We start from the raw sequence: 72,089 nt of genomic DNA on the forward strand, positions 1-72,089 counted from the left end.
GAATGTATGAATTTGAAGAGCACAAGGCTAAATAAACATACAGCCATGAATTTCTTTATTTTTCATTTTTAAATTTTATAGCTGTATTGAGATATAATTTATTTACAATACAGTTCACCCATTTAAAGTGTACAAGTCAATGATTTTTGGTATATTTCATTACTAATTTATAACACTGTGGTAATATATAACAAAATTTGCCATTTTAACTATTTTTAAGTGTACAATTTAATGGTGTTAATTATATTCATATGATTGTGTAAATCTTGCCACTGTTTTTTAAACTTTTTCGTCATCCCAAACAGAAACTCTAACCCTTAGTGATAACTCTCCATTCCCCTCCCCCATTCCCTAGTAACTTTCAACCTACTTTATGTCTGTATGAATTTGCATGTTCCAGATATTTCATATTATTGGAAACATACAATTTTTGCCCTTTTAGGTCTGGCTTATTCATTTAGCATAAGATGTACATATTACTTTATAGTCTGCTTTTTCACTTAGCAGCGTATTGTGAGAATGTTCATGGTTAGGCAGGGACTAGGCAGTGGAGTTGGGTGGAATTTTGTAAACCATGCTTAGGAGTTTGGATTTTGTTTTGTAGGACTTGGTCTTAGGGTCAAATAGGGAGTCCTTTGATGGTGTATATAGGGAAATGGTATTTCTATTGTTTACTGATTTTTTTGTGATGAATAAACATGCTTGGACTAAATCTCCCAGAGATCTGCGATTAAAATATTATTTATATCATATGATGTCATTTAACATAAATTAACACACTGAAGTTTAAGGTTAGCCGTAATTCACTGGAGCAGAACAAGTAGAAATAATACGAGATTGCAACTGGAATAGTTTTTGAAAAGAAGATTTATGCAATTTATAACTTAATAAGTGCTCACCAAAGATTTTCAGTGAAATAAAGAAAATTATAATTAAATTAAATATCTAGTATCAACCTGGATATAGCCTGGATATATATTGTTTGTTTGTTTTGTTTTGTTTTAAGACAGGATCTCACTCCCATGGGCCAGGCTGGAGTGCAGTGGTGCGATCACAGGTCACTGCAGCCTTGACTTCCCAGGCTGAGGTGATCCTCCCACCTCAGCTGCCTGAGTAGCTGGTACCACAGGTGCACGTCACCAAGCCCAGCTAATTTTTTATCTTTTGTAGAGATGGGGTTTTACCACATTGCCCAGGCTGGTCTCCAACTCCTGGGTTCAGGCCATCCACCTGCCTTGGCCTCTCAAAGTGCTGGGATTACAGGTGTGAGCCATGGCACCTGGCCACATGCTCATATTGTAATGTATTTGTTTCCCCTTACTTTTCTTTTGTGTATCATTTTTTTGTTTTGAGACGGAGTCTTGCTCTTGTTGCACAGGCTGGAGTGTAATGGCATGATCTCGGCTCACTGCAACCTCCGCCTCCTGGGTTCAAGCAATTCTCCTGGTTCAGCCTGCTGAATACTGGGATTACAGGCACCCACCACCAAGCCTGGCTAATTTGGTATTTTTAGTAGAGATGGGGTTTCTCCATCTTGGTCAGGCTGGTCTTGAACTCCCGACCTCAGATGATCTGCCTGCCTCGGCCTCCCAAAGTGCTGGGATTACAGGTGTGAGCCACCGCCAGGCCATATCATGTATTTTTACAAATTGGAAACTGACATATGTAAAACAATCATTTTCTAATTTATAAAATTTTCTTGATATGCAGTTTTTCAAGCTATGTAACATTCTTTTTTAAATTAATAATTCATGTATACATTATATATGTACAAATATATACTTTCTCATTCTTCTACAATTAAATATCTATATTTTCTGAATTTGTCACCTTATACTATAGATCATTCAGAATAAAGTGCTTTCCATATGTGATCTCTTTTAGACTGTTTATCAGAAATGATGTCAGTGAATTAAAAGTAGTAGTATAGGCTGGGTGAGGTGGCTTACGCTGTAATCCTAGCACTTTGGGAGGCTGAAGTGGGAGGATTACTTGAATTCAGGAGTTGAGACCAGCCTGGGTGACATGGTGAGCTCCTGTTTCTACTAAAAATGCAAAAAAAAAAAATTAGCCAGGCATGGTGGTGCATGCCTATAGTGTCAGCTACTCTGAAGACTGAGGTGGGAGGATTGATCCTGGGAGGTGGAGGTCACAGTGAGCCAAGATTGTGCCAGTGCACTCCAGCCGGGGCAACAAAGCAAAACCCTGTCTCAAGAAAAAAAATTTTAAAAAGTGTTAGTATATAACAAATACATATTTCGAATTGCTTTTAAAAGGAATAGAATTCTTTGGACTTGAATTATAATAGAAAAGTAATTTTAGACAACTTATAAAAGCATAAATCTCAAACATCATTGAAGAGCTATACATACGTGTGTGTGTGTATATATATATATATGCCTCCTCTTTTGATTTTCCTTATATATTTTCAGTTTTAATATTGAATCCTAAATTATCCTCAGGGTTGTAAAGTTGCTTTTATTTTCCCTATTCCCCTTTAAATCCTAAGGTATACAATAGTGGTACTTCCTGTCATATCTTCATTTGCATTACCAGTCAGACCCCTGAAATAAATCAGACAGATATTGGGATGACAGTAGCAAATTACCACAAATTGAAATAAGTAGTAGCTCCAATTGAATCTGCTGGAAGAGATATGTTATCCTTGAGAGAGTATATTAGCATGATACTGAGTACACAGTATGCATACATTGATCTGGTAAATGTTTTCTTTTTCGTCCTTATTAGGAAACATGATCAGAGAGTTTGCACTCACTTGGAGCTGACAATACTATACCATGTCCCAGAGCTATGCTAGGTTTTTCATCTTCCATCATAAAATACTGAAGGGAACAGGACTAGCTGTATATTCTGTAGGCCGTCACCCTGGCCAACTATATCTAACACATCATGCGGATCAGACAATATGAACAAGAAGTGGTCAATACATTAAAAGCCTTGATAAGACACATGTGATCCAGAGAGTGAGTGTTGCACTCCATAAAGATTCAGGGACCTGAAGCATAAAAGTTTTAGGTGCTTATTGATCTGGGGCACTATGAGACATTCTATCTAAAGTAAAGGATACATTTTTGCATTATGCATTTCCTATCATAAAAAAGAAGCAAAGTGCCTAGCAGACCTCTCTGTACTTTGTAGTAAGCATATTTGACACTGTCGAGTACTGTTTTAATTCATCTACTAGTTGCTATATTTGAATGGCCTTCAGGGTAAGAATGGGCTCTATAGCAAGTCCAAATTTCACCGTAAATGAGGTGGAATTTATGTAAAGTTTATGGGAAGATCATAACAAAATTCTTAGGGTTTTGATAAAACTCTACTATCTACAGCACAGGATTGTATACATTTCAAAAATAAAGCCCTGGTGTTTTACTGAATTCTGGGTAGAGAAATAACATCTGACCATGGAACAACAAATAACCATGCAGGCAAAACTACCCATATGAGCTGGGGACTGTCTGAACCGTCAAGTTATTACGTTGAGTGGATACAGAGCGATCATTGTAACACGGCATTAGCACATCCAGGATTGACCACAGCATGACTAGAGGGCAGAGGCAAACAGTATGAGCAAGTAGCCCAGGCCTTCATGCTATTCACCACTTTTGCATCAATATCTCTTCTTCAGATCACACTTATGCCTGCATGAGAGAACACTTCCAACTCTAATGGAGGAGAAAAATGTCAAGCTTAGTTCATTAATGGGTCAGCTTGGTATGTGAGTCCAAGTCAAAAAGGATGAAGATAAATTATAGCCTTGCTTATGATGATCTTGAAAAATAGTAGTGAGGAAAACGCCTCCCAATGGACAGAGTTTCAGATGGTACCCAGTCATTCACTTTGTGTGGAAAGAGAAGTAGTTTGAAGTTAGAATATTTATAACTCATAGGTAGTGATAAATGGCTTAGGAGGCTTTTCAGGTGGCTGGAAAGAAAAAGAGACACTTGGAAAAAAGAAGTCTGGAACAGAGGCACATGCATAAACATATAAGAGTGAAGGTATGAAGTGTTACATTATTTGTATTACATGCTAAAACCACAAGATGGAATCCATCATAGAAAATGAATTAAGCAACTAGGTAGAAAATGTGACTTGGCGAGCAGTTATTGTCAAGAGCTTCTGACGTTTGCCCTCATTATCCTACCTGCAATGCTAGTGCAATGAGCTTATGAATGAAGTCACCATGATAGTAGGGATAGAAGCAATGCATGGGTTTAACAGCATGCATTATAACCACTGTCAAACATCCAGTCTTCCATCAATAAGTGTCCCATGCAGTGACTGGATAAAACAGTTTCCCGTCAAAAGATCACCCAGTTACTTAATGTCAAGTTGATGACACTGGACTTTTTCTACTTTGAATGTAGCAATGTTTTTTTTGGTAGGAATAGATACACATACTCCAGGCATGGGTTTCTATTCCTGAACATAAGTCCTCAGCCAGCACGACTGTCTAAAGGCTTATTGGATGTTTGACGCAGGAGCAGGAGATCCCACATACCATTGTATTAGAAAAAAGGGCCGACTTAGTGGCAAAGAAAGTGTAGGAGTGGACTCATGACCATGGAATCCATTGGCCATATCACATATTGCACTATTGTAAGTGATCTATTAGAGTCATGGAGGGATCTGTTGAAGCTGCACCTGAAATTCCAGCTCAGATGAAATGTCATCCTTCAAGACCCAGTATTTTAAATCAATTATCTTTCTACGGTGCTGTGTCCTCACTAGGAAGAATGCATGGTTTAGAAACCAAAAGGTGAAAGCAGGTGCAGCCCTTCTTAGAATCCCTACCAGTAACTCATTTGAGAAATCTGTGGCTTTTTTCTCCACAATTATAAGCTCTGTGAGTTTAGAGGTTCTAGCTCTCTAAAGGGAAATGTTCCCACTAGGGGGTACAAAAGGTACACTAGGAAGTATATACTTTGTTTAATTATGATGGTAAATGACCAAAGGCAATGAGATTAACTAAAAAAAGCCATAGTGATCAGGGGCTCAGACACTTCTGGATCATGACACCAGGTAAATCACTGAGAGCAGGAGAGGTGCCAGATAAGGGTGAGAGCAACATAGAATGAATAGTAAGAAGGAGATGGTGACTATAATTTGTAGGACTTAAGACCAGCCACAGTGGTGGTCCTCTTCTAAGTTTCCTCCAGTTGCAGAGGCCCACTATAGCCCTGTAAAAGCTTTTCCCAGATCTTTTTTAATTAATTAAATTTTTTATACTTTAAGTTATAGGGTACATGTGCACAACGTGCTGGTTTGTTACATATGTATACATGTGCCATGTTGGTGTGCTGCACCCATTAACTCGTCATTTACATTAGGTATATCTCCTAATGCTATCCCTGCCCCCTCCCCCCACCCCACACCAGATCTTACACAAAGCAGTAGATCTGAAATTAAAGGAATAGACAGTGTTGGAAGTTATAATGCATTACTCAGATACCACTTTCAGAATGAAGGCATTATTACTTCAGCTGCTAGATGTGCTACAGGTAGATAGAGCTCAGCTGAGATCCTTCTTTCTGGGTTGCCTCAACTAAACAGAGTTGCTTCATCTAAATATATGGCCCTTTTCCATATGATCTACATTCAACACTGATCAACAAGGAGATTTAAGGCTTGCCTTAGGCCTCAGCTCAGAACATCAATGAATTGTCATGTCATATTGAGAACTTCCTACAGGGTTCAGTGAAACTTTGGTAGTTTGCATTACAAACTTCCAAAGTAGGTAGTTTGCATTACTTGCTTTCCTCAATCATGCTACCCACCCTTTCCTTTGAAAGATGTTGATCCAAAAACATGCCCTAGTAAACTTTCTAAATGCTAATCTCCATCCCTGAGTCAGCTTCCTGGGAAACTCCATTCTCATATCTCTCTCTCTCTCTCTCTCTCTCTCTCTATTATATATATATATATAATATATTCATTATAGATAATATATAATACATACGTATTATATGTATACAGGGAACAGGAAGAGTGAAACATTTAAGAAAGAAAGGTAATTTAGGGATGCATTAGCCAGGTTGTGTGTAATGAGAGCTCAGTTCTCTAAAGGCCTTCTGAAAAGCACACAGGATGTTTTTACCTGAAGGAAGAGCTGCTGGATCATTTATTCCTAGTTAAAATTCTTCATTGTTGGAGGATTTCCCCTAGGGTCATTAAGCATTTTGTACTTCTAGGCAGCACTTGTCTATATGCCAAATGGGCTCCCATGGTGTCAGACAAGCCTTGGGGCCAAGGGAAGCCCTATACAGCATACTTGAGGTAGGTTGCTGTCAGTATGTGTGAGATGAATCTGAGTTCACACAAAACTGTCCCTTGCAGCTCTGCTGAAATTAGAGCTGGGCTAAGGAGATGTGATACACTGGTACTAGAGGCATCTACTTTAGAAGGTGAGATAGAAATGCTGTATTTTACACTTACAACCATAGGAATGGAGGTGTGCTGGCTTTTACGATGAACTCCCCCAGATAGTATTCTGAAAAGCAGAGGAGGCCAACTAAAATAAAATCACAGGGAAAACTATATTTGCAGGAAGAAGATAATCTCAAGAGAAGCAGAGATTAAGAGTATTCTTGAATTTTCCATAGTAGAAACCATCTAGTCTAAGACTCTCTCCCCTAACCAAGGACGTTTTACAAATAGTTGATCCAGGAAAAAAAAAAAGCACCTCCTTCAATGATTAGTAATTTAAAAGGAACTGGAAGAGATAAGACATACGGATGGCTACATATATAAAACTAGCTAGGTAGAGACCTGCAGGTGATAATATACAAGAAAGAAAATGGAGAAAGGAAAAGCAATCTGAATAGACAAAAAACGAAATCAGTAGTTAGTGGTTATGAAGTGGATGAAAATCGAAGGGTGGGTTAAGAGGCAGGTTGATTCTGGACATGGAAAAATCTACAAGACTTAGATTCTTTAAAACATCAAACTACTCTTCTACTTTAATATAATATCAAACTCAAATTAACAACCAAAGTGGTAACATTTCATCACTAATTTGAAAAATTATAAATAAAATAAAGGAAAAATAACACACAGACAAAAAAGAGAATATATAGATTTTCTAGAATGCACAGCATAGTAAAGACAAACGTGAGTAAAATTATGGTGAAATTTAAGCCATGAGGGTCAGTGCATCTTAATGCCCTGTGACATTGTACTTGAGGGTTTACCTGTAGATTAATACCCTTTAAGCATGAGAACTACTGATTGAGAGAACTTCAAATGAATTTGCTTCTAGTGTGTTGATAAAGTTAAATGTGATTTATCATAGGTGGGTAAGAGTATGGTTGGTAGATAGGAGACAACAGGGCTAGGATATTCAGAAAATAACCTCCAGCAAGCTTTGTAAAAGCAAAAGCATATATTGATGTAAAAACTTTACATATGTAATTGCATGATATACCATCATGTTGCTCAAACTGCATTAAAGTGTGATTAAGAATTCACCACAATGTATGTTGATGTAATAGCAAATATCAGATTATGTCATAATTTTTCTTAGAATTATGGCTTGAGTGATCTATTTGACACAATTATTATTGTTAATGATTTTAAATATTTTCATCTAATTTCAAGCTTTTAGTTTTCTTTAATATACTTTATCATTCTTCATCAAAGAAGGTCATGTAGAAATATAATGTTTCTTTTTTCTAAATGTTATTTTTACTCATGCTCTGCAAAACTTTAGTAATAAATTTTGGTTTCTGGAACAATCCATTGAACAGTTTCATCATCATGATAATTACTGCTAACTTACATTGAACAGTTACTTTGTGCCAAGAACACTTTTTAGTATTTCCCACGTTTGCACATTTAATCTCTCCAACAAGCATATGTAGGTTTTTAATTTTGCCCGTTTTCCAAATACAAAATCTAAGGAAAGAACTAAGGTAAGAACAAAAATGTTAACTACTTTTCCTAACATCACACAGCATAAAGGTGGCTGAGGGAGAATTCAAGCTCATCAATAACAGACAGTGAAAAGGAGGAATGGAGAAGAGGAGAATGAGAGAGAAAAAAGAGAAGATAAAGGGAGAAGATCCAGGGAGAGAAGAGGGGAAGGAAAGAGAGAGAAACATGGGAGACAGACAGTGAAATAAATCAAGATACAAGGTCACAGAGAAATAAGAGAACAAAAGAAATAAAGAGTTATAAAGCTAATAGGCAGTGATTATAACTATGTAATAAATGTGGTAAATGTATACTCTTTGAGAGCACAGATGAAACACATCTAGTATTTAGCAAAGTGATTTTCACTAGCAGGTGCTTACATGTATTTTATATAATATTTATAATGAACAATTTTAATCAGAGACAAAATAGGAGGAAGATGTAAAAGAGGAAGAGAGAGAGTGAATGATGAATATCAAAGATTAAAGCACTTCACTAAATCTTGTATTTTTTCCCAAAATACAGCTGGTGAAAATCTTATCCTTGAGTAGAAAGGAATGAAACAAGTCATATACCACCCGTCTTCCTGTCTGTACTGGAACTATCACAGGCTTTTGAGAAACTACTTTTGAACCATTCCCCAGAGAGGCATTTGCCCCAGTAGCTACGATTATAATTTGCAATGACAGCCACAGTGATTTCATCCTTCTGGGCTTCTCTAACAAGCCACATTTGGAGAAGATACTTTTTTGGATAATTTTTATTTTTTATTTTTTGACTCTTGCAGGAAATATGGTCATAGTTCTTGTGTCCTTGAAGGATCCAAAACGCCACATCCCTATGTATTTCTTTCTTTCCAACCTGTCCTTGGTAGACCTCTGTTTCACCAGCAGCTGTGTTCCACAGATGTTGATTAACTTCTGGGGCCCAGAAAAGACCATCAGCTACATTGACTGTGCCATTCAACTCTATGTTTCTTTGTGGCTTGGGGCCACGGAATGTGTCCTTCTTGTTGTCATGGCTGTGGATCGTTATGTAGCAGTGTGTCATCCACTGCAATATACCATGATCATGCACCCAAAACTTTGTCTGCGGCTGGCTGTCTTGGCATGGGGGACTGGCTTGGCCCAGTCTCTGATCCAGTCCCCTGCCACCCTCCAGTTACCCTTCTGCTCCCAGCGGATGGTGGATGATGATGTTTGTGAAGTCCCAGCTCTGATTCAGCTCTCCAGTACTGATACTACCCACAATGAAATTCAGATGTCTACAGCCAGTGTTATCCTCCTGGTAGTGCCCTTGATCATTATCCTTTCCTCTTATGGTGCTATTGCTAAGGCTGTGCTGAGAATTAAGTCAACTGCAGGACAGAAGAAAGCATTTGGCACCTGCATCTCTCATCTTCTTGTGGTTTCTCTCTTTTATGGCACTGTCACAGGTGTCTACCTTCGACCAAAAAATCACTGCTCATGAATGGGGCAAATTTCTCACTCTTTTCTACACTGTAGTAACCCCAACTCTTAATCCCCTCATCTACACTCTAAGGAACAAGGAGGTGAAGGGAGCACTAATAAGATTGGGGAGGAGGACCTGGGATTCCCAGAATAACTAACAAGGTTAACATATGTTTACCTATTGCTTAACCTGAGAATAGAGAACAACCTCATCACAAAAAGCTGGAGATACACCTCCTAAGCCAAAAGTAGGAGAGAAAGAGCTGCATTCTGTTCAGGTTGAGATTTCAGTTCCCTTCATCAATCAATTGGGCCCTTAAATTCTTCATATTGTGGATTTAGACACAGTATGGTATAAAAATTATTATATTTAATAGCTATTGTCTTGAAAAGGACACAATGCAATTGAATGGGGGAGGAGGAGAAGACACAAGAAACACATTACTTGCAAAATAAAATACCAAGTACTACGTTTCATGCCTTTCTATTTCGTTCTTTTTTTGTTCTATTTTCCTACAAGCTTCACCAGTGCTTTCAGTACCAACAAGATTTCTAAAGTTTTGAGACAGAAACTTCTCGATTAACTTATATGTACCCCTATACTGTAATCTGGCAGGTCTTGGTTTTAATTGCTTCTGTCTCTCTGTCTCAGCATGACCACTTTTGACGTGTAATGTGACTTTCACTATCCAATGCAAAGTGTTTGCCATGCCAAAGTCCACATTTACTGCTCTCTGGTGCTGATACTATGATAAGAGTGTGTGTGCAAGTTTCTCAGTTTGAGCCTTGATATTCTGGGCCCCCAGTTATAGGAATAGACTTCTGTGTTTTTCTTCATTCTGAGGCCTTATTATAACAAATGGCTTTTTATCAGACCCAATTATTCTTTCATTTTATAGATATTTCTGGCTTTCCTATTGTACACCTATTATGTTTTAGATGGTAGTTATATAATACTAGATAAAACATATAATAATCAACATTGTGGAACTTATAACAATATCATCTCTTACTCTTAGACTCTTTCACAGTATTGATATAATATTAGATTTCCCTCATTACAAAACCCATTTGTTTATTGCTTTACTCTTAGCTATTATTTCTCTTCTCCATTTACAACCGAACTTTTTCAATTTTGGAAGGAACATTAGGTTCAGCCACTGTGTTGCTTCAGATTGCAGCTAACAACACTGGTCTAGCAAGTGCTTCTCCCTCAGTTCACTCCTGTTCAGACACAGTTACAATGTGATAGAAAATAAAAACCCATTTTCTGAGGAGAAATTCAAGCAGGCTGCAGAAATTTGCATAAGTAAGGAGGAGCCAAATATTAATCACCAAGACAATGGGGAAAATGTCTCCAGGGCATGTCAGAGGTCTTCACAGCAGCCCCTCCCATCACAGGCCCAGAGGCCCAGGAGGGAGAAACGGTTTCCTGGGCCAAGCCCAGGGCCACCCCTGCTCTATGCAGCCTTGGGACATGGTGCCCTGTGTCTTATCTGCTTCAGCTCCATCCTTAGCTAAAAGACCCAACATACAGACTGCTTCAGAGAGTGCAAGCCCCAAGCATTGGCAGCTTCCATGTGGTGTTGGTCTTGTGGGTGTGCAGAAGACAAGAATTGAGCTTTGAGAACCTCCGCCTAGATTTCAGAGGATGTATTGACGTGCCTGGATGTCCAGGAAGAAGTTTGCTGAGTTGGCAAGAGCCCTCATGGAGAATCTCTGCTAGGGCAGTGCAGAAGAAAAATTATGTTGGAGCCCTTACACAGAGTACCCACTGGGGCACTGCCTGGTGGAGCTGTGAGAAGAGGGTCACCATCCTCCAGACTCCAGAATGGTAGACCCACTGACAGCTTGCACTGTGTGCCTGGAAAAGCTGAAGACACTCAACGCCAGCCTGTGAAAGCAGCCAGGAGGGGAGCAAAGACACAGGGATGGAGTTGCCCAAGGCCATGGGAGCCCACCTCTTGCATCAGCTTGACCTAGATTTGAGACATGGAGTCAAAAGAGATCATTTATGAGCTTTAAGAATTGACTGCCCTGCTGGATTTTGGACATGCGTGGGGCCTGCAACATCTTTGTTTTGGCCAATTTCTCCCATCTGGAATGGGTGTATTTACCCAATGCTGTACTCTCATTGTATCTAGGAAGTAACTAACTTGCTTTTGATTTTACAGGCTTATAAACAGAAGGGACTTGCATTGTCTCAGATGAGACTTTAGACTTGGACTTTGAGTTAATGCTGGAATTAGTTAAGGCTTTGAGGGACTTGTTGGAAGGGCATAATTGTGTTTTGAAATGTGAGGACATGAGATTTGGGAGGGGCCAGGGACAGAATGATAGGGTTTGGCCTTCTCTCCACCTAAATCTAATCTTGAATTGTAGTTCCCATAATCCCCATGTGTCTTGGTAGGGACCCAGTGAGAGGTTGAATCATAGGAATGATTACCCCCCATGCTGCTGTTCTCATGATAGTGAGTGAGTTCTTACAGGATCTGATGGTTTTATAAGGAGTTTTTCCCCTTTTGCTCTTTTTCTCTGTTCTGCTGCCATCTGAAGAAGGACATGTTTGCTTCCCTTTCTGCCCTAATTGTAAGTTTCCTGAAGCCTCCCCAGCCTTGCGGAACTGTGAGTCAATTAAACTTCTTTCCTTTATAAATTACCCAGTCTCAGGTATGTCTTTATTAGCAGCATGAGAATGGACTAATATACCTTCCCTCATGTTAACTGCCCTCTTGGCTCAGAGGTTGTAGAGATAATTTATCTTGTTCCCAACATAATTTTTCACTGGGGGGGTGGTTTTGAGGTTAGTGGTCTGAGTTCACACTCACCAAAATCTGAGCTTAGTCTAGCATTAAGGTCTGCTTTGGCATTCTCTTTTAATTTCATTTTAGCTATTACAGATTACAATAAGCAATGGATTATATATTTTTCTTTTAAAAATTAGTTTGCATTTCTTTATGGATCTTGTGAACCAACTCTCTGGGGGTTAGATTTGTATCTAAATTATAGAAAATGTGAATGATCCTGGGAAGACAGGAGGCTTTTCTCTCCAACAATTTGCAGAGTTGGGTCTGTAGTTAAGATCAAGAGCAGTTGACAGAATTCGTAGCAGCACAAGAGATCATGAGCCACCTAAGGTGACCTAGCTGAGTTTCTGGAGATCTAATTTTTTTTTAGATGGAATCTCACTCTGTCAGTCAGGCTGGAGTGCAGTGATGCCATCTCAGCTCACTGTAACCTCTGCTGCCTGGGTTCAAGCAATTCTCCTGCCTCAGCCTCCTGAGTAGCTGGGATTAGAGGTGCCTGCCACTGCACCTGGCTAATTTTAGTAGTTTTAATAGAGAAAGGATTTCACCATCTTGGCCAGGCTGGTCTTGAACTCCTGACCTCGTGATCTACCTGCCTCAGCCTCCCAAAGTGCTGGGATTACAGGCATAAGCCCACGCCCAGCCTCTAATTTCTTTTTTTTTAATTTAATTTAATTTTAAGTTCCGGGATGCATTTGCAGGACGTGCAGGTTTGTTATATAGGTAAATGTATGTCATGGTGGTTTGCTGCACCTATTAACCCACCACCTAGGTATTAAGCCCCACATGCATTAGCTATTTATCCTGATGCTCTTCCCACATACCCCCAACAGGTCCCAGTGTGTGTGGTTCCCCTCCCTGTGTCCATGTGTTTTCATTGTTCAGCTCCCACTTATAAGTGAGAACATGCAGTGTTTGGTCCTCTGTTTGTGTGTTAGTTTGCTGAGAATGATGGCTTACAGCTCCATCCATGTCCCTACAAAGGACATGATCTTGTTCCTTTTCATTGCTGCATAGTATTCCGTGGTGTATATGTACCACATTTTCTTCATCCAGTCTATCATTGATAGGCATTGGGGTTGATTCCGTGCCTTTGCTATTGTGAATAGTGCTGCAAAGTACATATGTGTGCATGTATCTTTATAATAGAATGATTTATATTCCTTTGGGTATAAACCCAGTAATGGGATTGCTGGGTCAAATGGTATTTCTGGTTCTAGGTCTTTGAGGAATTGCCACACTGTCTTCCACAATGGTTTAACTCAGGCATCCCATAAAATGGGAGAAAATTTTTGCAATCTATCCTTCTGACAAAGGTCTAATATCCAGAATCTATAAGGAGCATCACTGATTATTAGAGAAATGCAAATCAAAACCACAATGAGATAACATCTCACACCAGTCAAAATGGCCATTATTAAAAAGTCAAGAAACAATAGATGCTAGCAAGGCTTTGGAGAAATAGGAAACAGCTTTTACACTCTTGGTGAGATCTGATTTCTTAATTAACTTAGATACTAATTTATTAACAGACAGGAAACTAATTTCTAATTTCTTAACAGGTACATACTGGCTTCTCAGCCAGGCTACTGACCTTTACCCCTTACATACACACCTTAACTTCTGTATGAACATGGATGTGGCTGCATTGGGTAAGGGAAGGGAGAGGTGGTGGGCAGCAGAAGGGTGGCCTCTTTGAGGAAGATGTGGATAAGGGTAGCAGGATTCTACTTAGGGGTAGACAGAGCAGTAAACCTTCTGTGGATCAGAGACCTGGGTTTTGATTCTATGCTTGTACTGTCAGAGTATGCATATTCCATGTAGATTGTAGCCTGTGGCAGAGAGAAGAAAGTAGCCATCCTTTGATGCCTTCTCATCAGCTTCAAGATAATATGCCATTCATTCAAAATATATTTATTGATCTCTTAGTGTATGCAAGAAAATATGTGGAAGGCAGTGGTGACTTAGAGACACTAAGAAACTGTTTAGACTATAGGGTGGCAATCGGGGGAACAGTATTATTAACTGAGCCTAGAGAGGTTGGTGTGGTCTTGTGGGTTGTATTTGGACTTTAACAGTAACAGAGGAGCACTGCAGCTATTTAAGCAGGAGAGACTCTCTTGTCTTTCTCTGAGATTCTCTCCCTATGTCTCTGAATCTGTTTCTCTACAGAGAAACAGATTTTATCCATATGCTCTTTATCCATACAGCCTTTATCTATAAGCTCTTCATCTGTTTCTCTTTGTTTCTCTGCTTCTCTGTCTCTTTTTGTCTCTCTACTGCTTTGTTTCTCTCCATTAGTATTATTGTAGCAGTGTCTGTATATCTCTCTGGGTCTCTTTCCAGCACTAGACCTCCCTGTGCCTTTAAGGAAATAAGGGAGCATAGGGCATTGGACCTGAAGCAGTATCTTTTGTTTCTTACCCTCTACTAGATCTTGCTGTCTGCCCTTGTCTCTGCATACTAGTGAGCGTCCTCTCCTGACTCAACAAAGAAAGTAAGAGAATGAAGTGTATAGAACTGAAAATGCCTTGACATATTATTTTTCTCAAATGTGTCCAGATTTTTCCAAAAAGATTGAGCTTTAGAATTTATGTGATATCTAACCAAAGTGAACAAGTTCTGTGTCCCCGAAAAGTCAGGATCCACCTCTATGAGAAGGAGGAGCTCAGATAATCCATAATATTCCAATCTTACCACTATTAAAACAGTTCTATTTAGCATCCAATACTAGGTTCATAATTCTGAACATCAGAATCTCAGAAGGTTTTCTGCACTCATAAATATTTTACTGTTTTTAAGAGGGCTCAATGTATTGGTTTTTGATACTTCGAAAATGATTGTGTACATGTGGTAGATGTATCAGGGTCCTTTCGTTGTAAAAAACAGAAACTACCTCTGGCCATCTTAAGAAAAATAAATTTTGATTCAACCATTGTGGAAGTTGGTGTGGCAATTCCTCAGGGATCTAGAACTAGAAATACTATTTGACCCAGCCATCACATTACTGGGTATATACCCAAAGGATTACAAAACATGCTGTTATAAAGAGATATGCACACATATGTTTATTGTGGCACTATTCACAATAGCAAAGACTTGGAACCAACTCAAATGTCCAACAATGATAGACTACACTAAGAAAATGTGGCACATATACACCATGGAATACTATGCAGCCATAAAAAATGATGAGTTCATGTCCTTTGTAGGGACATGGATGAAGCTGGAAACCATCATTCTCAACAAACTATCGCAAGGACAAAAAACCAAACACCGCATGTTCTCACTCATAGGTGGGAAATGAACAGTGAGAACACGTGGACACAGGAAGGGGAACATCACACACTGGGGCCTGTTGTGAGGTGGGGGGAGTGGGGAGGGATAGCATGAGGAGATACACCTAATGCTAAATGATGAGTTACTGGGTGCAGCACACCAACATGGCACATGTATACATATGTAACAAACCTGCACGTTGTGCACATGTACCCTAAAACTTAAAGTATAATAATTAGTTTTTAAAAAAGAAAAATCAATTGGAGAAGATAAAATTTTATAATTAAAAAAAAGAAAAAGAGATTTTGGAAAGATACAGTGAGTACCCTACCAAATGAAAGAACAGTAGGACCATCAGGTTACTGGAGTAAAAGGAATCAGGGTAGGCCTGGGGAATTCAGTGATTGGAAGTAACAGGTAACCCCATTTGGACAATACCATCTGTTGAAGATTCAAAGCACTAAGAAAAACTGACTTGTTGAAGTTGGATCACTTGGTCACCCTTGTGATCAGTTTCATGGTCAAGAACTCACTGGAACTGTATGGAATGGGAATAGCCATTCTCATGAATGTTCACAAATAGAGAAGAACAAGGGATGGCAACTTCTGTTATAGCAACTCATTATTAACTGCATGTTTGATTATGGTATTCTATTCCTCTCTCTGCCAGGGAATAGAAGTTTTTGCATTTTCTTGAGAATTGGGAAACATGAAGAACAGTGACTGAGTAAGGGGCTGGGTGTTATTTATAGCATGATTATAAGTCTTTTACATTTGAAGGCTTTTCAAGTTCCCCTTTGATTCCTTGAGTTGTTACATTTGAAATTCAAGGTGGTCAGTTGATTATGAGACCCTTCATTCTCCTTCTTCTACACTTGAGATCTGACCAAACACAAAAAGGGATAGGTTGCCAAAGGTAGGGCTTTGTTTAACTTTTTTGGAGTATTAGAACCTATGGGTCTAAAAAAATGTTTACATTAAGAAAATATTGACCATGAAGGAGAGCGTGTAAACTCTGTAAAACAATGAAAACAAACAAGACAGAAGTTTCCAGCTTCCCCATTGCTTTCTACCTTTGTCCTCTTTTCTTATTCTTTCTTATTCTTTTTTTCTTCTTTCTTTCTTTCCTCCCTTCCTCTCTCTTTTCCTTTCTTTCTTCCTGTCTCTCTCACCACCCCGTGAACCTTGACTAACAAACCTCAAGGCTTGCAAAAATCATTCTCAAAAAATACTATTCTGATGATTATTGACATGAAAGGGGCATGAAGGCAGGTATAAGCCCCCAACTGAGATTTTAAAATAGAAAGCTGTTGCCTTAGCCAAAACAAGGTAACGAGGATGTGTACTCCACTTCCTCTATCCTATAAAAACTCTGATCCAAATTCAGTAAGGAGGCCCCAATGCCCATCAGCTGAATAAAGTCTTTAGCCTTTGAGTCACGTCATTTTCATTTGACAGTCTTTATTATCAGTGATTCCCGAATAGCACATGTGTAAAAATACATCTGTTCTCCCAGATTTTGGGATTACTGGATGTGGCCTTGGATGAACAAAGTCCCAGTGGCCAATCTTCCCTGGTGAAAGTCAGCCTTGTACATCTAACTTAATGTGTGCTATGAAATGAAAATGTTTTGGAAGCACTGCCTGTTCTCCCCTATCGCCACGCACACTGCTGGTCTCTCTTGGTTGCCAGGCACTGGTTTAGGTTCTGAGCAGAATACTCCACAGTGTTCTCTACGGTGTGTTGTAGAATAGGAGGGTCCTGGCAACCTGAGGCAGAGCTGGTGCTACAGAGTACCTGCTTACTGCTATAAAGTTTTACTTTATACGAATTCTAGAGAAGCTGAGTGAGGCCATGTCTGTTACCAGGAGACATGAGACTCACAGCAGATCTCTCTGGCTTAACATGGGAGATGGTGGTAAGTGCAGCTATATCTGAATTTTTTTAATAGTTAAAAGATGACTTTATCCAAATAGGGATTAATGTATTTTCCATAAGAAGTTCTGTTCTAGGTAGAAAAAAATGTGAAGGTTTTGGTTAGGTTAAACTGATTTTAAAAGTATAGGAAGAGTTACAGATGTTTTTCTTATTGAGTCTAGTCTTGAGAACAATTTATCAAGAACTCCAAATTTAAAGGCAATTAGTTAATTAAAAACTTGAAAGATCTAACTCTTTGAGTTTAAACTGGACTCATTAGAAAATAAATGGAAGGAAAAGGTATCTAAATATTCATAATGACTTGTGTCTGACATTAAAACAAGGATTCAGTCACTAGAAGATATGTCAAAGTCCATCAGTACCAAATGGATAAAGCCAAAATAACTTTAACTATATCACATGAATGAAGACTTGCCATAGCAATAAAGTAGAGTTTGGATGAAGATGTCCATCTTCGGGAAAACCCAAAATAGCTTTTACAAAGAACTGAAGGATGAAATAAAAGATTAAGCGAACAGAAATAAACATATTGAAAATATTTCAATAAACAGAAATAACTTAGAGTGAGTCAGAACTGAGAACACCTAGAACAAGTTCCAAAGAACAAGAAAAGTCAGAGCAAATCTCTGACACTTGGAGAAGATAAAACAGATGCAGGTATGTTAGAGTGGATGTAATAGACAAATCAGAACATGTATATTACTTAGATAGCTCTGAATAATCTGATTTATGCTTTTGTAAAAACCTTTGGAGAGGACACAAACAAAATATAGTCTGAGTTATCTGAAAAGAATAAAAGGAACACTTAAAATCATATTAAGCATATAAAATAAATCAAGCATCTTTGGACCAGAAAATGCACAGTATGAAAGTTAGCTTCAAAATCTCCAGGACAGAGATTAAGTAATTACTGATATATATCAAGAAAATGAAATAAAACTTTAGATCATTTCCATATCTATACATCTTAAAGTAGAAGAAGATAACCTTCCTCACTGATTCCACCTTCAAATGGACCTGCTTATTATTATTATTTTTTAATGTTTTTGTAGAGATGGAGTCTTGCTATTTTGCCCAGGCTAGTCTTGAACTCCTGGGCTCAAGCGATCTTCCTGCCTCTGCCTCCCAAGTGCTGGGATTACACATGTGAGCCACCGCACCTGGCCCTGAACCTACTTTTAACATCCAGGAAAAGTAGCCATATCATTGTTGTCCTAAAGTAATAAAAAATTCTCTCTATTCTACTTTCATTGCTGTTAAATTGTTATACAGGAGTTCAAATTGAAGCTTAATAGAATCAAAACTCTTAGGATGGTGTTTTCTAAATATATATTACTGAAATGTTGGGGAAGAGTAAATAATTTTAATTTCTAGATAGTACATGTACAATATTCTGTTTTTTAAATAAGTTATAGTGGGAGATTTATAAAGGCAGTTGAACAATCAAAGACATTTGGAACTAAATTTCTGTATATCAAGTGCTGTACTTACTATAGTTAAAACACAAGTATGAAAACAATGGAATGTTTATATACAAATGACTTTTATAAATGACTATTTCAACTGATTTAAGAAGTCATTTGATGAAAATGATAAAATAGTTAGAGATATAGTGGAAAAAAAAGAGACCCATGGGGAAACACCATGATAGACTGAGCCAAATGTAGAGCCAAATGTCAGCTCTTCCTCCCCCAGGATCATAACATATCACGAGATAAACCTTTGAAAAAAAACGAAATGCAACAAAACAAAAAGAAAATCCAGAAAAGAAAATCGTTAGTTTTCTATATTTCATAATTTCTGTACTCTCCCTCTTCCCAAATGTCTGTTCACACCTTCTCTGCTCTATCTAAGCGCACATCCTTTCCTTTTCTTCACTCCCAACTGATGCGCCTTCTTTTCAAAACTTCAGAGAAAATTGGAGCAATCAGAAAGGAATTTCTATCAAATTTCAATACTATCTCAACACGCCCACCTGCTTCTATATCCATGTATTCTACTTTCTGTCTGGTTCCTATTGATGAACTGTTTGTGCTCTAACAAAGGCTGATCAATCCTCTGCTGCCCTGGATCCATCCCCTCACCGACCTAAAGACTTTGTTTCTGAGTTCACCCTCGCTCTCCTGCTGTGTAATTTTGCATACTCTATAGGTCATTACCATAGAATACAAGCATGCTGCCATTACATCCATCTTACAGAAAAAAACTTTCTGCTTTCTCTTGACCCCCCTTTCCCTACAGCTATTGAATCATTTCTTTCTGCCTTCAGCAAAGCACCATTCATGAGTTTTCTATGCTTTCTGTCTCTAAGTTGTCTCCTACTGTTCTCTCTTGCTTCCATTCCAGTGTGGCTGTTGCCTTCTTTTTCTCTAGCAAAACTCCTCCCTTAGTTCACAGATGACTTCCTTATTGCTAAATCCAATGGTCAGTTCTTAATCTTCATCTCACTTGAACTACTATACTAACAGCCTTTGACACAGCTCGTTCTTCTTTGATATACTTTAATACTTTCTTTTCTTTTCTTTCACCCAAAGAAAGATTCCTCCTCCTATCTTGTCTGAAGGAGAGTGGCAAGAACAGATTAAAGCATCTGTGAGGCAGCCTTCTAAAATTTCTCAGGAAGTGGTAGCCAGTGTGAAAATGTATCACCTCACCTTGCTTCATATTTTCCTTCTCTCAGTTCCCTTTTTTTCTCACCTTTGCTGCCCTCTATTTACATTCCCAAATAAAACATTAATATTTCCTTTTTTGCCTCAAGCACTGATTTTTAGAGAATCTAGGCTAAGAAACTCACCAAGGTCTTAAGATAAAAGGCCCAGCAAACACACTGTTATTTTGCTCAATCACAGAAGGCTCCAGCTATTCAAAAACTGTTTTCTCTTTCTCCTTCTTCCACATGCACATCCACTAAACCCCGGACCCCAAATTGACAGACCATTCCCAAAACAATAACTTCTGGGTATGTGCTGGCCCTGGCTGGTGGCTTTTCAGTGTAGAGTTCCATGGTTCTAAATTCTTGACTTCAGGAACCCTCCAAATTACATAAAATGGCAAACTCAGAACCAGTTATTTATACTTGAAATACATTTTTATGTATAAAGAAATAAATTTTAACATATTAAAGCGTAGTCACAGGACAAATGATAAGTATTGTCATTGTACAGTCATCTAATGTGTTTGGATTATAAAGGCACACAAGGATTTTTATGGTAGGGAAGACATTGCTATTGTTTGCAACAGAGAAATAGGAGGATTTGGCAGAGGAAGGGAATTAGGAGAAATTTCACCGCAAAAAGCCCATGAATCTTTGGGTAAGGCAGAGGAGGCTGGATATGACAGGAAAAATTTGCTGGATGCATTATGGTCTGCTGGCACCATCTGGTGTTGAACCCAAGAAAAAACAGAAGATGAAGAAAAAACTTTCAGAAAGTAATGGAGCCAAGATGAGGCCCACTGAGGGTCTTGTTCAAGTGACATCGGGATCTCGTAACAGAACAAATGGCTGTCACAGTAGCTAGGAAAGCCCTAGGCTATACCTCCTTAGGGCTCCTTCCTTCCCCAACTTTCCAGATGTCAGACCCTAACCTACCTCAGAGATAGCACTTTACCTTTCACTCTCTCTTACCCATGTTCCTCCAACTGGTACCATTCCCATCTGACTATCCCATGCCCACACCCAGATCCAGAAACTGGATAACCCGGCCTCCCTAAACAGCAGATGCCATGTTGGAGAGGTGAATGCAATTGGAATCACTGAGCATTTACTTCATGTTCTCATTTCCACCGATTTTACCTCATGCCTCACTATTTAATAATATAAAATTAAAGTAAAATCTTTCCTTCAAAAAAATTTTTAATGAAATAACATTGCTCTGAAAAAGATAGTTCAACGTATGTCAAAATGACCTTTTCTCTTACTATAAAAATGAAAATTTAAAACCATACATAATGAAACAAAAGGACACTAAAAACATTTTATCAAATATGTTTGTATATGTTCCTGTGCTTTTGTGTTTGTATGTGCACACCTATGCTTTGTGCACTAGAATGACTGCTGCTAGTCTCACTCTGACCCTGTAGGCTTACTCCTATGTAATAAATCATGCCTCCTGATATAGCAATATGCTCTGATTTATGGCAGTGCTTCTATGCCAGGAGCATTTTTGCTTCCTAGGGCATATTTGACAATGTCTGGAGGTATTTTTGCTTGTCACAACTTGGGGGGAAAGGAGATGCTACTAGCATCTAGTGCACAGAGGCCAAAGATACTGCTGAGCATCCTAAAATGCAGAGGCGAGACCCTGACAACAGATAATTATCTGTTCCAAAATGTCCATAGGGCTAAGGGTGAGAAATTTTGATTTGTAAAACACTGGTACCCATGTCCTGTTTGGATCTGAGCTCTTTTCCTTTTGCCAAGTGTGCATAGTTTCAAAGCAGGCCCCAGATGGAATTCTGTGAACTCTCTGTTTAATTGAAGATGGAAAAGATATCATTAATTACTAACTGCTGATGAATCTCCCTTCTTGTGAATAACTGAAAGAAAAAATCATTTGTTATCAAGTGTTAGCATGAGTTATTTGGCCTCTTCCCCCAGTTTGCCACAGCCTGCTCTAGAACACAGATACCTATTCCTTTTCAGTGCTTGAGTATATTTAAATAAAGCATGCCCTAATTAAGTTTTAAGTAATTCAAGAAGGGCTCTATACTTTTCTCTGAGTTGATCCAAAACAATGACTATTATATAATAAACAAGACCTTGTATACCAAAATTGTGTTTGAGGGCTTCTATGTCTTTTTTTAAATGAATAAATAAAAGGTGGAAAAGGAAGGAAGGGAAGGAAAAAAGCAAGAAAGGAAGGAAGGCTAAAGAAAAGCACAGGAAGGGAGGGAGAGCAAGAAACAGAAATGATGTGACTCATGGAGATTTAAAAGGTATGGGGCAATATTGCCTTACATGGGCTCAAAAGAAGTTTGGAAAGAGATTGGAGAGGATAGAAAGCTCTGAGGCCAAGTGAAATACAGTAATGCAGATGGAGAAGATTACATCTCTTCCTTTATAGACTGGCAAAGTTCTTGAGTGAAGAATTACACAAGATGACCTTTAAAGTTCCTTTGTGAAAAAAAGTTGAGCACTGTGTACTCTGCTTCATTTTTTACGTGCCTAAGTCTCTGTTAAATAATCTTCGCAGTGCTCCTTTCACGTCATTATTCCTCAGTGTGTAGATGAGAGGATTGAGGGTCGGGGTCACAACTGTATAGAAGAGGGAGATGAACTTCCCATGAGCATGGGCATAAGAACTGTTGGGCTGGAGGTAGACAGCTGTGATGGTCCCATAGAAGAGGGACACTACTATCAAATGGGATCCACATGTCCCCAGACCTTTGCACCAGGCCTGGACTGACTTGATCCTTATGACCACCTTGGCTATATGTCCATAGGACAGCAATATTAGCACTAAGGGCAAGAGGAGCAAGACCAGTGAAGCAACAAAGAGCTGAATCTCATTATCGTGGATGTCCACACATGCAAGCTTAATCATGGAGGGTACCTCACAGAAGAAATGATGGAGCAACCGGTGTCCACAGCGAGGAAGCCAGAGGGTAATAGTGCCCTGGATGAGAGTGTTTCCCACTCCACTCAGCCACGCAACCCCTGCCAGAACCTGGCACAGCTGAGGGTTCATTACAGCAGTATAGTGGAGAGGTTTGCAAACTGCAGCATAGCGATCAAAAGCCATTACAGCCAGGAGGACACACTCAGTGGAGCCCAATGCCAGGGAGATGTAGAGCTGGATGACACAACCCAGGAATGTGATTGTTTTGTCAGGTCCCTTTAGGTTCCACAGCAGCTGGGGGACAATACTGGTGGTAAAACAGATATCAACTAAGGAGAGGTGGGTAAGAAAAAAGTACATGGGTGTCTTGAGTTTAGGGTCTACGGAGCAGATCAGAATAATTACTGTATTTCCCACAAGGGTAAGGAGATAGGATATCAAAACAGCCACAAAGAGTATCTTTTCCAGGTGGGGCTGATCAGAGAAACCCACCAGGATGAAGTCTCTCTTGACACTGCTGTTAGTCTTGCCCATCACCCTGTTCAGAACCAGGAGCAACACATTACAAGAATTCAGGGAGGATAATGTGTTGGCCATTGGGCACAATATCAATCTTTAATAAGTATCTAATCAAAACACTGACTCAGAGATGTTACAGTGACCCATGGAATAAATTTTGGTATAGAAATCACAAAAGAAGACCTTAAAGAAAATACATAATACAGAGAGATACATGAAGGCTATTGTGGAAGCAGTGTTTTCCTGACAGATAACTATTAAAAGCTGAGATAAAATGTATCACAGAAAAAATAAAGGCAGAAAGAAAGAAAATGTCAAAGGAATAAAGTACATTCAATTAATTTATAACTCAGGACAAACCGTTCAAATTCAGTGAAAAAACTCAGTAATGGTTAATATATGCAAATAATTAATATAAATAACATTTCCATTCTTCAATTGTAAATTTTGAGTTGGGCATTTTTTTAAGGTTTTTCTTTATATGAATGGTAGCTAGCTTCTGGAGATTATAGAGGTTATTTTTCCTGTAAAATGGCAAACATTTGGCTATTGAAAGTAATAATATTAACATTTATAACTTCATGTTTAATTATATGGACACATACTTTCAATGACTTATTTTCTTTAGGGATTTGTTAACTCACTTAGTCCACCAGCGTACTGATGGTGTAAACTCCGGCAGTTTATTCAGCAAAGATATTCTTATGCAAGCATTATGCAGCACACCTCATGTTTAGTCATCTAGTTTACCTTCTGGCCTATAAGCTGGATTCATCTATGATAGTCCTGATTTGCAAAGTTCTCCTTCTCTTCTTTGGTGTGTGGTGTTAGGGAAGGGAGTCAGCTCTCTGGTCTTGTGTGTTGAATGAAGAGGTAGTTGAATCTGAATGGAAAGAGTGGTGATCAGGGTAAGGAGGGCTCTTTAGTGAGATTAAGAGGCATCAAACCAACATAGAATGTTTATCTTCTAGAAGATGAAAAGATAAAAATTTTTAATCAGCTTTTTAAAACTCCAAACACTTATAAATGCAGAAGTTTAAAATGTATTCACAGATACAAAGTATATACCCAAATGTCACGACTTTACCTCATATATAGGACAAATAGGCACTTTCCACGTGGCATCAGCAAAAATTACTCTAGCCTAAAATTCTTCCCCATAATAATTGTATATCCTGAAATTGCATTAATATTTGTTCTGAAAATTATTCATGAAAATAAAATATATAAGGTAATTTTCACTGTTTTTTTAATATTTATTTCACTTATCATGTAAAAATTGTACTTAGCAGAACTCAGTGGAAATGAAAAGAAGTCACAGGAAAAGTCAGAGGAGGCATGGGTACCCCATAAGAGGATGAAGACACTGATCCCTCAAAATAGGGGGAAGAGAGCACAACAGTAAAAAGAGAACATGAAAGGACCCTTAAGGAACAAACCAGTTTATAAATATGCTGTATGTAATATATTCAATATAACATGCTAAATATATATAGTTCTAATAATTTCACTCACAGTTATACACATACATATCCATAAAAACATACATACATGCATAAGTCTTCCGATTCTCTAATTTATGTTAATTCCCACCCATTTAGCTATACTAAATTGTACTCATTTTACTTGTATCAAAGGAATAAAATAAAGCCAGACACACATCACTCTTGTTCTAATCTGTTTAATGCAGCCTGCTCATTGTCAATGTACCCATCCCAATCAAAGGAGACTTCTGCTGTGTTTTTAACACATACTCACATGCAATACCTCCAAACAAATGCGATGAGAGATCAATTCACAGTCATGAACCAGCTCCTTATTTGTGGGAATATGTTTGTTTTAGGCTTGTAGAAGAATTTTATTTTACCATGATGCAAAATTTAACATGCACTATATAATCTCCCCTCACCCAGATGAACATCACTTTAAACCAGTTCGCCATTAAAAGTTAAGAATCATGGGCATGGTATAGAAATAAAATCAAAGCATAAAAAGAAATAAATATGTTACAAGAAAAAAGGTTTTCCACATTTTTTTCACACTAATAATCATATTTTAATACAGAAAGGAAGCTTAAGTCATAGAGTTCAAACCATTATTACCTTCAAGTGACAAATCAGTGTCTAAGGCTCATGTATTGGTTGTCGGGGCTGTTATTTGAGATTGGAGATCACTGAAGATCAGCAAATCAGGAGACACTGGCAAGGACGCAGGACACTGAATCCAGAAAGGTCCCAGGGACACAGTTCTCCCAACATGCAATTAATATCAGGCTCTGTAGTATCCAAAGATGAACTGTCCCAGGAGATTATTCTGAAAGAAATACTTTTGACTCTCTGATCTTTCAATATTGTGTAAATCTAGGCAAAACCGCAAAGATATTTAACTTCTGCCCTCATAGCCTTCCAAAGATCAATTTTCTCATTTCTGCTGTTAAGTTTCTATCAAAAATCTAGTATTTTATATATGCAAGTACATATAATTAATTTATCCTGTTGACTCATAACTTTAAATTCTCTTCTTAATAACTTTAAATTTAGGGGTGCCTTGCCTTTACCTCACCTCTGCTGAGACAAAAACAGCAGGCCTGGAGGCTTCCAACAGGGCCTTTTCCCTCATATCTAATAGGCTCTTGACTGTTGCTGGAGATAAACATATAAATATTTTGAACGGTGCCCTTAAACACCCCTGGTCTTTCTCAACTTCAAATGGGCTCTTTTCTGTCCAGAGGTCATTCTATGTGTATCCTGTTGTTTGTCTCTTGCATCACCACAGCAAATGTTCAACAAATTCTTAAATCCTCCAACTCAGTGTCCCACAGCTCTCCAAGCAGGTTATCTTGCCCTGACTTCCAAGACAAAACAGAGAGCCCAGGGGGAAATTCCATTAACTTCCTGTCTGTCACCTATAAATGTATACGCATTCATATTCTTCCTTTATGATTTTTTTTTCAGGTCTCAATAGAGGAAATAAACCTCTATTTGTCTAAGGCAAATTCTATAAATATTTTAGGGTCCAAGAAAAATCTCATGCATATTCAAGTACGAGCAGGTGATATGAATGACTGAGTGGATCAGGTATAAAAAAAACAATTGCAGAAATGCAATGATAAATGTCAGCAAACATTTAGCTAAGGTCTATATGCAGTAATAAGAGTGGTGAACACTTTGCTGCACATGCCACATCTGAAGAAAACAACAACTGCTGAGCGCTAGTTGATCCATTTTCTATGCATTGAGCCCCAGGATTGCAAAATATTCTGAATCCTCAATAGAATCTAGATTTTTATGAAAGCTTTCATTTAAAAAATAGTTTATATAAAATAGTTCATGAAGGTACAACTTAATCAATTATTACAAAGTGAACACATTTTGATCAAGAAAAGAATGTAAGAAACATTCTAGAATGACTCTCAATTTCATTTCCTTATGCTTATACCTGCCCCTTGTAACCATTATTATGATTTTTTTGAACTATATATAAACAAAATCATACAACATTATTTCTTTTGTTTCTGCTTATATTTATACAATGTTATCTTTGCGAGATTCATTTATGTGGTTGCATATACCAATACAGCACTATATTTTTACTGCATTGTATTTCATTGTATAAATATGCCACAACTGTTTTATCCTTTGTAGTACTGATAGGCTAGACATTTGAGTGTTTATGATTTTTGTCTTTTGTGAATATTGCTGCTGCAATCATTTTAGTACATGTATTTGGTGAGAAATGTAAGCATTTTGGCAGGGACGATACTGTGGAGAAATTGCTTAGGTTTGAGGTATGCATATATTCAGCTTTGGTAGATACCACCAATTCTGGAAGTTGGTTGCACAAACTTAAACTCCACAGTATGGTGAGAATTACAGTTGCTCCAAATCTATGCTAACAGTGTTTTCTGTCCTCTTAATTTTAGCCATTCTGGTGATATGTCAGGAGTATATCATGATTTTAATTTGTACTCACCTACTAATGAAGTTAACCAGTTTCTCTTATATTTATAGTCATTGAAAAATTTTATGCGTAGTATCCATTCAAGTCCTTGGCTTTTTCCAAATTCATTTGTAGGAAATTTTTATATATGCCAGAGGTTTAAAAAATAAAAGGCAAGTTTCAAATACTATTTTAGTCGAGTATAACTTTGGCAACAAAACAAAATTTTAAAATTGCATGATAGTCCCATGAATTAACATAGATCTGAAAATATTGACAATTAATTCAATTATTTAAAATACTCTACACACTGCTGAAAGTAAATTTATTCCAGAAAAAAATGAAATTCATTTTTTCATTGTGTTAGCAAAATAACACAATAAAGAAACAACATTTTATAATCATATCATCAGACAAAAAATCAAGTATTTGATAAATCTCAAAATATACAAAAATAATAACAATGATTTAGTAAGCTATGAATAGAATGATAGATCCTAATCTGTTAAACAGGATCCGAAAACTCTTTCAGTAAGCATTATGAATATGTTGAAAATTTTCTCTTTGAAATTGAGGAAAAGACAAGGACACCTTCTATTTCCATTTCCATTCAAACTACTTTGTTGTAGAGACTTTAGCCAGTATAATAGGATAAGACACGGAACAAGCAAGATTGGAGTAGAAGAAATAAAATTTCATTATTATATATATGATTATGTATGTAGAAAATTCAGTGATTACAACTATTCATAGACGATTCAAAATTGTATAGACATTAATTATATCTTTGATCTCTATATTCAGTGCTAATTCAATCAAAATTCAAAGACTATTTGTAAAATTTTCTAAGATTATTCTAAAATGTATATGGAATACCAAGTTGTATATAGAATATCAAGTATCATTAATTCTGAGACACTCTTGAAGAAAATCCCTTTGGAATTCAGGCACAACTTACCAGCATTATTAACTTTAAAACAGAGATCTTAAGACTGACAAAACAGATTCTTTATAGCAATAACATACCAAATTGCAACCTGACTCTAGTACAGCATCACATGATACATAGCAGATCCTGAAAGAAATCAAAGTATTTTACCCCAAAATAGATTTCTTTGACACATTTTGGAATGCCTTTGCAAAACTGTTGAAGTGGCATCGTTGTCTGGGGTAAATACCCAGGGTTCATTGTCTCACACTAAGAAGATTAAGGACACGGACCCCATGTGGGTGAGGTAAGGAGCAGAGAGTTTAACAGGCAGAAGAAAGGAGAGAGGTGAGCAGCTTTCCCTCTTGAGAAAGGTTTTTGAAAGGGAAAAAACTGGCTTGCAGCAGACCACAGAAGATTTTACAGGCAAGCTTGAGGAGGAGCCGGTGTCTGATTTACATAGGGTCACAGATTGGTTCTACCAGGTGTGACATTTACATAGCCCACAGGGAAGGCTGGTTGACCCACCTTAACTTATGCAAATGGACTTTCCAGTTGGCCAGCACCATCTCGTCTGCTTCGTATTCTACACGTGGCTGACAAAGAGAACGGAAGATGGAGCCACCATTTTGATCATGCCTAATCCCAGGTAGCCTTTTTCTATTAGCACAACTACCAGCATTGACCAATGCAAACTTCCCACTTGCTTGTCTATGTCTGCAGCTAGATTCTATACAGTCTGCTCTTTGTTAGAAAAAATGATTTGGGGGCTGCTTTTTATTAAAAGGAAAACCTTACCCAGGAAGGATTTCCTTACCGTCACTATCTGCCTAAATAATTTGTTTATAACACCTATATTATTGTTTGTTTTGGGGAAAATCTACATTCTGTATAGAATTCCCTACCTTTTCCAGGTCTTTTCCAGATCCGGTAGAGATTTAACTAATAGTCTGGCACTTTTTAAGATCTCATAAGAGACATTTACCACTTAATTTTCTCTGAAGCCTTCCACCTGAAGACTTCATTTACATAACAAGAACCTTGGCTTCCACAACTCCCCCTATCTGAAACCCAAGCATTTCTGCTGACTTCCAACTTTTTTTTAAAAATAAAAACTTTATTTTAGGTTCAGGGGTACGTGTAGAGGTTTGTTACAGAAGGGAAACTGTGTCACAGGGGTTTGTTGTACAGATTATTTCATCACTCATGTATTATGCTTGGTATCCGATAGTGATCTTTTTCCCCTCCTCCCCCTTCTCCCACCTTCCACCCTCAAGAAAATCTGTTTCTGTTGTTTCCTTCTTTGTGTTTATGAGTTCTCATCATTTAGCTCCCACTTATAAGTGAGAACATGTGGTATTTGTTTATTTGTTCCTGCATTAGTTAGCTAACGATAATGGCCTCTATCTAGCTCCATCCATGCTCCCACAAAATACATAATCTTGTTTTTTTTTTATATAGGTGTGTATACCACATTTTCTTTACCTAATTTGTCATTGATGGGCATTTAGGTTGATTCCATGTCTTGCTTTTCTGAATAGTGCTGCAATGAACATTTACCTGCTCATGTGCTGTATCCTTTTTTTTTTTTTTTTTTTTTTTTTTTGAGACAGGATGTCACTCTCTAGCCCAGGCTGCAGTGCAGTGGCACAATCATGGCTCACTGCAGCCTCGACTTCCCCAGTCTCGGGTGATCCTCCCATCTCAGCTTCCCTGGTAGCTGGGACCACAGGCATGCACCACCATACCCGGCTAATTTTTGTATTTTTGGTAGATACGCGGTTTGGGCATGTTGCCCAGGCTGGTCTCAAAGTGCTTGGATTATAGCTAAGAGCTGCCGCACCTGGCCACATGTGTCTTTATGGTAAAATGATTTCTATTCTTCTGGGTGTATACCCAGTAATGGGATTGCTGGGTTGAATGGTAGTTTTGCTTTTAGCTCTTTGAGGAATAGCCATACTGTTTTCCACATTGGCTTAACTAATTTATACTCCCATCAACAATGTATAATTGTTCCCTTTTCTCTGCAACCTTGCCAGCATCTGTTATTTTTTGATGTTTTAATAATAGCCATTCTGACTGATGTGAGATGGTATCTCATTCTTGACTTGATTTGCATTTCTCTGATGACCAGTGATATTGAGCTTTTTTTTTTTTTAATATGCTTACTGGCCACATGTATGTGTTCTTTGGAAAAGTGTCTGTTCATGTCCTTTGCCCACTTTTTAATGGGGTTGTTTGTTTTTCTCTCATAAATTTGTTTAAGTTCCTTATAGAAGCTGGATATTAGCTAGTTATCCCAGCATGTTTGATGGAATAGGGAGTCTTTTCCCCTTTGTTTTTGTCAGTTTTGTTGAAGATCAACTGGTCATAAGTGTGCATTCTTATTTCTGGGCTCTCTATTCTGTTCCATTGGTCTATGTACCTGTTTTTGTACCGGTACAATGCTGCTTGGTTACTGTAGTTCTGTAGTGTAGTTTAAAGTTGGGTGATGCCTCTAGCTTTGTTCTTTTTGCTTTGGATTGCCTTGGCTATTCGGGCTCTGTTTTGGTTCCATATGAAATTTAAAATAGATTTTCTTAGTTCTGCAAAAAATGTTGTTGGTATTTTGATAGGAATAGCATTGAATATATAAATTGCTTTGGGCAGTATGACCATTTTAATAATATTGATTCTTCCTGTCCACAAGCATGGGATGTTATTCCATTTGTTTGTGTCTTCTCTGATTTCTTTAAGCAGTATTTTGTAATTCTCATCGTAGAGATCTTTCACCTACCTGGTTAGCTGTATCCCTAAGTATTCTGTCCTTTTTGTGGCAATTGTAATTCCCACATTAGAAAGGGATTGCCTTTCTAATTTGGCTCTTGGCTTGGCTGTTGGTGTATAGTAATGCTAGTGATTTTTGTATATGGATTTGTGTTCTGAAACTTCGCCGAAGTTGTTTATCAGCTGAAGGAGCTTTTAGGCTGAGGCAATGGGGTTTTCTAGACACAGTATCATGTGGTCTGCAAACAGATAGTTTGACTTTCTTCCTATTTACATGCCATTTTTTTCTTTCTCTTGCCTGATTACTCTGGCTAGGAGCAATTCCTATATATGTGTGTGTGTGTGTGTGTATATACACACTTTATATATATATACTTTATATATGTATATACTTTGTATATACTTTATATACGTATATATACTTTATTTATGTATATACTTTATATATGTATATACTTATACTTTATATATGTATATATACTTTATATGTATACGTTATATAGCTATATTTTAAGTTCTGAGATACATGTGTAGATGTGGAGGTTTGTTACATAGGTATACATGTGCCACGGTGATTGATGCACCCCTCAACCCATCATCTACATTAGGTATTTCTCCTAATGCTATCCCTCCCCTGGCCCCCCACCCCCTAAAAGACCACAGTGTGCGATGCTCCCCTCCTTGTGTCCATATGTTTTTATTTTTCAACTCCCAGTTATGAGTGAGGACATGCAGTGTTTGGTTTTCTGTTCCTGTGTTAGTTTGCTGAGGATGATGATTTCCAGCTTCATCCATGTCCCTGCAAAGGACATGAACTCATCCTTTTTTATAGCTGCATAATATTCCATGGGGTATATGTGCCACATTTTCTTTATCCAGTCTATCATTGATGGGCATTTGAGTTGGTTCCAAGTCTTTGCTATTGTAAACAGTGCTGTAATAAACATACATGTGTTTGTGTCTTTATATTAGAATAATTTATAATCCTTTGGGTATATACCCAGTAATGGGAATGCTGGGTCAAATGGTATTGCTGGTTCTAGATCCTTGAGGAACTGCCACACTGTCTTCTACAGTGGTTGAACTAATTTTCACTCCCAAGAACAGTGTAAAAGCGTTCCTATTTCTTCATATCCTCTCCAGTATCTGTAGTTTCCTAACTTTTTAATGATCGCTATTCTAACTGGCATGAGATGGTATCTCATTGTGGTTTTGATTTGCATTTCTCTAATGACCAGTGATGATGAGCTTTTTTTCATGTTTGTTGGCCACATATATGTCTTCTTTGGAGAAGTGTCGATTCATTTGCTGCATCCACTTTTTGATGGGGTTGTTTGTTTTTTTCTTGTAAATTTGTTTAACTTCCTTGTAGATTCTGGATATTGGCCCTTTGTCAGATGGATAGATTGCAAAAATTGTCTCCCATTCTGTAGGTTACCTTTTCACTCTGTTGATAGTTTCTTTTGCTGTGCAGAAGCTCTTTACTTTAATTAGATCTGATTTGTCTATTTTGGCTTTTGTTGCCATTGCTTTTGGTGTTTTAGTCATGAAGTCTTTGCCCATCCTGAATGGCATTGCCTAGGTTTTCTTCTAGGGTTTTTATGTTTTTAGGTCTTATATTTAAGTCTTTAATTCATCTTGAGTTAGTTTTTGTATAAGGTGTAAAGAAGGGGTCCAGTTTCAGCTTTTTGCATATGGCCAGCCAGTTTTTTCAATACCATTTATTAAATAGGGAATCCCTTCCCCATTGCTTGTTTTTTGTCAGGTTTGTCAAAGATCAGATGGTAGTAGATGCGTGGCATTATTTCTGAGGCCTCTGTTTTGTTCCATTGGTCTGTATATCTGTTTTGGTACCAGTACCATGCTGTTTTGGTTACCGTACCCTTGCAGTGTAGTTTGAAGTCAGGTGGTGTGATGCCTCCAGCTTTGTTCTTTTTGCTTAGGATTGTCTTGGCAATACGGGACGAGCTCTTTTTTGGTTCCATATGAAATTTAAAGTAGTTTTTTCTAATTCTGTGAAGAAAGTCAATGGTAGCTTGATGAGGATAGCATTGAATCTATAAATTACTTTGGGCAGTATGGCCTTTTTCACTATATTGATTCTTTCTATCCATGATCATGGAATGATTTTCCATTTGTTTGTGTCCTCTGTTATTTCCTTGAGAAGTGGTTTGTAGTTGTCCTTGAAGAGGTCCTTCACATCCCTTGTAAGTTGTATTCCTAGGTATTTTATTCTTTTTGTAGCAATTGTGAATGGGAGCTCATGATTTGGCTTTCTGTTTGTCTATTATTGGTGTATAGAAATGCCTGTGATTTTTGCACACTGATTATGTATCCTAAGACTTTGCTGAAGTTGCTTATCAGCTTAAGGAGATTTTGGGCTGAGGCGATGGGGTTTTCTAAATATACAATCATGTCAACTGCAAACAGATACAATTTGACTGCCTCTCTTCCTAATTGAATATGCTTTATTTCTTTCACTTGCCTGATGCCCTGGCCAGAACTTCCAATACTGTGCTGAATAGGAGTTGTGAGAGAGGGCATCCTTGTCTCATGCCAGTTTTCAAAGGGAATGCTTCCAGCTTTTGCCCATTCACTATGATATTACCTGTGTGTTTGTCATAAATACCTCTTACTATTTTTAGATATGTTCCATCAATACTTAGTTTATTGAGTGTTTTTAGAATCAATGGGTGTTGAATTTTATCGAAAGCCTTTTCTGCAGCTATTGAAATAATCATGGGGTTTTTATCGTTGGTTCTGTTTATGTGATGGATTATGTTTATTGATTTGTGTATGTTGAACCACCCTTGCATCTCAGGGATGAAGCTGACTTGATTGTGGTGGATAAGCTTTTTGATGTGCTGCTTGATTTGCTTTGCCAGTATTTTATTGAGGATATTTGCATCAATGTTCATAATGGATATTGGCCTGAAATTTTCTTTTTTCATTGTGTCTCTGCCAGGTTTGGTATCAGGATGATGCTGGCCTCATAAAATGAGTTAGGGAATAGTCCCTCTTTTTCTATTGTTTAGAATAGTTTCAGAAGGAATGGTACCAGCTCCTCTTTGTGCCTCTGGTACAATTCGGCTGTTTATCCATCTGGTCCTGGGCTTTTTTTGGTTGGTAGGCTATTAATTACTGCATCAATTTCAGAACTTTGTTATTGGTCTATTCAGGAACTGGACTTCTTCTTAGTTTAGTCTTGGGAGGGTGTATGTGTCCAGGAATTTAACCATTTCTTCTAGATTTTCTAATTTATTTGCATAGAGGTGTTTACAGTATTCTCTGGTGGTAGTTTGTATTCCTGTGGGATCAGTGGTAATATCTCCTTTATCATTTTTTATTCTGTCTATTTGATTCTTCTCTCTTTTCTTCTTTATTAGTCTGGCTAGCAGTTTATCTATTTTGTTAATCTTTTCAAGAAACCGACTCCTGGATTCACTGATTTTTGGAAGGATTTTTCATGTCTCTATCTCCTTCAGTTCTGCTCTGTTCTTAGTTATTTCTTATCTTCTGCTAGCTTTTGACTTTGTTTACACTTGCTTCTCTAGTTCTTTTAATTGTGATGGTAGGGTGTTGATTTTAGATCTCTCCTCCTTTCACCTGTGGGCATTTAGTGCTATAAATTTCCCTGTAAACACTGCTTTAGCTGTGTCCCAGAGAGTCTGGTACGTTGCGTCTTTGTTCTCATTGGTTTCAAAGAATCTATTTATTTCTGCCATAAGTTTGTTATCTACCCAGTAGTCATTTAGGAGCACATTGTTCAGTTTCCATATGGTTTTACAGTTTTGAGTGAGTTTCTTAATCCTGAGTTCTAATTTGATTGCACTGTGGTCTGAGAGACTGTTATGATTCCCATTCTTTTGCATTTGCTGAGGAGAGTTTTACTTCCAATTATGTGGTCAATTTTAGAATAAGTGCTATGTTGTGCTGAGAATAATGTATGTTCTGTTGATTTGGGGTGGAGAGTTCTGTAGATGTCTATTAGGTCCACTTGGTCCAGAGCTGAGTTCAAGTCTTTAATATTCTTGTTAATATTCTGTCTAATTGATCTGTCTAACATTAACAGTGGGTTGTTAAATTCTCCCACTATTATTGTGTGGGAGTCTAAGTCTCTTTGCAGGTCTCTAAGAACTTGCTTTATGAATTTGGGTACTCTTGTATTGGGTGCATATATGTTTAGGATAGTTAGCTCTTCTTGTTGCATTGATCACTTTACCATTATGTATTGCCCTTGTTTGTCTTCTTTGACCTTTGTTGGTTTAAAGTCTGTTTTATCAGAGACTAGGATTGCAACCCTAGAAGTCTTTTGCTTTGCATTTGCTTGGTAGATGTTCCTCCATTCCTTTACTTTGAGCCTATGTGTGTCTTTGCACATGAGATGGGTCTCCTGAATACAGCACACTGATGGGTCTTGACTCTTTTTCCAATTTGCCAGTCTGTGTCTCTTAATTGGGGCATTTAGCTCATTTACATTTAAGATTAGTATTGTTATGTGTGAATTTTATCCTGTCATTATGATGCTAACTGGTTATTTTGCCCATTAGTTAATGCACTTTTTTCATAGTGTCGATCGTCTTTACAATATGGTATGTTTTTGCAGTGGCTGGTACCGGCTTTTCCTTTCCGCATTTATTGCTTCCTTCAAAAGCTCTTGTAAGGCAGGCCTGGGGGTGACAAAATCTCTCATTATTTGCTTGTCTGTAAAGAGTTTTTTTTCTCCTTTGCTTATGAAGCTTAGTTTGGCTGGGTATAAAATTCTGGGTTGAGAATTCTTTTCTTTCAGAATGTTGAATATTGGCCCCCACTTTCTTCTGGCTTATAGGGTTTCTGCAGAGAGATCTGCTGTTAGTCCAAGAGGCTTCTTTTTGTTGGTATTCTGACCTTTCTCTCTGGCTGCCCTTAATATTTTTTCCTTCATTTCAACCTTGGTGAATCTGACAATTATGTTTTTGGGTTGCTCTTCTTGAAGAGTATCTTTGTGGTGTTCTCTCTATCTCCTGAATTTGAATGTTGGCTTGTCTTGCTCGGCTGGGGAAGAGCTCCTGGATAATATCCTGAAGAGTGTTTTCCAACTTGGTTCCATTCTCCTAGTCACTTTCAGGTATACCAATCAAATGTAGGTTTGGTCTTTTCACATAGTCCCATATTTCTTGGATGCTTTGTTCATTCCTTTTCATTCTGTTTTCTCTAATCTTGTCTTCATGCTTTATTTCATTAATTTGATCTTCCATCTCTTATATACTTTCTTCCACTTGATTGATACTTGTGTATTTGTTATGAAGTTCTCGTGGTGTGTTTTTCGGCTCCATCAGGTTATTTATATTCTTCTCTAAATTGGTATTCTAGTTAGCAATTCCTCTAAACATTTTTCAAGGTTTTTAGCTTCCTTGCATTGGGTTAGAACATACTCCTTTAGCTCAGAGGAGTTTGTTATTACCCACCTTCTGAAGCTTACTTCTGTCAATTTGTCAAACTCATTCTCCATCCAGTTTTGTTCCCTTTCTGGTGAGGAGTTGTGATCCTTTGGAGTAGAAGAGGTGCTCTGATATTTGGTATTTTCAGCCTTTTTGTGCTGTTTTTTTTTTTCTCATCTTCATGGATTTATATACCTTTGGCCTTTGATGTTGGTGACCTTCAGATGGGGTTCTGAGTAGACATTTTTCTGTTGATGTTGATACTATTCTTTTCTGTTTGTTAGTATTTCTTCTAACCATGCCTCTCTGCTGCAGGTCTCCTGGAGTTTGCTGGAGGTCTACTCCAGACCCTGTTCACCTGGGTACCACCAGCAGAGGTTGCCGGACAGCAGAGATTGCTGCCTGTTCCTTCCTCTGGAAGCTTTGTTTAGGAGGGGCACCTGCTGGATGCCAGCTGGAGCTCTCCTGTATGAGGTGTCTGTCGATCCCTGCTGGGAGGTGTCTTTCAGTCAGCAGGCATGGGGGTCAGGGACTCACTTGAGGAGGCAGTCTGTTCCTCAGCAGAGCTTGAGCACTGTGCTAGGTGATCCACTGCTGTCCTCAGAGCCAGCAGTCACGAATGTTTAAGTCTCGAATTTGTTAATTCTTAATAACAATGATACACATTTCTCATGTGCTCACATGATCACAGCTATACTGTTAATATAATATGTAGCCGAATGAGAAAATATTTAATTGGAAAAGTGATTACGATGTGAATAATGCTTTCTAGTAATTTGTCAATTGAATATTTTTCAGTTTTTATTGTTAATTAAAAAATTGATACACAACTATTGTACATATTTCTGAGGTGCTTGTGATATTTTGATAAATCTCTACAATAACAATAATTTATTATTTCAAAATAGCTAGAAGAAAGACTTGGCATGTTCCCAACATGAATAAGTGCTATATTTCTTTCTTTCCCCTACTAAATATTATGTTTAATGTTTTACTGGTTCATGTAAAAATGTATTTATTTTCACTTCTGACTTGAACATGAGGTTGCTTTCAAAGTTACATTATCTCTGTTACCCATAATTATTATTGGACAAATTATAGTTTAGTTTTATGATTACTCTTTTATCATCTGTGTATTCAGAGATCAGTTTACCCTACTTTTGAGATAAGAATAAATGGAAAACACGAATCCTACAAACTGGTTATGACAATCAATGGTAGCAGTACATTTTAAAGAAATATCACTGACCCCAAAAATCCATCAGAGACTATTTCGAGTACCTCTATGCACAAAAACTAGAAAACCTAAAAGAAATGGCTGCATTCCTAGAAACACACAACCTTTCAAGATTGAACCAAGAAGAAAGTAAAACTCCGAACAGACCAATAATGAGTTCTGAAGTTGAATCAGTAATTTAAAAACCTACAAATCAGAAAAAGCCCTGTACCAGGCAAATTCACAGCTGAATTCCACTAGACATATAAAGAAGTGCTGGTACCAATTCTACTGAAACTATTCCAAAACATAGAGGAGAAGGTATTCCTCCATGTTATACATGTCTATGTGAAGAGACCACCAAACAGGCTTTGTGTGAGCAATAAAGCTTTTAATCACCTGGGTGCAGGCAGACTGGGTCCGAAAAAGGAGTCAGCAAAGGGAGATGGGATGGGGCAGTCTTCTAGAATTTGTGTAGGTAGTGGAAAATTACTGTTAAAGGGGGTTGTTCTCTTGCAGGCAGGGGCGGGGTTCACAAGGTGCTCAGTGGGGAGCTCCTGAGATTCACTGTCCAGGAGAAGGAGTGTCACAAGGTCAATGATCAGTTAGGGTGGGGCTGGAACTGCTTATTTTCACTTCTTTTATGGTTCTTCAGTTGCTTCGGGCCATCTGGATGTATACGTGCAGGTCACAGGGGATATGATGGCTTAGCTTTGGCTCAGAGGCCTGACATTACTGTCTTCTTATATTAATAAGAAAAACAAAAGAAAATAGTGGTGATGTGTTGGGGGCAGTGAAAATTTTGGGGGGTGGTATGGAGAGATAATGGGCAATGTTTCTCAGGGCTGCTTCAGGCAGGATTAGGGGTGGCATGGGAACCTAGAGTGGGAGAGATTAAATTGAAGAAACATTTTGTGGTAAGGGGTGATATTGTGGGGATGTTGGAAGGAGCATTTGTTGTATAGAATGATTGGTGATGGCCTGGATGTGGTTTTGTATGAATTGAGAAACTAAATGGAAGACACAAGGTCTGAATAAAAGAAGGAGAAAAACAGGTATTAAGGGGCTAAGAATTGGGAGGACCCAGGACATCCAATTAGAGAGTGCCCAAGGGGGTTCAGTGTAATTATTTGCTTGATTGGTTAGTTTTTGGGCTCTATACCTGAGTTTTTTTAGGTTGTCATATACCAGGCCAGATTGATTTAGGTAAAAACAATACTCTTCGTTTAAAAATACAGCATCCCCCTTTTTCAGCAGTGAGTGAGTCGAGGCCTCAGAGGTTTTGGAGGACAACCACAGCTAAAGAGTCAACCTGGGCCTGAAGGACTGATAAAGTTTGTGATATGTCTGCAATGCTAGCAGAGAAGTCATTAGAGAGGCTACAGAAGGTTGTGGCAGAGGTTGAAATGCCTGCTATTCCAGTTCCAAGAGCAATAGTGGAGGCAGAAAGTATTGGAGTATGCCCTGCTAGCAAGGATCATCTATCCACTCCAAGAGGGAGTTGAGAGTGCAATTTGGGGATAGCACCACAAGATATCAGCTGTGATGGTTTGGATGAAAACTGGAAACTGGCAGTGTAAACAAGAGCAGGGCATTTATGAGTAGGTGAGAATGGTGAATCGGAAAATAGCAGGGATGAAAAAGTTTGTGAGGTGCAGTCCAAGAATTGGGGGCGGGGTGTGACTGCATAAAGCCCTGTTGTAGAGAGTAGGGCAAGGAAGAACAGACCTAATAAAAATGAAAGGATGTATTAGGCTTATAAGGGTTATTACTGTTCTTTAGAAATGTGAATGAGTTTAAGGGAAGTAGGGGAGAGTACTCGCAACTTCCAGGAGGAAGAGGAGAGATCTGGCTGGCTGTCCAATGGACACAGCTTTATTCTGTAACGGTGAACTCAATGGGGAGGTTCCTGTAGATGGACAGCAGTTGGGGTGCTATAGATGACTAGGTAGGGTCCATTCCATCGAGGCTGTAGAGTTTGAGGGGTCAGACTCTTAACAAGAACCGATCATCCAGCTAGGGTGTCTTCGTATGGCTGGGAATCTGGAATAGGCAAGAGAAGATTAGCAGCCTGGCAAATTTCCTGTCTAGCCTGCTGGAGAACTGGAAGATAGTTGCCCAGAGGGCTGGTGTCTGGAATAAGGCTGGGGCTGAGCAAGAAACTGCATCTATATAAAAGTTCTAATGGACTGTACCCTGTAGCATCTCTAGGGCAGGCTCTAATTCTGAGAAAGGCAAGTGGTAGAAATGCTGTCCAGTCCTTCTTAAGTTGGAGGCTGAGCTTGGTGAGGTGTGTTTTTTAAAGAGCATTAGTCCATTTAACCTTTCCTGAAGATTGAGGACGGTAAGGGTTATGAAGTTTCCACTGAATACCAAGAACCTGAGAGATGGCTTGGGTGATTTGACTAATAAAAGCCGGACCATTGTCAGATTGAATAGAAGTAGGGAGGCCAAATCGGGGAATTATATCTGTTAGAAGGGAAGAAACGACTGCAGTAGCCTTTTTGGAACTAGTGGGAAAGGCCTCGACCCATCCAGTGAAGGTGTCGATCCAAACCAGGAGATATTTAAATTTACGGACATGGGGCATATGAATAAAGTCTATCTGCCAATCTTGTGTTGAAGTAAATCCACAAGCCTGATGCGCAGGAAGAGGAGGAGGCCTGAGAAAGCCTTGGGGGCTGGTGGCAGGGCAGACAGAGGATTGAGAGGTTATGGTCTTAAGGATGGATTTCCATGAAGGGAAGGAGATGAGAAGCTGCAGGAGGCAAGCCACAGGCTTGTATCCCACCTAGAAGTGGTCATGAAGGGAAGAAAGAATGGACTGAGCTTGTGAGGCAGGAAGAATGAATTTTCCATTATCTATAAGAACCACTTGCCTTGAGTTGGAAAAGACTGGTAGAGCAGGTTTTCAGAAGAGAATGTGGGAGTGTTAGAGGAGAAAGAGAAATACTGGCCCTCTGGAATGAGGGCTGGAATATTAGTGGGTGTGGAGGCATCAGCTATTTCTTTTGCCGTCCTGTCAGCATAGGCATTTCCTTTTGCAATAAGATCAGTAGGTTTCTGGTACCCTTTATAATGAATGACTCCAGCCTTGGCTGGCAGGAAAGCAACCTTAAGGAGGGCCTTTATTAGGGAGGGATTGATAATGGTGGTAAGGTGGTAAGCCTTGTGTGGTAAGGAAGCCTCTTTCGGCCCAAATAGCAGCATGGTTATGGAGGATGTGGAAAGCATATTTGGAGTCAGAATAAATGTTAATGTGCATTCCTTTAGCAAGAGAGCGCAGTAGTTAAAGCAATCAGTTTGGCTTATTCAGAAGTGGTGGACGGAAGAAGTGCAGCAGCTTCAATAACAGTGGTGTGGGACACGGCAGCATATCAAGCTTTAGTTGTGAAAATTGATTGGGTTTAGAAGAACTGCCATCAATAAACCAAGTGTGGTCTGTGTTTGGAATTGGCAGAATAGAAATATGAGGACGGGGGAGGATGCTATGTGTATTAAGGAAATACAGTCATGTGGTTCAGGACTTGTGCTGGGTGCTAAGTGAGAAGCTGGGTTGAAATCAGGCCTATGCATAATAGTTACTGTTGGAGTTTTAACAAAGAGTGAATAGAGCTGGAGGAGTTGAGGGGCAAACAATAAATGTGAAAGGTATGGGCAGGATATTAATGCTTGAAGGTTGTGAGAACTGTAAAGGGTAAGTGGAGCATAGCCTGTGATTTTGAAGGCCTCTAGAAGTATTAAAGCAGTGCCTGCCGCCCCATGCAGAGCCAGCCCAGAACTGTGAGGTCAAGTTGTTTTGATAGAGAGGCAACAGGCTGTGAGCCTGGCTCCTGTGTGAGGACTCCGGCAGCACAGACTTGTATTTCCGCTGTGTGTAAGGAAAAGGGATGAGACGAGTTGGGGAGTGCAAGTGTAGGAGCTGTCTCCAGGGCCTTTTTGAGAGAGTGAAAGGAAGAATGGGGAAAAGACTTAGGATCTATGGGATTAGTTAAGTTATCCTTTGTGAGCTTGTAAAGTGGTTTTGGTTAGGTTAGCAAAGCCTGGTATCCAGAGTTGGAAATATCCAACAATGCCTAAGAAGGAAAGGAGTTGTTTGGTGGTGGGGATTGGGGTCTGGGAGATTAACTGAATACGGTCTGCAGGAAGGGCACATGTATGTTGATGGAGGATTATACTGAGATAGGTAACACTGGGAGAAGAAATTTGTGCCTTGGAGGAGGGATACTTGATACCCCTTTCAGTAGAGATGTTGAAGAAGCAGGATAGTGTCCTGCTGGGAAGATTGGTAAGAGGGGCTGCAAAGGAGATCGTCAAAATATTGAATAAGGTGGGAGGCAGATGGGCAAAAAGAAAGCAGATCATGAGAAAGGGCCTGGCCAAAGTAGTGTGGGCTGTCCCTGAAGCCTTGGGGCAGAACAATCCAGGTGAGTTGTTGGGATTGGTGGGTGTCAGGGTCAGTCCAAGTAACGGCAAAAAGAGGCTGGGAGGAGGGATGCAAGGGGATAGTAAAGAAAGCGTCTTTGAGGTCAATAACAGAATAGTGAGTTGTGGAAAGGGGTATTGAAGATAGGAGGGTGTACGGGTTTGGCACTATAGGATGGCTGGGAAGGACAATTTGATTAACAAGGCAAAGATCCTGAACCAACCTGTAAGACTTGCCCAGTTTCTGGAGGGGTAGGATAGGGGAGTTGTAAGGAGAATTTGTAGGCTTTAAGAGGCCATGTTGTAACAGGCGAGTGATAACAGGCTTTAACCCTTTTAAAGCCTGCTGTGGGATGGGATATTGACGTTGAGCAGGGTAAGGGTGATTAGGTTTTAATGGGATGATAAGGGGTGCATGATCAGTTGCCAAAGTAGAAGTAGAGGTATCCCATACTTGTGGATTAAGGTAGGGAGACATAAGGGGAGGATGTGAAGGAGGCTTTGAACCGGGGAAAAGGGTGGCAATGAGGTGTGGCTATAGCCCAGGAATAGTCAGAGAAGCAGATAATTTAGTTAAAATGTCTTGACCTAATAAGGGAGTTGGGCAGGTGGGGATAACTAAAAAGGAGTGTATAAAAGAATGTTGTCCAAGTTGGCACCAGAGTGGGGGAGTTTTAAGAGGTTTAGAAGCCTGACCGTCAATACCCACAACAGTTATGGAGGCAAGGGAAACAGGCCCTTGTAAAGAAGGCAATGTGGAGTGGGTAGCCTCTGTATCACTGTAAGTTACCTGAAGTGTCTGTGATGGTCCAGGAGGCTTCCGAGGCAATCAGGCAGCATCAGTCTTCAACCACTAAGCCAAGAAGATCTGGGAAGAAGTCAGTCAGAGAGCCTTGGGGCGGAGTTCCAGGGGCTCTGGGAGTGGCTTTTGGGTGAGTTGGACAGTCCGATTTCGAGTGGGGTCCTGCACAGATAAGACATGGCTTAGGAGGAATCCCGGGTTGTGGGCATTCCTTGGCCCAGTGGCCAGATTTCCGGCACTTGAAGCAAGATCCTGGGGGAGGAGGTCCTGGAGGAATGCCTGGCCACTGTGGTTTAGGCGTTTTGAAGTTCTTGTGTGCTGGAGATGTGGCTGGGGTTTCTCTCAGAGCAGAGGCAAGTAATTGCAACTCAGAAATACGTTGCCACTTGGCTGCCTCTTTTCTATCATTGTACACCTTGAAGGCAAGGTTAATTAAGTCCTGTTGTGGGGTTTGAGGGCCAGAATCTAATTTTTGGAGCTTTCTCTAATGTTGGGAGTGGATTGGGTAATAAAATGCATATTGAGAATAAGACGGCCTTCTGGTCCCTCTGGGTCTAGGGTGGTAAAGCATCTAAGGGTTGTTGCCAAACCAGCCATGGACTGGGCTGGGTTTTTATATTTGATGAAAAAGAGCCTAAACGCTAACCGATTTGGGAGAGGTTGGATAAAGAAAAAAGGAGCATTAACCTTGACTATGCCTTCAGCTCCAGCCACCTCTCTAAAATGAAATTGTTGGGCAGGTCGGGGAGAGCTACCTACAGAATGAAACTGTAAGCCAGACTCGGTGTGAGGAGGGGAGGTGATAGCAGCATTATAGGGTGGGAGAGTGGAGGTTGAGGAAGAATTGGGACCTGGCCCAGCTGGTGAGGAGCAGCCTGGGGAGGAGGGTAAAGATCAGATGGATCCGTAGAAAAGGAGGATTGAAAGGGCTCAAAACTTGGGGTGGAGACTGAAGGAACATACAGGAGAGAAAGAAATATTTGGCACGAGTTGCACTGGGAGCAGAGACTAGGGAGGGACCGATGTGTAAAGAATGCCTGGACATCAGGCACCTCAGATCATTTGCCCATTTTACAACGAAAATTATCTAGATCTTGTAGGATAGACAAATCAAAAGTGCCATTCTCTGGCCACTTGGAACTATTGTTGAGTGTGTATTGGGGCCAAGTGGTATTACAGAAGAGAATAAGATGTTTAGGTTTTAGGTCAGGTGTTAGTCGAAGGAGTTTCAGGTTTTTAAGAACACAGGCTAAGGGAGAAGAAGGGGGAATGGAGGGCAGAAGGTTGCCCATAGTGAAGGAGGTAAGTTTAAAGAGAAAGGTAGAGACACAGAGAAGGAGAGGGTGAGTAGCCATGGGCTGTAATGTGGGTAAGCAGCCAAAGCAGGTGTCCCCACAACTGACTTGTCACCAAGGGAATGTGGGTGAATGACCAAGGCAGGCATCCCCACGGTGATCAGACACCAATGGAATGTGGGTGAATGATTGAATGATCAAGGCAGGTGTCCCCGCGGTGATCAGACACCAACGGAATGTGGATGAATGATCAAGGCAGGCATCCCCGCTATGATCAGACACCAAGGGAAGACTATCTTCCCATATCCGTGACCAACATCGGAGTTTTTGAGTTCACGGATAAAATGTGTCTCTTTTGTCTCCACTAGAGAGGAAAAAGAACTGGAATTGGAAGGACAGGGAGATTGAAGGGTAGCGAGAGAGGCTGGAGAAGAGTGAAGAGACTGCTTACCTGATTTGAAATTGGTGAGATGTTCCTTGGGCTGGTCTGAGGACCCGAGATTGTAGGTGGATTTTCTCATGGAGTGAGGGTGAGGACAGGGGGCTGGTCTCCCAGAGCAGTCCCCCTGTCCCGGGTCTTCAGCACCAAATGTTATGTGTGTCCATGTGAAGAGATCACCAGACAGGCTTTGTGTGAGCAATAAAGCTTCCTAATCACCTGGTGTAGGCAGACTGAGTCCAAAACAGAAGTCAGCAAAGAGAGATAGGGGTGGGGCAGTTTTATAGGATTTGGGTAGGTAGTGGAAAATTACAGATAAAGGGGGTTGTTCTCTTGCATGCAGGGGCGGGGGTTGCAAGGAGCTCCTGAGATTAATTGTCCGAGAAAAGGAATGTCACAGGGTCAATTGATCAGTTAGGGTGGGGCAGGAACAAATCACAATGGTGGAACGTCATAAGTTAAGGCAGCAACTGGCTATTTTCACTTATTTTGTGGTTCTTCAGTTGCTTCAGGCCATCTGGATGTATACGTGTAGGTCACAGGGGATATGATGGCTTAGCTTGGCCTCAGAGGCCTTACACTCCCTAACTCATCTTATGAGGCCAGCATCACTCTGATACCAAAGCCTAGCAGAGGCACAACAAAAAAAAAAGAAAATTTTAGGCCAATATCCTTGATGAACATAGATGCAAAAATCCTCAGCAAAATATGAGCAAACTGGATCCAGCAGCATATCAAAAACTTAATCCACCACAATCAAGTAGGCTTTATTTCTGGGATGCAAGGTTGGTTCATCATCCACACATCAATAAATGTGATTCACTACATAAACAGAACTAAAGGCAAAAACCACGTGATAATCTCAACAGACAGAAAAGGCTTTTGATGAAATTCAACATCCCTTCGTGTTAAAAACCCTCAACACACCAGCCATTGAAGAAATATTCCTCAAAATAATAAGAGCTATGTATGACAAACCTGCAGCCAACATCATACTAAATGGGCAAAAGCTGGAAATATTCCCCTTGAGAACCAGAACAAGACAAGGATGTCCCCTCTCATTACTCCTATTCCAAATAGTACTGGAAGTCCTAGCCAGAGCAATCAGGCAAGAGAAATAAATCAGGCAAGAGAAAGAAATAAAAGTCATCCAGATAGGAAGAGGGAAAGTCAAACGATCTCTCTTCGAGATGATATGATTATATACCTAGAAAACTCCACTCTCTGCCAAAAGGCTCCTAGATCTGATAAACGATTTCAGAAAAGTTGCAGAATACACAATGAACGTGCAACAATTAGTAGCATTTATATACACCAATAACATCCAAGCTGAAAGCCAAATAAAAATGCAATCTATTTACCATAGCCACAGAAAGAATGAAATACCTAGGAATACAGCTAACCAGGGAAGTGAAAGATCTCTGCAATGAGAATTACAAAACACTGCTGAAAACCTGAGATAACATAAACATATGGAACAGCTTTCCATGCTCATGGATAGGAAGAATCAGTATTGTTAAATGGGCATACTGCCCAAAGCAATTTACAGATTCAATGGTACTACTAGTGTGAAAGGAAAATGTCTTGGGCCCCCCAAATCACTAAGGAAAACTCAAGCTGGAAACTGCTTAGGGCAAACCTGCCTCCCATTCTACCCAAAGTCACCCCTCTGCTCAGTGAGAGAGATGCATATCTAATTACCTCCTTTGGAAAGGCTAATCAGAAACTCAAAAGAATGTAATCGTTTGTGTATCACCTAGTGTAACCTGGGAGCTCCCTCTCTGCTTTGAGTCTTCTTTCCTTTGCTTCAAATTGTCCCACCTTTCCAGACCAAACCACTGTACTTCATATAGATTGATGTCTCATGTCTCCCTAAAATGTGTAAAACCAAGCTGTGCCCTAAACACCTTGGGCACATGCCATCAGGACTTCCTGAGGCTGTCACAAGTGCTTCCTCAACCTTGGCAAAATAAACTTTCTAAATTAACGGAGACCTGTCTCAGACTTTCTGGGTTCACACTAGCAATCTACCAATAACATTTTTCACAGAATTAGAAAAAAAATGATTCTAAAATTTATATCGAACAGCAACAACAAGAAAGCCTGAATAGTCAAAGCAACCCTAGGCAAAAACAAACAAACAAAAAACGCAAAACCAAACACACACACACACAACAAAGCTGGAGGCATCACACTACCTGACTTCAAGCTATACTGCAAGGCTACCATAATTAAAACAACATGGTACCAGTACAAAAACAGACTCATAGATCAATGGAATCAGTTAGAGAACCCAGGAATAAAGCCTCACACTTAACAGTAATCTGATCTTTGACAAAACCAACAATAATAAGCAATGGGGAATGACTCTGTATTCAGTAAATGGTGCTGAAAAAACTGGACAGCCATATTCAGAATATTGAAGCTGGACAACTACTTTTCACTATATACAAAAATCAACTCAAGATGGGTTAAAGACATAACTGTAAAACCTAAAAGTATAAAAATCCTAGAAGAAAACCGAGGAAATACCATTCTGTACATCGGCCCTGACAAATACTTTATAATGAAGACTCCAAAAGCAATTGCAACAAAACAAAAATTCACAAGTATGACCTAATTAAACTAAAGAGCTTCTGCACAGCAAAAGAAACTATCAACAGAATATGCAGACAACCTATAGGATGTGAGAAAATATTTGCAAAGTATGTCTGACAAAAGTCTAATATCCAGAATCTATAAAGAACTTAAATCAACAAGCAAAGAAAAGAGAATGCTTATACACTACTGGTGGGAATGTAAATTAGTTCAGCCACTGTGAAAAGTAGTAGGAGATTTCTCAAAGAACTTAAAATAGAACTACTATTTGACTCAGTAATCCCATTACTTATATATCCAAAGGAATATAAATCATTTAGCCATAAAGACATATGCGTGTATATGTTAACTGTAGCACTATTCACAATAGCAAAGACATGGAATCAACTTAGATTCCCATCAATGGTGGACTGGATTTAAAAAATGTGGTTGGCTGGGTGTGGTGGCTCACGCCTATAATCCCAGCACTTTGGGAGGCCAAGGCGGGCAGATCAGGAGGTCAAGAGATCGAGACCATCCTGGGCAACATAATGAAACCCAACTACTAAAAATAAAAAAATTAGCTGGGAGTGGTGGTGCACAACTGTAGTCCCAGCTACTTTGGAGGCGGAGGCAGGAGAATTGCTTGAACCTGGGAGGCAGAGGTTGCAGCGAGCCAAGATTGCGCCACTGCACTCCATCCTGGTGACAGAGTGAGACTTCGTCTCAGAAAAAAAAAAAAAATGTGGTTCATTTTTGAGGGATAGTTTTCCTGGATATGAGACTCTTGGTTCAACGTTCTTTTAGAACTTTGGCTGCCCTCCCCACTGCCTTCTAGTCTCCAGTATTTCTGATGAGAAGTCAGATGATAATCTTATTGAGGTTCTCTTGTACATGATGAGTCATTTTCCTCTTGCTGCTTTCAAAACGTTCTCTTTGACTCTGGCTTTTAGTGTTCCTATTATGATGCAACTGAATGTGAATATTTTTACATTAATCCTATTTAGAGAAAGGAGCTTTTTAGATATATATTTTTTTCATCAAATTTAATGTTTCAGCAATTAATTCTTTGAATATTTTTTCAACTTGCTTCTCTCTGCTCCTTTGATACTTCCATTATGTGTTCTTTGGTGTCATCAGTGGTATTCTATACTTGTCTGAGGATCTGTTCATTTTATTTTTTTCTTGTTGCTCAGATTGCATAATCTCTATCGGCCTATCTTCAAGTTCACTGATTCTTTCTTCCATCATTTCAAATCTACTGTTGAGCTCCTCTAGTGACGTTTTCACTGTACTTTTCAACTCTAAAGTTTCCATTTGTTTTATTTTTAAAATACTTTATCTCCCCATTTAGTAGTCTCTATTTGATGAGACACTCTTATCATACCTTCCTTTACTTCTTTAAGCATGATTTTATTTCCTTGAACATATTTTTATTGGTTGTTTCGATCTATGATAAATCTCACATTTGGGGCCTCTCACTGGCAGTTTCTATTGTCTGCTCTTTTACTTGTGTATCAGTCATGCTTTCCTATTTTTTTTATAAGTCTCATAGTTTTTTTGTTGAAAAGTAGACATTTGAGTAATATAATGTTACTAAATTAAAACTAGACATTGTAGTAACTTTGTATACCGACTCCCCATCCTGGGTCTTCTTTTATTTTTTGTTTGTTAGTGACTTGGCCAGGCTATTTTAGTAAATTTCCTCCACAGTGTGAAGCCTCTGGTGTTACCCTTCAGAGAGCACAGCCATGGGCATGGACATAAACAACCTGAGATGAGAATAGTTTGAGCAGGGCTTTGGCTGTCTTGTCTTTGCAATGTCATTTGCTGATTTTTGTTAACCAGTCTTCGTCATTTGGTATTATACTCAGCTGGGAGGATCCACTAATTGCTGGCTGGGTGCTCTATTGGTTTTGATAATGCCCTGGGGACATAAATTGCTCCACAGTGTGATCTAATTTTACAGGGGTAGTTCTTGAGGTCACTTTTTGAGATCTGTTCTGACCCCAGAAAAGCTCTTTCCCTGGTTGTCACTGGTAAACTCACTGTTTTATGGCCTAGCTTGTTGTCCCACAGAGTCTCAGCCTTGTCTTAACTCCTTAGCACCAAATATTCATTGTTTTTTAATGTACCCTTAGGTTCGAACTTTCAACACTGTGCTTCAAATACAGTCAGTTTCTTTGGTCAGAGCTTTTGAATGCTCTGTTCTTCCCCTGTCCCTAGACAAAACCTTCTATGCCACTGTTCCAAGGGCAGTGCACTGGCCAAGAGTGGTAGCTTTTACTTTTCTTTGCTTGCCTCTCCCAGTGTTGGACCTCTGTTTATGAGTGAGCTAGGGCAAGGGTGATAAGAGTTCCAGTATTCTTGGCTCAACATGCTTGGCATAGGGTATCCACCTTATGTATGGAGTGCAGAAAGGTAGCCCCAGTCTTTTATTTAGATCTCTGGGAATGTAGCCTTGACAACTCAGAAGTGAAAGTGACAAGAAATGCTGGCATTCTGCCCCTCTCAGTGAGATACTGTATTCTTTGACTGGGAGCTGAGGGGAAAGGAATCCTTTTCTTCTTGGCCACACCTGTCCAGAGTGGAGCTTCCATCACACTGAGCTGGGCAGGAAAGCAGGCTGTGGCTCAAGTGCCATAGACTCTCGCTCTTCTTAGTGAGATTTAGTACAGTATCTTGAATAAGTATTACTCCATTTGTTGTTTTCTCAAGACAATTTTCAGAGACTTGGAATTAAAAAAATTGTATCAGTCATGGCTGTTTTACAGGGCAATGAGCCACACCACCATTATGGAAGTGCCATTATAATTTATGAACATTTCTTTAAAAATCATAACTGATTAAAAGTATTTATAAATCAAAATATGAACATGTTATTTTTTTCAGATATTGTCAAAACAAAATTTGAGAAAAAGGATATATCATAAATTTTAATAGAAAATTCAATGATGGATAAACCACGTGGTTCGATAGGACCCAAATGAAACGATTAATATACATAGTAGAAAAATATTGCTTTTCTTAATAAAAATAGCTTTTGACTTTTTATTTCCCCCAAATTAAAAATGTTTCTACAAAAAACTGGCAGATATCCTTAAAGACGTTTTGGAAAAAAAGAAATAAACACATGAAAATAATTTCAATCCTATTCTAATTAGTAAGTTGAAATTGAAAAGTTGAGGCATTTTTTCTTCCTGAAATGGCTTATATTTAAGTGATTGTTAGGAACCAACCATGTTGCAAATGTTTAGAAAATGATCAGTTTCATAATCTATGTGAAGAAGTATAAATTCTTTTTTGAAGAAAATTTGCTGTTATCTTTCGCAATAAAAATGTACATAAAAATATTTTGAACTAACTTTGATTAATTTCACTTCTGGGAATTTATTCTGCATGCATCCTAAAATATTTGTGAAACATTACTTTCATGTAAAAAATTGGAAACAGCACACATGATCATCAAGAATGAGCCAGTTAACTGAATATTATATACATTTAACCTAATTACACAAGTTTGCATATACTCATATAGAAACAGGGTCAAAATATATTGGTAATTAAAAGTGGTAGAGCATTGAATATATCGTACTTCATTCGTATGATATAGTGCAGCATAATTTGTCTTACAGCGACATTATTGGTTTTTGGATGGCAGTGTGCCTCATGTTAGAAGAGTTACATATTTAATTTTCACTTTATACTCTAATAAATATATTCTTTATATATGTAACAAAATTTGAATTATTCCAAATAACTTAAAATTTGAAAATAATTAAAGAATTTATTTCGATTCTCTTACTTAGGTTTGACAAACAACATAGTAAAGGACATATCTTTTTATATAATTCCCAAAGCATTAATGTGATTAAAGGATGTGTGTTTTATCATATACAGTGTCTACCATTGTCTGAGGTACTTTAATTCTACAACTTAAAACTTCCCAGCTGCCGCAGTTTCTGACTGCACAATATTATAATCACAAAATTAAAATCATTACCAAATGATTTTCTTACAATATGTCAAACAATTTAGTGAGTTAAAAATAGATGTGCTTTAAAAAAGTAAAATAAAAAAAATGATTCTTGAAAAATACGCATTTTGGTTTAGATCCTTGTCTTAGTCAAATTAAAAAAAAAAAAACCCTATTAGAGTCTCTACTAGACCAACGCACTCTTTGTGGCTTAAATTTGTTTGTGTAGGTTCTACTACTAGCTATTTACTGCTAAACTCACTTTCTCACTAATGGTTTGCTCATAAATTTTTTCTTCTAACAAAAAATGTATCAGTTCAAATAAAAACATTAGAAGTTTTCTTTTCTCAGATGTTCGGTTATTCTTCTTGAAAGCAGACAATTCACTATAAATTACTTTCAAGGGCTTTGGTTTCCTATATTTTTACTACATTTCTCCTCAACTTCCAAGTTAAAACTAAAATACAGCTTGACATTTATTTTTCTGAAGCATCATTTGCATTATGGCTTTTATATTCTAAAGGTGTGAGGAAGGAAAAATGGAAGCATACATTGGGAATGTTGACGCTGGATTGTGCTTCTATCTTGTTATTCATGTTTCAGGCAGTTCATTCCTACTTTCTGAGAAATTGATGAGTTGTTGTGTTTGTCCTTGCTATCTATCTTTCTGGATAATGGGAAAATTCTCAAGGATTCTGAATAAGAGACTCATATTTGATGTTTAAAGTCAAAGGAGGAGCAAGGGAGATTTTCACGTAAGCAGTTATTTACCAGAGGGAAGGGCAGGGCCCAAGGGATCTCATTATGAAGTGAACGGAATTACTGGCATTGATGATCTCACTTTGTTCCTATCCCAAAAGATTCTGTCACTTTAGATTTTAACTTCTCCCAATGCTATGTGAAGCAATTAAAAAGTTTCAGATAAATTTCATAGTAGTTCGTAGAGCAAAATTACTTTTAGAGTTTTTTCTCTTCAAGGAAATAGACAATAAAATAATTAACTGTTCAGAATGAAAGTGAACTAGCTAAACTCAACCCAATGTCTTTCATTTTCAGACAGTAGGAATTCATCAAAGCAACCAGATCACCAGGGACTAGCAACAGTATTTAATAACCCCCTTCTTCAGTGATGATTAGCTAGTTAAGTGCCTGGAATGTCTCTCTAGACAAGACTTGAGGGAAAAAGCTGGAACATTATGTTGCTTCATTGCCAGATCTATTCATAAAGGGATTATTCTACCTCTCAGATGAGAAAATCTGGATCTGCAAACTGGCTTAATATGGAAACTGGATAAAAAGCCATGAATCCCTATTATATTGTTTCAAGTTATGTTTCTGTCTCCACACCTAGAATTTTTTCTGCTAATATACTCCAGCTAACATCTTAGTAGGTATCTGAGTCCATTTGGGTTGCTATAACAAAATACCATAAACTGGGTAGCTAATAAACAAAAAAAAAAATTACTTCTCATAGTTCTAGAAGTTAGGAAGTCTGACATTAAGGTTCTGGCAGATTGGTGTCTGGTGAAGGCCCCTTTTGTGGTTCACAGATGTGTCTTCACATGGTGGAAGAGACAAAGCAGCTCTCTGAGGCCTCTTCTATAAAGGCATGAATTCCACTCAAGAAGGCTGTGCCCTCATGATTTAATCACCTCCCAAGGAGCCTACCTGCTAACACCATCACACTGGTGATTAGGTTTTAACATGTTTTGGGGGACACAAACATTCACAATACAGTGGTAGGTTACCCAAATATTGTGTTTTTAAGTACCGTTTGATAAACTGTGTATCACTACAGGTCCCTGTAGGTCAAAATACCCTAGTCGATGTGACTTACTTGTAGTAACTACTTCCACTTTGTCTATGATGGTGTCACTTCCTGGCATTTAATTTTCCAGAATTATCATTTTTCTCAAGACCATATAATCCAGTTTCACTGTTTCATTCCCCACCATCATCTCTGCACCAAAGAATTCAGATGCCACAGAGCATTTTAAGACCACTGATGCCCTCCTCACTGATCCATTTCTTAATGCCATAGTGAAGAAAATGTCCTCCAATCTTATAGCACAGGGTCTTATGTACAGAGGGCGGATGGACATACTGTATTAGATTCCAAAATCTCTATCTTCCTGGGACTACTGATTCCTTATTTTACAAGGTACTGTGGAAATTCTAGCTTTTCAACTTTATTAGCTATAGGCTATCTCTGAGTTCAAGCTTCAGTGAGCTAATGTAAAAGAAGATCAATAACACTTTCAGGAGCTTGAGCCAATGCTTCTGTCCTGTGCTCTGGGTGATAGCACTCATGTCATTAAATTCAGTTCATTCAAGCTTTATGTTTCATATTCCTTGACATCCACCCCCAAACATACTCTTAAAGTTCTCATCTGTGTCGTAAGAAACTGCATATCTTTTTGTATTAATAGACCATGTTATTATGGAGCGGTATTTGTGTTTAACCATATCTCGTTGTTGTTATACTTTTCCCTGATGATTGGTGAAGTTGGGCACATTTTCATGTGTTGGCCATGTGGATATCCTCTTTTGTGAAGTGATTGTTCTATCACGTTGTTTGTGTTTTTTCTTACTGATTTGTAGAAATTCTTTTTATATTCTGAATAGTTCTTACACACACACACATTGCCTCTCTTAATGGACCTCCCTTACATATTTGATTTGTTAATATTTAACGAGGGATGTTTGCATCTGTGTTTATGAAACATACTGATAAACATTTTTAATTTTTTTGTGAATCCTTGTAATGTTTTTAAGTCTAGTTTATGCTGGCCTTATAAAAAGAATTAATGAATACAAAATGTTTACTTACTACCAAGTTATATAAAAAAGATTAGTGAAGTTGTTGAATGAACACAAAAATTTAAAACTAAAAATGATTTATTAACATTGTAACCATATCAACATCCAAATCCAATCTAGTCCTACATTTTATTTTAGTAGCAAAATTTTGAGGAAGTCTAGATTCCTGCAACAAATAGCTACAAATAGAAATATATTTTAGTCCAGTAACCTAATATGTCTTAAAGTAGGTAGAGATGGCAGGGGTATTTGGAATCTAAACAAAAATGTTTTAATCTTAATAGGAACAGATGAATGGTGAATTATAGCAAAAACTCATAGTTAACACATGAATTAATGAACTTTTATTATAGTATAATAGTTTAATTATATTTAAAATTATTAAATAATATAAATTATAATTTGAATTTAATCTTTATAAAATGCTCCCCCATACCCCAGTTGACATAACCCTTAGACTTTAGGGAACCTGTTTTGTTGCCACAACTGTAGATGAATCATCCAAGATAATAAGTCATGTTTTTGAAAGACATTTTTAATTTTTTAAAGAATGAATCCTTGACAATGAGGGACATTGATACTAAAATACAAGCAAAATTTTTAGGTATTTTCTTTTTCAGATGATGACTACTACTAAAATAAGTTGACTATAATTTAAAGGTTAGACAAAGATAATTTCTTTATTGGGAATTTCTGTTTTTTTTTTTATTCAGAGTCTCGCTCTGTCGCCTAGGCTGGAGTGCAGTGTAGCGATGGTGGCTCACTGCAAGCTCCACCTCCTGGGTTCATGCCATTCTCCTACCTCAGCCTCCTGAGTAGCTGGGACTTCAGGTGCAAATTTTTTGTATTTTTAGTAGAGATGGGGTTTCACCATGTTAGCCAGGAGGGTCTTGATCTCCTGACCTTGTGATTCCCCTGCCTCGGCCTCCCACAGTGCTGGGATTACAGGCGTAAGCCACCACGCCTGGACAGGAATTTCTTATAAAAAGATGTTAGTGGGCGGTGGAGCCAAGATGGCCGAATAGGAACAGCTCTGGTCTACAGCTCCCAGCGTGAGCAATGCAGAAGACAGGTGATTTCTGCATTTCCATCTGAGGTACTGTGTTCATCTTACTAGGGAGTGCCAGACAGTGGGCGCAGGACAGTGGGTGCAGTGCACCGTGCACGGGCCAAAGCAGGGCAAGGCATTGCCTCACTTGGGAAGCACAAGGGGTCAGGGAGTTCCCTTTCCTAGTCAAAGAAAGGGGTAACAGATGGCATCTGGAAAATCGGGTCACTCCCACCCTAATACTGTGCTTTTCCAACAGGCTTAAAAACACCACACCAGGGGATTATATCCCACACCTGGCTCGGAGGGTCCTATGCCCACGGAGTCTCACTGATTGCTAGCACAGCAGTCTGAGATCAAACTGCAAGGCAGCAGCGAGCCTAGGGGAGGGGCGCCTGCCATTGCCCAGGCTTGCTTAGATAAACAAAGCAGCCAGGAAGCTCGAACTGGGTGGAGCCCACCACAGCTCAAGGAGGCCGGCCTGCCTCTGTAGGCTCCACCTCTGGGGGCGGGGCACAGACAAACAAAAAGACAGCAGTAGCCTCTGCAGACTTAAATGTCCCTGTCTGACAGCTTTGAAGAGAGTAGTGGTTCTCCCAGCACGCAGCTGGAGATCTGAGAATGGGCAGACTGCCTCCTCAAGTGGGTCCCTAACCCCCGAGCAGCCTAACTGGGAGGCACCCCCCAGTAGGGGCAGACTGACACCTCACATGGCCGGGTACTCCTCTGAGAAAAAACTTCCAGAGGAATGATCAGGCAGCAGCATTCATGGTTCACGAAAATCCGCTGTTCTGCAGCCACCGCTGCTGATACCCAGGCAAACAGGGTCTGGAGTGGACCTCTAGCAAACTCCAACACACCTGCAGCTGAGGGTCCTGTCTGTTAGAAGGAAAACTAACAAACAGAAGGGACATCCACACCAAAAACCCATCTGTACATCACCATCATCAAAGACCAAAAGTAGATAAAACCACAAAGATGGGGAAAAAACAGAGCAGAAAAACTGGAAACTCTAAAAACCAGAGCATCTCTCCTCCTCCAAAGGAACACAGTTCCTCACCAGCAACAGAACAAAGCTGGACAGAGAATGACTTTGACGAGTTGAGAGAAGAAGGCTTCAGATGATCAAACTACTCCAAGCTACAGGAGGAAATTCAAACCAATGGCAAAGAAGTTAAAAACTTTGAAAAAAAATTAGACGACTGTATAACTAGAATCACCAATACAGAGAAGTGCTTAAAGGAGCTGATGGAGCTGAAAGCCAAGGCTCGAGAACTACGTGAAGAATGCAGAAGCCTCAGGAGCCGATGCGATCAACTGGAAGAAAGGGTATCAGTGACGGAAGATGAAATGAAGCGAGAAGGGAAGTTTAGAGAAAAAAAACAAAAAAGAAATGAACAAAGCCTCCAAGAAATATGGGACTATGTGAAAAGACCAAATCTACATCAGATTGGTGTACCTGAAAGTGACAGGGAGAATGGAACCAAGTTGGAAAACACTCTGCAGGATATTATCCAGGAGAACTTCCCCAATCTAGGAAAGCAGGCCGACATTCAGATCCAGGAAATACAGAGAATGCCACAAAGATACTCCTCGAGAAGAGCAACTCCAAGACACATAATTGTCAGATTCACCAAAGTTGAAATAAAGGAAAAAGTGTTAAGAGCAGCCAGAGAGAAAGGTCGGGTTACCCACAAAGGGAAGCCCATCAGACTAACAGCAGATCTCTCGGCAGAAACTCTACAAGCCAGAAGAGAGTGGGGGCCATATTCAACATTATTAAAGAAAAGAATTTTCAACCCAGAATTTCATATCCAGCCAAACTAAGCTTCATAAGTGAAGGAGAAATAAAATACTTTACAGACAAGCAAATGCTGAGAGATATTGTCACCACCAGGCCTGCCCTAAAAGAGCTCCTGAAGGAAACACCAAACATGGAAAGGAACAACCGGTACCAGCCCCTGCAAAAACATGCCAAAATGTAAAGACCATCAAGGCTAGGAAGAAACTGCATCAACTAACAAGCAAAATAACCAGCTAACATCATAATGACAGAATCAAATCCACACATAACAATATTAACTTTAAATGTAAATGGACTAAATGCTCCAATTAAAAGACACAGACTGGTAAATTGGATAAAGAGTCAAGATCCATCACTGTGCTGTATTCAGGAAACCCATCTCATGTGCAGAGACACACATAGGCTCAAAATAAAGGGATGGAGGAAGATCTACCAAGCAAATGGAAAACAAAAAAAGGCAGGGGTTGTAATCCTAGTCTCTGATAAACCAGACTTTAAACCAACAAAGATCAAAAGAGACAAAGAAGGCCATTACATAATGGTAAAGGGATCAATTCAACAAGAAGAGCTAACTATCCTAAATATATATGCACCCAATACAGGAGCACACAGATTCATAAAGCAAATCCTGAGTGACCTACAAAGAGACTTAGACTCCCACACAATAATAATGGGAGACTTTAACACCCCACTGTCAACATTAGACAGATGAATGAGACAGAAAGTTAACAAGGATACCCAGGAATTAAACTCAGCTCTGCACCAAGCAGATCTAATAGACATCTACAGAACTCTCCACCCCAAATCAACAGAATATACATTTTTTTCAGCACTACACCACACCTATTCCAAAATTGACCACATAGTTGGAAGTAAAGCTCTCCTCAGCAAATGTAAAAGAACAGAAATTATAACAAACTGTCTCTCAGACCACAGTGCAATCAAACTAGAACTCAGGATTAAGAAACTCACTCAAAACCACTCAACTACATGGAAACTGAACAACCTGCTCCTGAATGACTACTGGGTACATAATGAAATGAAGGCAGAAATAAAGATGTTCTTTGAAACCAATGAGAACAAAGACACAACATACCAGAATCTCTGGGACACATTCAAAGCAGTGTGTCGAGGGAAATTTATAGCACTAAATGCCCACAAGAGAAAGCAGGAAAGATCCAAAATTGATACCCTAACATCACAATTAAAAGAACTAGAAAAGCAAGAGCAAACACATTCAAAAGCTAGCAGAAGGCAAGAAATAACTAAAATCAGAGCAGAACTGAAGGAAATAGAGACACAAAAATCCCTTCAAAAAATCAATGAATCCAGGAGCTGGTTTTTTGAAAAGATTAACAAAATTGATAGACTGCTAGCAAGACTAATAAAGAAGAAAAGAGAGAAGAATCAAATAGATGCAATAAAAAATGATAAAGGGAATATCACCACCGATCCCACAGAAATACAAACTACCATCAGAGAATACTACAAACACCTCTATGCAAAGAAACTGGAAAATCTAGAAGAAATGGATAAATTCCTGGACACATACACCCTCCCAAGACTAAACCAGGAAGAAGTTGAATCTCTGAATAGTCCAATAACAGGCCCTGAAATTGTGGCAATAATCAATAGCTTACCAACCAAAAAAAGTCGAGGACCAGATGGATTCACAGCCGAATTCTACCAGAGGTACAAGGAGGAGCTGGTACCATTCCTTCTGAAACTATTCCAATCAATAGAAAAAGAGCGAATCCTCCCTAACTCATTTTATGAGGCCAGCATCATCCTGATACCAAAGCCTGGCAGAGACACAATAAAAAAGAGAATTTTAGACCAATATCCTTGATGAACATTGATGCAAAAATCCTCAATAAAATACTGGCAAACCGAATCCAGCAGCACATCAAAAAGCTTACCCACCATGATCAAGTGGGCTTCATCCCTGGGATGCAAGGCTGGTTCAACATACTCAAATCAATAAATGTAATCCAGCATATAAACAGAACCAAAGACAAAAACCACATGATTATCTCAATAGATGCAGAAAAGGCCTTTGACAAAATTCAACAACCCTTCATGCTAAAAACTCTCAATAAATTAGGTATTGATTGGATGTATCTCAAAATAATAAGAGCTATCTATGACAAACCCACAGCCAATATCATACTGAATGGACAAAACTGGAAGCATTCCCTTTGAAAACTGGCACAAGACAGGGATGCCGTCTCTCACCACTCCTATTCAACACAGTGTTGGAAGTTCTGGCCAAGGCAATCAGGCAGGAGAAGGAAATAAAGGGCATTCAATTAGGAAAAGAGGAAGTAAAATTGTTCCTGTTTGCAGATGACATGATTGTATATCTAGAAAACCCCATCGTGTCAGCCCAAAATCTCCTTACTCTGATAAGCAACTTCAGCAAAGTCTCAGGATACAAAATCAATGTGCAAAAATCACAAGCATTCTTATATACCAATAACAGACAAACAGAGAGCCAAATTATGAGTGAACTCCCATTCACAATTGCTTCAAAGAGAATAAAATACCTAGGAATCCAACTTACAAGGGATGTGAAGGACCTCTTCAAGGAGAACTACAAACCACTGCTCAATGAAATAAAAGAGGATGCAATCAAATGGAAGAACATTCCATGCTCATGGGTAGGAGAAATCAATATCATGAAAATAGCCATACTGCCCAAGGTAATTTATAGATTCAGTGTCATCCCCATCAAGCTACCAATGACTTTCTTCACAGAATTGGAAAAAACTACTTTAAAGTTCATATGGAACCAAAAAAGAGCCCACATTGCCAAGTCAATCCTAAGCCAAAAGAACAAAGCTGGAGGCATCACGCTACCTGACTTCAAACTATACTACAAGGCTACAGTAACCAAAACAGCATGGTACTGGTACCAAAACAGAGATATAGAACAATGGAACAGAACAGAGCCCTCAGAAATAATGCCACATATCTACAACTATCTGATCTTTGACAAACCTGACAAAAACAAGCAATGGGGAAAGGACTCCCTATTTAATAAATGGTGCTGGGAAAACTGGCTAGCCATATGTACAAAGCTGAAACTGGATCCCTTCCTTACACCTTATACAAAAATTAATTCAAGATGGATTAAAGACTTACATGTTAGACCTAAAACCATAAAAACCCTAGAAGAAAACCTAGGCAGTACCATTCAGGACATAGGCATGGGCAAGGACTTCATGTCTAAAACACCAAAAGCAATGGCAACAAAAGCCAAAATTGACAAATGGGATCTAATTAAACTAAAGAGCTTCTGCACAGCAAAAGAAAGTACCATCAGAGTGAACAGGCAACCTATAGACTGGGAGAGAATTTTTGCAACCTACTCATCTGACAAAGGGCTAATATCCAGAATCTACAATGAACTCAAACAAATTTACAAGAAAAAAACAACCCCATCAAAAGGTGGGCAAAGGATATGAACAGACACTTCTCAAAAGAAGACATTTATGCAGCCAAAAAACAAATGAAAAAATGCTCATCATCACTGGCCATCAGAGAAATGCAAATCAAAACCACAATGAGATACCATCTCACACCGGTGAGAATGGCGATCATTAAAAAGTCAGGAAACAACAGGTGCTGGAGAGGATGTGGAGAAATAGGAACACTTTTACACTGTTGGTGGGACTCTAAACTAGGTCAACCATTGTAGAAGTCAGTGTGGCGATTCCTCAGGGATCTAGAACTAGAAATACCATTTAACCCAGCCATCCCATTACTGTGTATATACCCAAAGGATTATAAATCATGCTGCTAGAAAGACACATGCACATGTATGTTTATTGTGGCACTATTCACATTCGCAAAGACTTGGATCCAACCCAAATGTCCAACAATGATAGACTGCATTAAGAAAATGTGGCACATATACACCATGGAATACTATGCAGCCATAAAAAATGATGAGTTTATGTCCTTTGTAGGGACATGGATGAAGCTGGAAACATTCATTCTCAGCAAACTATCGCAAGGACAAAAAACCAAACACCGCATGTTCTCACTCATAGGTGGGAATTGAACAATGAGAACACATGGCCACAGGAAGGGGAACATCACACACCAGGGCCTGTTGTGTGGTGGAGGGAGGGGGGAGGGATAGCATTAGGAGATATACCTAATGCTAAATGATGAATTAATGGGTGCAGCACACCAACATGGCACATGTATACATATTTAACAAACTCGCACATTGTGCACATGTACCCTAAAACTTAAAGTATAATAATAATAAAATTAAAAATAAGAAAAGTAATGTTCAAGTTGATTTGGGTATGACATTCTAATACCGTCCTGAGAGAGTTCATGCTACTTCACAATAATTTTAACTGTAATTCTACAAATAAAGAAACCATTTATATCAATAAAAAAAAAGAACCATAAAGTTTTAAAAATAAAAAGAGGAGTAATGAAGATAATCTAATTAGGTAAAATGTTGGTTTATTTCATTTCAGATTCTAAGCACTTTTTTTCATAATGGAATTATACTCTATACGCACTCCTCAGGAAACTTCCCAGGCAAGTCATCATAATGCTGTTGTTTTGTGCTCATTATTGTTACAAATTCAAAAAATGTAAAAAATATGACAAGAAATATACCCAATAAAGATATTAATGGGGGAAACAAATCCCTCTTTCACTCCTTACTCCATCTCACCATTTGCCATTTTTCACTTTTCTAAAAATATTCTGTACACACATTAGCGTATGTGGGGTAGTTGTGTATGTGTGCATGTGTTTTAATAGATATATTTATTTATATATGCATATTGATAGTTTAGTAGATAGATAACATCCTGTGTCATCTTATAAATACCATCCTGTAACTTTTTTCTCCTTAAATATATCAATTCTCTAACTACAGACTTGCCTCGCTATTTTTAATAAATGCAAAATATTACATTATGAAGATGTGTTTAACAACTTCAGGACTGGTAGTCATTTATGAGATGTGTAGCTCTTTGCTAATGCAAATAATACTGCAACAAAGGTCTTTGTACACCCACTCTGAATGAATATGTGCAAATTTGTGTCAAGTGAATACTTTTATGTATCAAATACATCAATAATTTAAGGCCTTTTAGTGATCTTAGGTCTTTTGCCTAATATTTCTACATTTAAATTTTTATTGTTTTGAAATTAAAGATAGGAATGTATTTTTTTCCTGATTTTAAATCAGTTAGCACACACACACTCCATTGAAACGGTCTGCCTTTACCTAGTGATATGAAATTACTCCTTCATGATAAAGTAAATCTCCATACACATTTGGGTTCATTTCTGAAGCCTGATATGAAATGCTTTCAAAAACCTTGCTTCATATTATTTATTTGAGACCATGTTCATTTAGTGGTTTTGATAAGTATACTTTTTAAAGTAAAGAAATACAAAGTCTGGTATTTAAGCTTATCTGTCCAAGAAGACTGATTAAGTATTTATACACAGTCTTAGCATTTTCATGTCTATTATTTTTCCTACTATTCCAGAAAGATTGTAACAGAAAAAAATGCTAATATAATGGAGATAGTGGGCCAGAATATATGTTGAATTACAATTTCAACCTTCACTCTGAGGGGCCTGGATTAGTTATGCTCAGTAACTTGAAGGAGGAAAAACTAGATCAAATTTGGAAGCATTAGTTTGTGTTCCTAGTCTACCTGTCTGTAATCTTGAGAAACTTTGATTTTCTGAGTTTTGGAATTGTCATCAGCTAAATATGAATAATGAAAATGTATTTTCCTAATTTATATAGTGACAATGTTATCCAATGAATCAATATGTCTTATGTTTGTAAAGTATCTTATACAATACATTAAGTGAGAATGAGGAAACACTATAGGAAGAAATAGGAAAAAAATCATATTTTAAACTTACATTATTTTCACGAGTGCATGAAGTTGTCATATCTTTATCAGAATAATAAGTATATGTGAAGGAAAAATTTCCAATTTCATAATCCATATTTAAAAAATCACCTTGACATTGGCTCTGTTTAAGTCATGGATTACATTTATTGATTTGTGTATGTTGAACCAGCCTTGCATCCCAGGGATGAAGCCGATTTGATTATGGTGGATAAGCTTTTTGATGTGCTGCTGGATTCGGTTTGCCAGTATTTTATTGAGGATTTTCACATTGATATTCATCAGAGATATTGGCCTGAAATTTTCTTTTTTTGTTGTGTCTCTGCCAGGTTTTGGTATCAGGATGATGCTGGCCTCACAAAATGAGTTAGGGAAGATTCCATCTTTTTCTATTGTTTGGAATAGTTTCAGAAGGAATAGTACCAGCTCCTCTTTGTACCTCTGGTAGAATTCGGCTGTGAATCCGTCTGATCCTGGGCTTCTTTTTTGGTTGGTAGGCTATTAATTACTGCCTGAAATTCAGAACTTGTTATTGGTCTATTCACAGATTAGATTTCTTCCTGGTTTAGTCTTGGGAAGGTGTATGTGTCCAGGAATTTATCCATTTCTTCCAGATTTTCTAGTTTAATTGCATAGAGTTGTTTATAATATCCTCTGATGGTAGTTTGTATTTCTGTGAGATCAGTGGTGATATCCCCCTTATCATTTTTTGTCGTGTCTATTTAATTCTTCTCTCTTTTCTTCTTTATTAGTCCAGTTAGTGGTCTATTTTGTTAACCTTTTCAAAAAACCAGCTCCTGAATTCATCTATTTTTTGGAGGGTTTCTTATGTCTCTATCTCCTTTATCTCTGTTCTGATCTCAGTTATTTCTTTTCTTCTGCTAGCTTTTGAATTTGTTTGATCTTTCTTCTCTAGTTCTTTTAATTGTGATGTCAGGTTGTTTATTTTAAAGGCCTTCAATAAAATTCAACACCACTTCATGCTAAAAACTCAATAAAGTAGGTATTGATGGAGCGCATTTCAAAATAATAAGAGCTATTTATGACAAACCCACAGCTAATATCATACTGAATGTGCAAAAGCTGGAAGCATTCCCTTTGAAAACCAGCACAAGACAAGAATGCCCTCTTTCACCACTCCTATTCAAAGTAGTATTGGAAGTTCTGGTCAGGGCAATCAGGCAAGAGAAAGAAATAAAGTGTATTCAAATTGGAAGGCAGGAAGTCAAATTGTCTCTGTTTGCAGATGACATGATTGTATATTTAGAAAACCCCATCATCTTAGACCCAAATCTCCTTAAGCTGAAAAGCAACTTCAGCAAAGTCTTAGGATACAAAATCAATTTGCAAAAATCACAAGCATTCCTATACACCAATAATAGACAAACAGAGCCAAATCATGAGTAAACTCCCATTCACAATTGCTACAAAGAGAATAAAATACCTAGGAATACAACTTACAAGTAATGTGAAGGACCTCTTCAAGGAGAACTCCAAACCACGGCTCAAGGAAATGAGAGGATACAAACAAATGAAAAAACATTCCATGTTCATGGATAGGAAGAATCAATATCGTGAAAATGGACATACTGCCCAAAGTAATTTAGAGATTCACTGCTATCCCCATCAAGTTACTATTGACTTTCTTCACAGAATTAGAAAAAAACTACTTTAAATTTCATATGAAACCAAAAAAGAGCCCATATAGCCAAAACAATCCTAAGCAAAAATAACAAAGCTGGAGGCATCATGCTACCTGACTTCAAACTATACTACAAGGATACAGTAACCAAAACAGCATGGTACTGATACCAAAACAGATATATAGACCAATAGAACAGAACAGAGGCCTCAGAAATAATGCCACACATCTACAACCGTCAGATCTTTGACAAACCTGACAAAAACAAGCAATGGGGAAAGGATTTCCTATTTAATAAATGGTGTTGGGAAAACTGGCTAGCCATATGCAGAAAACGGAAACTGGACCCCTTCCTTACATCTTATAAAAAATTAACTCAAGATGGATTAAAGACTTAAACATAAGACCCAATATCATAAAAACTCTAGAAGATAACATAGACAATACCATTCATGACATAGGCATGGACAAAGACGTCATGACTAAAACACCAAAAGCAATGGCAACAAAAGCCAAAATAGACAAATGGGATCTAATTAAACTAAAGAGCTTCTGCACAATAAAAGCAACTATCATCAGAGTGAACAGTTAACCTACAGAATGGAAGAAAATTTTTGCAATCTATCCATCTGACAAAGGGCTAATATCCAGAATCTACAAATAACTTAAACAAATTTACAAGAAAAAAAACAACCGCATCAAAAAGTGGGTGAAGAATATGAACAGACACTTCTCAAAAGAAGGCATTTATGTGGTCAGCAAACATATGAAATGAAGCTCATCATCATTGGTCATTGGAGAAATGCAAATCAAAACCACAATGAGATACCATATCATGCCAGTTAGAATGGTGATCATTAAAAAGTCAGGAAACGAGAGGCTGGAGAGGATGTGGAGAAATAGGAATGCTTTTACACTGTTGGTGGGTATGTAAATTAGTTCAACCATTGTGGAAGACAGTGTGGTGATTTCTGAAGGATCTAGAACCAGAAATACCATTTGACCTAGAAATCCCATTACTGGATATATACCCAAAGGATTATAAAACATTCTACTATAAAGACACATGCACACATATGTTTATTGCAGCACTATTTACAATAGCAAAAACTTGGGACCCAAATGCCCATCAGTGATAGACTGGATAAAGAAAATGTGGCACATATACACCATGGGATACTATGCTGCCATAAAAAGAATGAGTTTATGTCCTTTGCAGGGACATGGATGACACTGGAAGCCATGGTTCTCATTAACTAACACAGGAACAGCAAACCAAACACTGCATGTTCTCACTCATAAGTGGGAGTTGAACAATGAGAACACATGGACACAGTGAGGGGAACATCATACATTGGGGCCTGTTGGGGGGTGGGGTGCATTAGGAGAAACACCTAATGTAGATGACGGGTTGATGGGTGCAGCAAACCACCATGGCATGTGTGTACCTATGTAACAAACCTGCACGTTCTGCACATGTATCCCAGAACTTAAAGTATAATGAAAAAAATCATCTTGGCAACCATGAGATTTAGTCTTGCTTCAATTAATTTTCTTTCTTCTTAGATGACTCTCCAAACTTACATGCCCAAAGTTTGTATTTTGTTAGAAACATTTCCTTGATTTCTTCTGTGGCATCCTCATTTTCTAGTCCCTCTAGTTATTTTCCCCTGGACATGTTGGCAGCAGTAGAAGCTAATTATTTTGAATCTCAGAGGTTTAAATGGAAGTATGAGAGTGAGGCAGTAATGGCATGAAAGCTCCCTGAAGAGCTATGTATTCTATGGATGGCCGTCAGTTGGAGTTGGTTTCTTGAGGTTGACCCTTCAGTAGGTCAGAGAGAGCTGGGTTGATGTTAAAGAGGGCTGAGAAGAAATTCAAACAACAAGCTGGTCTGAGGATCATGTTTGGGCCCCAGGTCAGTCTTCCAGGACTCCCCATCTCCATGTCGTATTCTAGACAAACTGATGGATTACAACCCAGCATCAGGTAAATGTTGAAGGGATTTGGAGAGGGAACATTAATCAAAGTTGTCATCACTTCATGGAGTAGGCTAAAGGGAGCACTCAGGAGTAGAACTATAAAATAAAAATTTTAAAAAATATACAAAGGTTTATTCTATAAGCCACATACATTTTTGTTTGAGAGAACAATAAGCTTATGAAAAGTATACTGATGTAGGATTCAAAATATTGTATTAGTCAAATCTTTTCTTCTGAATTTACTAGATCTATAAACTTGAGCAAGTCCTACAGCCTCTTGGTGCCTGAGTTTCCTCTCTTCTATTATATAAAAAAATCATTCTTACTTTAGAGGCGTATTATAAGAAGAAAACATACTTGTATGAAAGCAATTATATACTTAAAATTGAAGTTTATGGATAGAAAATTTGATATGAACTATCTGGTGTTTGCCAATCTTTGTTAAACACTATTCTATTATTAATGGAAAAATATGTGTTACCAATCATGTTGTTTACCTTTGAAACTTTATATTTTCATTTAAATATTTTTAGGTGTACCTTTTTTTAACCACTTTTCGAGATTGAAACTGCTATTTCCATTACAAAGATTCTAGATATTAAGATATTGATTTTTGAGAAAATTCAGCTCTGAAAGGCCTACCACTCAGATAAATCAAAGGTTGTTTAAATCCATTAGCTGGGTGTGGTGGTGCACACCTGTAATTCTAACTGCTCTGGAGGCTGAGACAGGAGAATCGCTTGAACCTGGGAGGTGGAGGTTGCAGTGAGCTGAGATCACATCACTGCACTCCAGCCTAGGTGGCAGAACAAGACTCTGTCTCAAAAAACAAAAACAAAAACAAACAACAACAACAAAAGGTTGTTTAAATCGATGACAATTTAGAACAAGGGAATCTGATAGCATGGAATTAAAACTATAGCAAAAGTTCTTACAAAGTAACATTAAGAGGAAGTGTATAAAATAAGTCAGGTGGAATGAAAATCTAAATATTGTTTCAGTTTTGTTTATTAACATATTATATTAGAGCCATGCTTAGAAAGTTAATGAAGAGTGTATTAGGATGTAAACATTTAAAATAATGGGCTTCATGTGTTCTTAAACCATGTGGTCAGATACTTCTACTCTGCTCACCCTTCGTTTTTTTGTGCACCCCATTTGCCAGAGATCTATAGATTCTTGTGTCTCCCAGCTCCAGTTTTTCACCCTCAAGGGTATCATCAGCATGTTTTTAACTTTTGAGTTAGGCAGATTCCGTATTATTCTTACACAGTCAGGCAAGAACTCCCTGCATCGTTTGTAGACATTTAAACTGAATTACTGAATTTAGTCTTAGATCTTCCATTTTTATTTTCTATTTTTCTTCTATTTCTTTTTATATTCATATATTTGACAGCTACTTATGTGACTATTACTATGTATCAGACAAAAATTTACTATCTTTATGTACTTCCTTTTTCTGTCTTATTTTTTTCTTTCCTTTCCATTTTTCTTCTCTCTTAACTCTACTTTCTGAGTTTATGTACTGCTATTATTTCCTTATTACTCATTTTACCTCTATTTCCTATAAATATTCAATATTTAGACACAAATGAAGTATATGGAAAACCAGGGGAACAGACTACATATACTTCTTTAATAACTTTACTGCTTTCCTTGGGTAAAGTATATAATTAATTTTATTCATAACTTTCCAAGCTTATCCCAGAAACTTAATAGTACTTAATAGAACTTAATAGAAACAAATAGCTATGCCTACTGGAAGAGAAGCAGTAGAAAAATATAAAGACTGTGAAAATGTTATTACTAATTTTGAAATGTAGGAAAAGAAACACAGCTTTCTTCAGATTTAGAACATTATCTGAGTTCTAACTAAATGAGATTCTGAAAGAGACTCTAGCAAGAAAACAATCCAGACAGAATGAAGGTAGCATTCCAAAACTGTCTTTTTAGGATTTTAATTGGACAAAGAATTACTTGAATACTGATTAAGAAGTATTCTTCTATAAGAAATCCTACAACACAGAAGAAGTCTTCCTTTGACCATAATGGATAAGGCAAAATTTGATTCAGAAATATGTATGTAAAGATAAAATTGTTTCTCAGTATTGAATCAAAATATATTCATATAATAATCTTCTAATCAACTGGCAGAGATATGTGTTCCATTTCTTTGGGGATACAATACAAAATGTAATCATATATATATATATATATATATATATTTTTTTTTTTTTTGAGACAGAGTCTCGCTGTCTCCCTGACTGGAGTGCAGTGGCATGATCTCGGCTCACTGCAAGCTCCACCCCCCTACCCCCCCGGGTTCACGCCATTCTCCTGCCTCAGCCTCCCGAGTAGCTGGGACTACAGGTGCCCGCCACCACACCCGGCTAATTTTTTTGTGTGTTTTGAGTAGAGACGGGGTTTCACCTTGTTCGCCAGGATGGTCTTGATCTCCTGACCTCGTAATCCGCCCGCCTCAGCCTCCCAAAGTGCTGGGATTACAGGCGTGAGCCACTGCGCCCGGCCATAATCATATTTTTAAGGCTCTGTTCCTAAAGACTCACTGTCCCAGGTGAGAAATGGGAGAAGAAAGGAATTCGATAGCACCAGTTTCAATGAAGAGTGGCATTATTTAAAAAAGGAGAAGTCCTAGAAGTTTCTAGAATCACTTCTATGTAATTTTACCATGTGAGTAGTCCTACTAATATTGCAGCTACTGCTTTTGTATTATATGTGGTCTTTTATAGTTGTTTTTTTAAACTTTACAAAGGAAATATACATCTAATTGTCATTAAAGTACTATGGAGTTTATATGCAAGTATTTTAATTCTCTTGATCTGGTTGAACAAACCAGATCACAAGGATATGAAGTGACATATTTAAAGTCCATTCATTTTTAGTAAGTAAAATAAATGTATTTATTGGTTAATTAGTTACATCAATTTGAGAATTAGCAATAAAACCCTAAAACTGCCAATGGGGCATATTTTAACTCTGCTTTGACCTCTTGGGCTCTGAATTAGTAAATGATGTATATGGGTTTGGTTGTGATGAAATATCAGTGAAACTGATTGAGGTCATAGGTGAAAAATAATGGTATCAAAATGCTAATGTAATCTAGGAATAACGTATCAGAGTACCAAAGGAAAAAGCTTCATGATTGCTGATTTCGGCTAAATTCAAATTGATTAACACGTAGTAAATATCTATTATATTTAACATATACTCTTACTTCTAAAAGTCACATGCTGACTCTTTTCAAAGAGTATGTAATCGATACAGTCAGGAAAACATATCAAGTACAAAAAAGACAGAAAAATCTCTATCTCTCCCATATATAGATATATATCTATATATGAGTATATATATATGAGTATATCATGAAAAAATTATCAAATCATATATACGTGATATATATGATATATCATATATATATATGTCATATATATACATGAGTGTATCATCAAGAAATTACAAATAAAATGCTCTGGATGACCAGTAAGAAAGGAGAGCAGGAAATACTTAAGGACATTTTTGTATTTCAGATGATCTTTACAGGATACGTAACGACAATGGCATTTCACATCAACATAAATACAAGGGGTCAAGGAGGAAGGTCACAAGTTTGGTTGGATCAGTGAATATGTCTGCATTGGTTCAAGCGATTGTTATATGAGGCCTGAGTCCAAGGTTGCATTTTAATATAAGGTGTCAGAATATGGAGAGCCACTGAATAATTTTGAACTGAAATGTACATGGCCACATTGTAACGATGGAAAGGCTATTCTCCAAACCAGCTAGGTTGTTTTGAAGATGAGAGAACAATTGTAAGTAAGAATACCAGTTGGAAAGCTAGAGATCATGGGACACTGAACTATTTTCTGTACATCTGCCTTAATGTTTTTAGATAGATACAGATTTAATAGATGGATTTGAGAGACAATGGTAAAGAAGAAATTAGTCCAGCTGACGTCTTATGTGACATGTATGCAATTATAATTCAAAGAGAATGATGACCTCTGCATACCAAAAGAACTGTTATTCTATAAGCAAATGAAGAAATTAGAAATGTTAATGGATGGATACTAAAATCAGTTTTGAATTTAGTGATTCTTATGTTTAGCTGTGAAGCAAGTTTTTATCCCTATCATTTCTCACTGTCACTCATTTCATTCACACAGTCTAAGTCCATAACTCAGATGACACGATTTGAAAAATAGAGCTGGCCAACTAAGTACATGAACCCTACTAAGTCAGGATCACAAGAAGAATATGACGTAAGGCAACTGAGAGGATCAGAAAAGTAAATAGAGGATCCTGAGCTGATTTCAGAGCAGTCACATTTTGTTTACTATCTTCTAATAAATATTTGTTTATTGTTACAAATATCATTATAAACTGTGTATAAATGCATAAAAATAAAACAACTAATATATCTGGGGATTCATAATTAGGTAAGTATACAATAATTGTTAATAGTCATTGAATTATTAGTATATGACAAGAACTGAGCTATGTTTGCAATGTACACTCTATTCCTTAATTTGTACACTAGTTCTATGAGATGGGTATAATTATGCTCATTTGAAAGATGAGAAAATTGAAGCACACAAAGATTAAATGACATCTCCAAAGTCACACAGCTAATGAATGGAATGACTGGGATTTGGAGGAAATCCCAGTCTTTTATAAATGTCTTTTATAAAACAACTAGAGAAAAACACAAGACAAATTTACTAAAAGATAAGAGTCAAACAAAACAAGAAATCTAGGATTGCAGGAAATGGAAAAATTTGCAATTGCAGTTGTTCTTTAGAAATTATATGATAAAGGAATTGTGTAATTTGGATGGGCAAAGAGCAGGATAGAGGCAATTTTGGTGGAAAAAATAGTATCGGTAATAAGAAAATATGCGAATAAAGAAGGGAGAGAGGGAAAATGATTAAGTTTATATGTGCTGAGAATGATCCTGAGGGATTAGAAATTCATATACATCCTCAAATTTCAAGGATTCAAATACTTAAAACTCTTTCTGGTGATTTCTTCCAGAGATCAAAAGTTCATCAAATGTATCCAGATATTTTTAAAGCTGCATTTTTACAGCAAACAAATTTCTAAGGACTGATTTTTGTGTGTGTGTGTAATTTTGTTTGGTTTTTTGGCTTTTTTCTCCCTGTTTTTAAATTTTCTGAGTAGGACTAGCATTAAAGCTTGGAAGGGGTAAAACGAGTCCTGGCACTCCATCCTTTTATCATGCAGACTTTATAAAGTGCTCCAGTTCTTATGGTGTTTTCTGACCAGGATCTGTACCAAGCGGATGAACGTGCCAAAATGTCTTCGTTCTCCCTGGCTGCTGACCCTCCTGTAGTCTTCATGCTGGCCTTCGTTTGACCTGTTTTTGGGACGTTCTGCCTTTTCCTTCTATTTTAATCTACACTCTGTTGCCACCATTACATATCCATGACATGTAGAGTTGATGGTAGTATACTAAAACTTTTTAGAAGAGAAGATATGAAAACCCAAATGGAGTGAATAGCTAACGAGAAGACATATATTAAGTAAGCAAAATTCCCAACTATGTTGCTGGTGTGGTATTTATTCTTTTCTCAGTAAT

At 38.2% G+C, this 72,089-nt stretch overlaps 2 protein-coding genes across 2 annotated transcripts; one reads left to right on the forward strand and one right to left on the reverse strand.

Moving 5' to 3' along the window:
* The first annotated feature begins 6,244 nt into the window (after positions 1-6,244).
* Positions 6,245-9,541, forward strand: LOC116459767 (olfactory receptor 2H2-like). Its single transcript, XM_058432234.1, is given in 3 exon segments — positions 6,245-6,297; positions 8,577-9,383; positions 9,385-9,541. Coding segments are annotated over 3 exon segments (1,017 nt in total).
* A 13,022-nt stretch (positions 9,542-22,563) lies between these two features.
* LOC116459768 (olfactory receptor 2G3-like) lies at positions 22,564-23,499 on the reverse strand. The gene has a single exon (XM_032140504.1). It carries the CDS (start codon positions 23,497-23,499, stop codon positions 22,564-22,566), a length of 936 nt encoding a protein of 311 aa, XP_031996395.1.
* Positions 23,500-72,089: the final 48,590 nt, after the last annotated feature.

The sequence above is a fragment of the Hylobates moloch genome, unplaced genomic scaffold (assembly GCF_009828535.3).
Source record: "Hylobates moloch isolate HMO894 unplaced genomic scaffold, HMol_V3 SCAFFOLD_20, whole genome shotgun sequence".
In the NCBI taxonomy this organism is placed as follows: domain Eukaryota; kingdom Metazoa; phylum Chordata; class Mammalia; order Primates; family Hylobatidae; genus Hylobates; species Hylobates moloch.

Excerpts from the sequence above, each read along its gene's own strand:
- LOC116459768 (XM_032140504.1), bottom strand. The coding sequence starts at position 23,499 with ATGGGCAAGACTAACAGCAGTGTCAAGAGAGACTTCATCCTGGTGGGT.